The sequence below is a fragment of the Natator depressus genome, chromosome 23 (genome assembly GCF_965152275.1).
Source record: "Natator depressus isolate rNatDep1 chromosome 23, rNatDep2.hap1, whole genome shotgun sequence".
Taxonomy (NCBI): Eukaryota; Metazoa; Chordata; order Testudines; family Cheloniidae; genus Natator; species Natator depressus.
Window position 1 is genome coordinate 10957225 of NC_134256.1, and position 72089 is coordinate 11029313.

Here is a 72089-nt window from a genome sequence, read left to right on the forward strand (position 1 = left end):
CCATGTACTGTATGTATGGGCTGCATTCTTTGTTCCTAAATGGACATATTTGCATTTAGCCATATTAAAACACATATTGTTTTCTTCTGTCCAGCTTATCAAGAGATCCAGATCATTCTCAATCAGTGACATGTCTTCTTCATTATTTTCCACTCCCCTCATTTTTGTGTCATCTGCAAACTTTATCTGCAATGCAATGTTATCTGCAATGCCCAGTGCCTCGCTAGCGGTCTGTGCTGCACAGAACACGGCAGTGGCTCAGTAAGAGACACACTGCTCTCGCAGTCAGACCCCAGTGCCCAGAGCGGTGCTAGGGGGCCTGTTACAGTGAGTAACAGTCACTAATTAGTGTGTATTATGCAAGACGAAAGTCCTTGCCAGGAGCTGTCTGTGGTGGCCAGGGATTGGTGCATAAACAGAGGAAATGGCAAACAATGTCAAGATGGTCAGCAAATGTAACCCATGCCCCCAAAAGCTCTGTTACATCTTTGGCAGTGTCCAACTACCCCATGGCAGTTAATCCAAATAGACTATGCAGAACTCTTTATGGGATGTATGTTTGTTGTTGTTTACAGGAGATGTCCATTCTAAATTGTCAGAAGCATTCTGTGTGGATTTGACTAGTTCAGTGCAGACAGTGGAGGTGTTAGGGTTCTTGATTTCAAGGATGGGAGTCCCTGAACACATTGCAAAAGTGACTTTCCATTCACATCTGAAGAGTACAAAATATTTGTCAAAACAAATAGTATCAAACATGTCACATCAGCTCCTTCCCACCCTGTCAGAAATTGATCTGGGGAAAGGTTTATCCAGGTGATCAAGCAAGTGATTTCTGCCATGGTTCTGGCTAAAGGCAGTTTATAGAAAACTGGAAATCGTCTGTTGGCATATAGGAATACAATCTACGCAATGTTATTGATGAGGTGTGATATAATGCTCACCTGAACTCATTAATGACTGATCTACTGACTGATGTTTGAAAGCAACAGTGTGCTCACATGGCCACAGCCAGTCACAGCCAACTGTATAGTTTTTACTATAGGAGAAAATATCTTAGTAAAAAATTATCAAGATAATTCAAGGACCGCTGAGGTGATTATGACACAGACAGGCCCCTCTGCCTTATCGGGCGGACGTAGCACCAAACACATCATGGAGATTGGAGAAGACACATAGACCAGCTTTTGTGCCCAAGTTCAGCAAGAAGTTTCAGTTTCATAGACTTTAAGGCCAGAAGGACCATTAATCCATCTAAACTGACCTCCTGTACATCACAGGTCTTTAAATTTGACCCAGAGACCTCTGTACTGAGCCAAAAGACTTTAGCTAATCCTTTAGCCTTTCAGTCCTCATGAGAGTAAACTGTTGAGTTCCACGGGCAGAGAAGAGGAGAGATGCCCAAAGACCTCTGCAGTGGCGGGGAATTGATTAGGTGAGATATGTACAGATAATACCGGCAAGAGACCCATGCCACATGCAGCAGAGGAAGGTGAAATCCCCCCAGTCTGACCTGGGGGGGAATTCCTTCTTGACCCCAAATCTGGTGACCCTGAGCATGTGAAAAAGACATACCAACCACGTGTCTAGAAAGAGGACCAGTCCAGTGTCCCATCTGCAGTAGTGGCCAATCTCTGATGCTTGAGAGGAAGAAAAAAACAAGCAAACAAAAAATTTCCCCAATAAAACAAAAATCCAGAACACTCTGACCAATTGTGCACTAGGGAAAAAAATCCTTCCTGACCCCTGCAGGTGATTGTCTGAAGCCTTGAAGCCTGAAATTAGATAATAGTAATTCTCATAATGAGAGCTGCAGTGTTTTGAGTATGTTGAAGGCACTGCAGAGCTTCCTGTTCTCCCCATGACAGAAAGCGATGAATTCCAAGACCAGATGGAACCACGACGACCATGCTACATACAGAGGCTGCAGAATAACTTCTCTCAGAAGCAGGATTACAATGTATATTTTCGGTACATATTTTAGAAAGACTCCAAGCGATGGTGAATCCACCTCCCCAGGAAGCTGTTCCAATGTTTAATCACACCTAGAGCTAGTAAATTGCATCTTATTTGATGGCTGAGTTTCTAGCTTCAACTTCCAGCCATGGGATTGTGGTCTGCAGTTATCAGCAGGGTTGAAAAGCTCCCCACTCTCAGATCTTTTTTCCATGTGTCAGGACCTTGTTTTCACTAACAAGGTCAGCTCCCAGACTGCTGCGCTGGGCATCACAGAATGGGGAAGAGATGGCCAGCCCTCTGTGGAGATAGAGGTGGTTAGGGACTATTTAGAAAAGCTGGACGTGCACAAGTCCATGGGGCCGGACGAGTTACATCCGAGAGTGCTGAAGGAATTGGCGGCTGTGATTGCAGAGCCCTTGGCCATTATCTTTGAAAACTCGTGGCGAACGGGGGAAGTCCCGGATGACTGAAAAAAGGCTAATGTAGTGCCAATCTTTAAAAAAGGGAAGAAGGAGGATCCTGGGAACTACAGGCCGGTCAGCCTCACCTCAGTCCCTGGAAAAATCATGGAGCAGGTCCTCAAAGAATCAATCCTGAAGCACTTACATGAGAGGAAAGTGATCAGGAACAGTCAGCATGGATTCACCAAGGGAAGGTCATGCCTGACTAATCTAATCGCCTTTTATGATGAGATTACTGGTTCTGTGGATGAAGGGAAAGCAGTGGATGTATTGTTTCTTGACTTTAGCAAAGCTTTTGACACTGTCTCCCACAGTATTCTTGTCAGCAAGTTAAAGAAGTATGGGCTGGATGAATGCACTATAAGGTGGGTAGAAAGCTGGCTAGATTGTCGGGCTCAACGGGTAGTGATAAATGGCTCCATGTCTAGTTGGCAGCCGGTGTCAAGTGGAGTGCCCCAGGGGTCGGTCCTGGGGCCGGTTTTGTTCAATATCTTCATAAATGATCTGGAGGATGGTGTGGATTGCACTCTCAGCAAATTTGCGGATGATACTAAACTGGGAGGAGTGGTAGATACGCTGGAGGGGAGGGATAGGATACAGAAGGACCTAGACAAATTGGAGGATTGGGCCAAAAGAAATCTGATGAGGTTCAATAAGGATAAGTGCAGGGTCCTGCACTTAGGATGGAAGAATCCAATGCACCGCTACAGACTAGGGACCGAATGGCTAGGCAGCAGTTCTGCGGAAAAGGACCTAGGGGTGACAGTGGACGAGAAGCTGGATATGAGTCAACAGTGTGCCCTTGTTGCCAAGAAGGCCAATGGCATTTTGGGATGTATAAGTAGGGGCATAGCCAGCAGATCGAGGGATGTGATCGTTCCCCTCTATTCGACACTGGTGAGGCCTCATCTGGAGTACTGTGTCCAGTTTTGGGCCCCACACTACAAGAAGGATGTGGATAAATTGGAGAGAGTCCAGCGAAGGGCAACAAAAATGATTAGGGGTCTAGAGCACATGACTTATGAGGAGAGGCTGAGGGAGCTGGGATTGTTTAGTCTGCAGAAGAGAAGAATGAGGGGGGATTTGATAGCTGCTTTCAACTACCTGAAAGGGGGTTCCAAAGAGGATGGCTCTAGACTGTTCTCAATGGTAGCAGATGACAGAACGAGGAGTAATGGTCTCAAGTTGCAATGGGGGAGGTTTAGATTGGATATTAGGAAAAACTTTTTCACTAAGAGGGTGGTGAAACACTGGAATGCGTTACCTAGGGAGGTGGTAGAATCTCCTTCCTTAGAGGTTTTTAAGGTCAGGCTTGACAAAGCCCTGGCTGGGATGATTTAACTGGGAATTGGTCCTGCTTCGAGCAGGGGGTTGGACTAGATGACCTTCTGGGGTCCCTTCCAACCCTGATATTCTATGATTCTATGATTCTATGACCTAGACATAGTGGCCAAGTCATTTCTCAACCTTCTCTTCGATAAGCAGAATAGGATGAGCTCTTTGAGACTCACATAGTAAGTCTTGTTTTCCTGGATTTTTATGGCCCCCTCCCTTGACCTCTCTCGAGTATTTCCACATCCTTCCTGAAGTATGGGCACCAGAACTGGACACTGCATTCTAGCAGCAGTATTTTCAAGGCTGTGTACCAAGGCAAAATACCTACTTCTGTTTGATATTCCCCTTTATATACATCCATGGGTTCCATTGTCTCTTTCTCTCACAGCATTGCATTGAGAACTCAGGCTGAGGTGGTTACCTATGGCAGTTCTACACCAGTGATCGCCGTTGAAAACAACAAGCCTACAGTACATCACAGACAGTGGCTGGTGATAGCAGATGGGAGCCTCATGGCCCTTTTCCTAATACAAGTGACCCTCAGGCCACAGTGCAGGGAGTTGTTGCAGACACAGCTACTCTAGAAAGTGCAGACTTGTCCCAGATCCTGCTGTGATACCCACGAGATGTTATCCGGAGAGAAGTCATAAACCACCTCTCCGACTTAATGAGCAACATGTTGTATATTACTAATCATAGTTTTGATAGCAATACATTTCTAATTTTTTGTATGGCCTTTCATGCTAAATGAATATGTGGTCTATAGGAATTGGGTAATATCCATGTCTTCTTTTGCTGTCACCACCAGAAACCTGTCAGGACAGCAGTGGACATAGGTAGGTAGGTTTATGGAACCCATCTAAGTCCCTGTGATTTCTGCCTTGTGTAGACAGCAAAGACCCAGCACTAACCTATTCTAAAATTCTAGTCTAGACAAGGCTGTGTGCCTTTAAAATGTGTTAAACCAGTCAAGATAAAGCCTGGGCTTCCCCCTAGGGTCAACCCCTACCAACTAACATGTTAGAATATAAATTGCCCTGTCTGTACTGGGGTTTTAACATGTGTTAGCTAACAGGGTTTAAAAACCGTACACCTTATAGCCTAGTGAAGTCAAAGCTAGAGTGGGGAATTTTTTTGAAAGTAAGTTTGAATTTAATTTTTGTTTGAAACATATATAGATTTTGTACCTCAGTTTTGGTTTTAAAATAGCATGAAACTATAACCTGACCATGAGAATTATATTTTTATTAGAACAATGAAAATAAAAAAGGAAAACTTTACAAAACAAAGGCTTATTCTTCATATTTGCTATAGAAATAATAAAACCACCATATTAAACTTACCCTTTTGATTACAATAGCACCGTACAATAAAGGCATCATCATCTCCCCCTCACCATTTGCCTTTGTTTTCTCTTTAAATTATTCATTAATTCTTATTCCATTTATTTCCTTTTCCACCTAGAAGTTGTTTGGTTTTGGAACATAGTTCTTTTTAAACATGTGTGAGAGTACTAGGTTCCTGTAGGAAATATAAATATTTAAGTGCTGGAAAGGTCACTTTTGCAATGAGTATTAGTTACAAAGTACTTGTTCTTGCCACTGTCTTTGATAACATGTAATGAAAATACAATCAAAATCAAAATAAAAAAGGACACTTTTTCATGGTGTCCTCACTTTATCTGAGTTCCTCTTAGTGCTTTACATTCCCAGCCTCACTCTCAGAGTTTGTGTTATGTTTCCATACACAAAGTGCAACACACGCACTAGCATTGTCAGTGTAAAATGAGCTTTTATTTGAGATTCAGGAAAACAAAGGAAGAAAGAACAAAAATAAGGTCTACAGATGACACAATGTGTGTGTGTGTTTTCTCTTATTGGCTACCACAACTCTCTACAAAACAGCTGCTCAACTCTTAAAACATAAAGACACGAGGTAAAATTTTCAGAAGCACTTAAGAGACTTGGGAGCTGCAGTTCTTGTTTCTCAAGTACCTTAGGAACTAAGGGACAGATTTTAAAAGATATCTAGGCGTCTGGAAATGCAGATAGGCACAATAACAGGCTGGCTGGCCCTTTAAAGGTAGATGGGTTGAGCCATGCCTGCGATGGAGGTACCCTGGAAAGAAGGAGGAGCTGGAAAAAGCAAATCTGTACCTAGACAGATGGGGGTAAGGATCTAGCCTGGGAACAGATAAGGGGGAGGAATCCAGGGAATTTGCCCTGAGGGTCAGTGGCTTGAATGGAACCGGGCCTCCAGGGAGAAAGGCCTGGGAGGCAGCAGTTCGTGGGGGGAGAGCACGGAAGGATTCTCTATTGGGTGGCAGATCTGGTATTTATTGCTTTTGATTTGTGGGACATTTTTGGGTTTGGAATTGGGTTGCTCTGGAAGAGGGGATAAAACTGAGTGTATCTCAGCTGGAGGACTAAGTTACCACACCAGCCCACCAGAGCCCTTGGGAGGTGGCAGGGGGAGTTACTGCAATGCTGGATTTTACTGTGGCAAGGAGGCACCTCCAGCATGGTGAGTCTGTTACAGGCACCTAGTAGGATTTTGAGAAGTGCTATGGGTGCAGAACTCTCACTGAAATCAATGAGTGTCAGGTACCTTTGAAAATCCCATGTACCTGTGTCTTTAGGTGTCTGAATATCTTTTAAAATATGGCCTTTTGTGCCTAGGGCACCTTTTGGAAATGGCTCCTAACTCCCCTAGGGCTATATTCACAAAGTTAGATACTTAACTGACACTTTAGGCATCTAAATCCCAGAATCAGGTCCCACTGGGATTTACAAAAGCCCCCGTTCAGCTGTCCCCAAACCATATAGGTGCCTAAACTCACACAGCACCTACATTTTTGAAGTAAATGTTGCCTCAGTGCCTATGTTCCTGCCTCTGGGCACGTGGACGCCCAAGCCCCAGCGTGATGTACAAATCAGGAAAAGACAGACTTTCCTCCACCTAACTTGCTTGTGGGCCTGATCCAGTGGGTATGCTCTGAGGCCACCTAACTCCACACAAAGTATAAGGGAGAGGAGAAGGAGCCACTCCCTTGTAATTCTTAGCCCAGTGGTTTGGATACTGACTTTGGGTGTGGGAGACACCTGGTTTAAGTCCCCCCTCTGCCTGATAAGAAAAAAGGATTTGAACTGGACTCTACCCCTTGTCAGGTGCGTGCCCTAGTCAGTGGACTATAAGACTTTCTGTTTTCTTTTAATCTTTCCTGTTGAAGCTGTTCCAACTAAATCATTAAGGAGTCATTGGAACAAGATCCTTGGTTTGCCAGGTGAGTGCTCTAACCACCAGGTTAGAGAGTCATTCTCATGCTTGCACTCTCACTGGAACAACTTCAGTAGGAGAGGCTGAGGAGCAAGCCACTGAGAATATCCTGTAGCTCAGTGATAAGGGCATACTTGTTCAAAGCCCTTCTCGTCATCAGGGACTGCGGGAACTGAACTTGGGTCTGCCACATCCCAGGTGAGTACCCTAACCACTAGGCTAACAGTTATGAGGGAAGGCCTCCTCCAGCACAAAGAAGAAATGCCTTAGGTGCCTAATTCCAGGAGAGGATTCTCACCTGAGAATGGCAAGCAGAGCTCAGGCCTCCTTCCAGGCCAGACATAGGTGCGGAACTGCCTGAAGGGGAGGGGGAAGCTTAGCATACAACCCTCAGCTCAGCATCTTCAATTTAAGGTTACCATATTTCAGGTTCCCAAAAAGAGGACACTGAGAGGGGGAAGGGAGAGCCAAAGGGGGGGTACAGTTGTGGGAGCTGGAGGAGGTACCTGTGGCAGGGGTATTTACTGGAGTTGGAGGGCAGTGTTGCTCCCTGTCATGGTGGCAGGGGAGCTGGCACAAGGCCAGGATGCAGCTCCATCCATCAGTCAGCACCTCCCTGTGGGACCCCTTCCCCAGGGCTGGGACTGGGGGCCTGGGTGGGTGGGATCTGGTAGCTGTGGCTTGCTGGGAAATGGACCAATCAGCTGCAGATGCAGGGGAGGGACCAATCAGGAAGTGGACCAATCACTACTCTTTCTGAGCTGCAACGACTGCTCTGCAAAAATCCCGGACATTGCTTGTTATTTGAAAAATCCGCCCAGACACAGGATAAAGGCTCAAAAAAGAGTCAACATCTGGGAAAACCTGGATGTATGGCAACCTTACGCCAATTACCTAATTCAGGAGGCTTCCTGCCTAGTGTGCTGGCTTTTGTTCATTCCTTTCTTAGGTGCTTATCTCATCCCATGCATTGTACAGGGAACCTGGGCACCAAATTCAGGCTTTGTGACTCCCAGTGATTTTCTAGGTACTTAAAAGTTGGGTGTGCTAACACTGAGGGCTGGTCTGCACTCACGCTGTAAGTCAATCTAAGTTACACTACTTCATTTATGTAACTTTGGGGTAAGGTACCATTCAGCATCAGACTCAAGCCAGTAATAAACAGTGTGTGCAGTCCAGATGAGTTACTGTTACTCAGAGTTCTGTAACTGAAGTCGACATAACTTAAGTTGACTTACGGGATGTCTATACCACACTATGTTGACTGGAGACGCTAACTTCCACCTCTCTGGGAAGTGGAGTACAGACGCCGATGGGAGAGTGCTCTCCTATTGACTTAGTGTGTCTTCACCAGACCTGCTAAATCGACACTGCTGCATCGATCGCAGCAGTGCTGATTTAGCCAGTAGTGTAGACATGGCCTAAGAGTCCCAATGTAGAGGCCCACTTTCCCTGTAAAATATGGATGTGCCTTTGTACACTAACATTTGCAGATACAGTTACCACAACTGCAAGTGTAAATTAGCCATTTGCACATACATTTACCTATTTAAGGTGTCTAAGTAACCAAACAAGCATTGGCTCACCTCAACAGCATGTGCAGCAGTGGTCCTTGCACCTTTTCTCCCTCTCTGAAAAATATTGGCCCTATTTACTGAGTATGTAAATAGACCAAAAGTCAGGAAGTGCAAAAGGTAAAGTTCTCTGAGTAACAGTAACTCATCCACACTGCACACACTATTTATTACTGGCCTGAGTCTGATGCCTCTGTTCATGCTGCATGGTACCTTACCCTAGGATTAGTCTCACTGAAGTTAATGGAACTAAGAGGTTACTCCACATGAGTAAGGGTATCAAAATTTGGTCCTATATACAGAGTGCCTCATTCTGCGATCCACTAACACAGGCAGGATCAGAGTGTGTATGTCTGCAATATGTTAATGTTAATGGAAAAAACTTCCCTTCCCTAACTTCCGTGTATTTAAATTCTGAAAGTTAACAGTAGCATTGATGTAGTTCCCTCCAATTACAACATTCTTGTTTGAGTTTTAAAACAGCACTAATTGTAGTTTCCATTTGAGTTCAGGGGGGAGAAAAGTCCTTAAGTGTCTCCATTTCCCCACTTTTTCTTTCAGGCAAAGTTCTTCCCAAGGTGTCAGTGGTTGGGTCTGATTCCCCCATCATATTTCCTGGTCCTGGAATCCCTGGAACAAGTGAGTCAGTGACACAGATCACCTCTGGATTCAAGTTCTGAGCATTCTTCTCTTTATGATTGTCTTTGCCCACTCGGAAAATATCTTTCAGGTGGAATTTTCGACCTCTGGCTTTTGGCTTTTCTTTCCCCCCTTCTGCTTTTGAGTGTGTTTCTAGATGTGTATATTCTTGATCTGTTTTATCTTCTTTCCTCTTTGGGAACTGATTGATGGGCTGGAGCTTTGGAGTATTTTCTCTCACAAGTGACACAGTGCTGATTTCTTTCTCATCCCCATCTCCAGGGGCAGGGGAATCTCCAGAGGCTGGGGATGTTTCTCCTGATGCAGATGAACGTGTATTGTTTCCAGCTCCTTCCCCATCTTTGGGGGCAGGAGACTGTGCAGGGGCTGTGGTGTCTCCCTGACTATTCCCTAATTTCTGCAATAAATCCCAGTCGCTGGGGGGGCAGATGCTGAGGGATTCCCCCTTGTCCCTCCCTGAAGAGTAACCAGGGCTGAGGAATGGGAACAATCTCTGAGAACATTCAACAGGAATCTCCAGGATAAAGGCCATTCCACTGACACTATAAAACGAGAGACTCCCCACTTCTAGATTCAGATACACTCCAACCACTTTTGGCTTCACACCCCAGTCCTGGATCACAGTGTCTGCCTCCCTGGGGTGATACTGCCCCTCAGATCTCCCCAGAACCCAGCACTCCCCCTCAGGGGGTCTCTCCAGCCTCTCCTGTCTCACTGTGTCCCTCACAGACTCACTCAGCACCCCCAGCTCCCAGTCCAGGCTGTCCCCAACCTCCACCTCCCAGTACCACCTGCAAACCTTGCCCTCCCCACCACGATCTCTCCTGGCCACAAACCCCTCCCTCCCCACAGCAAGCAGGGACCCAGAGGGGGCAGCCAGCCCTGGGGATGGGGGGTCATGCTGGACTCTTCTGCCATCTTCAGACACGGTGAGTTCAGGATGTTTGCAATGTGTATCCAGGGTGACAGGAACTGGGACGAGAGAGCAAGATAACCTCATTAGCCACGTGTTGCTCAGGGAAGCCCTGATCCCACAGGTGAGGCACCAGACCAACCCCATTAGCTACAGGTCAGTCAGGGACCCCCCCAATCCCATAGCAGAGGGAACAGAATAGCCCCATTAGCCACAAGTGTGTCAGATCTCAGTATCAGAGGAAATCCTGAGGAGAAAAGGAATAGCTTCTAATATGAAAGCAAATATTTAGGTAACAATTTTCCCTGTTTTACTTGTGATAGGAAACTAGATTCCAGCCTTTGCTGCCTGAATCAAGATAGTGGCATCCCCACATTAGGGATATACTTGAAATATATTCTCTTTATTTTAGTGTATGAAAAACACTAGATCTGGGCTGAAGGAGCTGCACAGTTATAAATAGATCCCACTCATCTGATTAAAAAAGAACATAAATGTACAACTCATATTTGATTGATATACAAATACCGGCTTTTTGACTGTATGAGCCAAATATGTAAGAAAGAAAGAAAGAAAGAGACTCCCTCCAAATGTTAGTATCTGCTATTAGCATAGATCCTGCCTTCATATCCAGACCTTAAGTCTGTCAATTCTTCATTCATTATTGCCATCTCCTGCTCTCCCAAGGTCTGGAAAAATAGCCCTAATAAGGTGACACAGTCTAATTACAGAGTTCAACTCACCCATGTAGCTCCGAGCCCTCCTGAAATCTGCAAAAGAAGTATTACCAAGTTAATGGACCTCAAGACAGTGAGAATTCATATTTGGCCAGTTTTTTCAGTCCTTACTCAGGAAAAGTCCCATTGACTCCAGTGACAATACTTGCAAAGGTGAAGGGCTTCAGAACCAGCATATGATTAGACTAGTACTTTAGCTCTCATACTACACTTTTCATCTGTAGATCTCAAAGTGCTGTATAAAGGAAAGTGAATATTGTTACCGTGTGCCACTGGAGTCTTGGAGGCAGGGGTGAAAGTAATATTAATTTCTAACTGGTACGGGGGCTGGCTCCGGCCCCCAGAAGGAGCGGGGCCTCAGGCAGAAGGGGCGGGGCCTCGGGCAGAAGGGGTGGGGCTGCGGGTCAGCCTCCCCCAGCCAGCCCATCCACGCTGCCTGGCCCCGGCTTCCTGGGGCTCCAGCAGCAATTTAAAAAGGCCCGAGGCTCCGGCCACTGCCGCAGTAGCAGCAGCTGGGAGCCTCGGCCCCTTTTAAATTGCAGACCGCGGGGCAACTGCCCTTTCCCCCCCTTCCTCATCGGTGGCCCGGGGGGGCAAAAGAGGCAATGACATTAAAGCTCTGCCGCGGCAGCGCTTTAACGTGGGTTGCGTACGGGCCGGTACCAGCTTCTTACCAGTATGCGATACTAGCCTATACTGGCTCACTTTCACCCTTGCTTGGAGACAAGACAACCATGGAGCTTGTTGGAATAAATGTGGGGGCAGGGGGCTAAAATCTTTGTGTCTAACAGTAGGAACAACTCTTCAGTAGTGCAAAACAGCTGGACACAAAGGAGACTAACATTGAATAGAACTGACAGGCCATGTGGCCAGGGGGTGAGTGTGGAACAAATGGTGTCTCCTCAGATGGAAACACAGAGGCTGAGGCCTATCAGAAGGCTGTGTGTTTAAGCAGCTGCAGTGAATAAGCAGCAGCAGTTGTGTGTGACCCAGGTGAGGAAGCAGAGGCTGAGGGATAGCGGTTTCTTGGGTACAGGACTAGCTGGAGTGCCGGGCTTGGGATTTTGGAAAAGGCCTTCATGCTCTGTGTTCACACTCCTGTTCAGAGCAACAGCAGGACTTTTGTATATTTCTGTAATTAAATGGCTTACACCAGGCATTACCTAGACTCTGGGTCACTGATCTCTTATGTAGCAGAACCACCCCACAAGGCCCTGAATGTCCACTCAGCCAATGTCATCGTCTGTGTTTCCCAATGGGGAATCTGAAACCCAGAAACCGTGAGTGGCTTCCTAAAAGCCCCTCGGGAAGCTAGAGACAGACTCGTGACTCTCTAAGAGCCCTGTTTCCTGGGTCACTCTGTTGATAGCACTTCAGGACTGAGAGAACATATTGCTTCTGCTCAGAGTAGGATATTTGTCTACGTAAGCCATGCCCACTCAGTATGTCACTCTGTCTCACTCTAGTGCTGGCTAAGCACCTAGAACTTGATAAGCCTGTGACAGGTTTGGTTAAGGAGCTAGGTCGTTAAGCTTGGGCAGCAGAGGCTGTTGCATGAAACTCCAGGATCAAATCCTGGTGCTGCTGACCCCCTGGGCGTCAAAGTTATATATAAAAAGACATGAAGCAAAAAATGTCTTGACTTACCTAGTTCTGTGACTGCTCTGCCTGCAATGGAAAGATCTGGTATTATTTACTTTTATTAGAGCAAAGGGCTGAGTTTACTGGATGATTCCATAAGTGTAGGAAAAATACTAACATAATTCAGTTTTCATACAGCACATATAGAGATTTTTGAACTGAGGGATAGATTGTCCCTGCCCATGGAAAATATCATAGGAGTGGGCAAGGGGCAAAGTCTGATTGAAACACGTTACAGGGCAAAACAAAAGGAAAAGCTATGATAGCTTTATTTATATAGTTAATGTTTCAGTCCTTGCTGTAGCTCATCTCCACTGGCTGCTCAGAGTCTTGGTATCATAGACGTGGTCCAAGGAGAGATGGGTTATTGGTAAGAGCACAGGTGAGGGACCCAGATTTCCAAAATAAATGCAGTTTATTCACTGGGTTTTACAGCTTTATCTGTTATTAAACAAATCATTAGTTTCCCCAAAGTGGCTGGAGCTCAGAAGAGCAACACTGCTTTTTGTTTTCCCATTTGAACCTCTGGAGTCTGACAGTCTCCCCTAAATTCTGCTCCTCTCCAAGGGGAGGAGGAAAGTGACATCTTTCCCTGAATTTTTGGTGGCTGTGCTGGGAGCTGGGCTATTTCCCAGATTATTTTTCTGTTAAGAGAGAGGGACCTTCCTCCACTAGGTGAACTGGGGAGAATCTACGAAGTTTAGACAAATCCCCCGGGGTAATAGTGGTAAAAGCAATGCCTTCAGCTCAGAAAATGTAAAATGTAAAAAATGTATGTTAGCAACAAGAAGAAGGTCAAGGAAAGTGTGGGCCTCTTACTGAATGGGGAAGGCAACCTAGTGACAGAGGATGTGGAAAAAGCTAATGTACTCAATGCTTTTGAGTCAGCATGGATTCACCAAGGGCAAGTCATACCTGACTAACCTGTTTGCCTTCTATGATGAGATAATTGGCTCTGTCGATGAGGGGAAAGCAGTGGATGTGTTATTCCTTGACTTTAGCAAAGCTTTTGATACGGTCTCCCACAGTATTCTTGCCAGCAAGTTAAAGAAGTATGGGCTGGATGAATGGACTGTAAGGTGGATAGAAAGCTGGCTAGATCGTTGGGCTCAACGGGCAGTGATCAATGGCTCCATGTCTAGTTGGCAGCTGTTATCAAGTGGAGTGCCCCAAGGATCGGTCCTGGGGCCAGTTTTATTCAATATATTCATTAATGATCTGGAGGATGGCGTGGATTGCACCCTCAGCAAGTTTGCAGATGATACTAAACTGGGAGGAGTGGAAGATATGCTGAAGGGTAGGGATAGGATACAGAGGGATTGGGCCAAAAGAAATCTGAAGAGGTTCAACAAGGACAAGTGCAGAGTCCTGCACTTAGGATGGAAGAATCACATGCACTGCTACAGACCAGGGACCGAGTGGCTAGGCAGAAAAGGACCTAGGGGTTACAGTGGACGAGAAGCTGGATATGAGTCAACAGTGTGCCCTTGTTGCCAAGAAGGCTAATGGCATTTTGGGCCGTATAAGTAGCATTGCCAGCAGATCGAGGGACGTGATCATTCCCCTCTATTCGACATTGGTGAGGCCTCATCTGGAGTACTGTGTCCCGTTTTGGGCCCCACACTACAAGAAGGATGTGGACAAATTGGAGACAGTCCAGCAGAGGGCAACAAAAATGATTAGGGGACTGGAACACATGACTTATGAGAAGAGGCTGAGGGGACTGGGATTATTTAGTCTGCAGAAGAGAAGAACGAGGGGGGATTTGATAGCTGCTTTCAACTACCTGAAAGGGGGTTCCAAAGAGGATGGATCTAGACTGTTCTCAGTGGTAGCAGATGACAGAACAAGGAGTAATGGTCTCAAGTTGCAGTGGGGGAGGTTTAGGTTGGATATTAGGAAAAACTTTTTCACTAGGAGGGTGGTGAAACACTGGAATGCGTTACCCAGGGAGGTGGTGGAATCTCCTTCCTTAGAAGTTTTTAAGGTCAGGCTTGACAAAGCCCTGGCTGGGATGAGTTAGTTGGGGATTGGTCCTGCTTTGAGCAGGGGGTTGGACTAGATGACCTCCTGAAGTCCCTTCCAACCCTGATATTCTATGATTCTGTGATTCTAAGTTGCTGCAGGGCTAAGGGCAATGAGGAGAAAGGCTTCTCCAGGGTGGGAGGCTGCTCTTCTCCCCACAGGGGAAGCTATCTACCTGATTGCCTGTTTATGGGAAAGAGTGGTACCAAGGACCAATAACAAGGCCCCCTTTCTCCCCCACCAGTGAGGGAGTAGGGAAAGGCATTCTCCTTTGTATTGTGTTGCGAATTTCTTTTGTTTGGTGGAGGAGCACTCCTTGGGCCTTCCCTGAGGCCTACCTGGAAGATAGTGAGAAATAACCCCCCCCAAAAAATCCCTGTGGAGTGGGGCTGATTTATTCCAGCCACCTCTCCCACAACTACCAGAGGGTATGCGCTCAGTCCGGTGAGGTGAAGGAGGTGCCTTGCCACAACAGTGAATATAATCTTTAAACATAGCTTGATGTTGAGGGGTTACTAAACCAAGTCTGAAGAAACTCAGTTCAGTAGGTTTAATGTTATGATTATTTACAATCACCAAGCTGAAACTTTTCTATTAGTTTTTAGATCAAACATGGAGAGTAAGGATATCCCCTAGAAGATAGACTGTTAGCAAGCATACTGAATAAACTTATCTGTTGATACTATGTATTACTCACTGTTTCATATAATATCCCTAGAATTCCTTTATATACCGGTGTTTCCAAATTATCCATAATTCAGTCTACATTGTACAATTACAGCTGCTTATTTATTCTGTACCATAAAATGAGCCCTACCAAGTCGTTCCTTCAGCTCCTGACACTCTGTAAAAAGGAAAACGAAAAAAAAATTGATTACCAATTTAATATTTTAAAACAGAAATTTCAGCTCATGCTGAGAAATACATACACTGTGAATCTGTGGATAGAAAAAGGGAAGACTAATGTTCTCTGTAAATGTGGTAAACAATGAATTTTTACATCTAAGTGCTGGTCTATGCTACAGAGTTAGGTCGATCCTGCTATGTCACTCAGGTATATGAAAAATTCACATCCCTGACAGACAGAGTTAAGCTGACTTAAGCCTCAGTGTAGACAGCACTAGGCTGACAGAAGCATTCTTCCATTGACCTAGCTGCTGCCTTTTGGAGAGGCGGATTTACTACAGCAGTGGAAGAATCCATTCCGCTGCTGTAGCATTTCTAGTGTAGATGTAGCTTTATATGGGGCAGATCTGCACTGGAGGGATTTGCTGGTATAGCAATATCAATGAGGAGAGTGATATGTTTGCATTATTAAGACAGCAAAAGTCCCAGTTATTATAGCAAAAAAAATGTAGCTTATACTGGTTCAGCAAGTAAAATAAGTTATACCGGCAAAAGCACTTTTTTGCCAATATAACTGCATCTACACTAACATAGCTATCCCATAAAAATATCAGACACCTAGCCACCAGATTGCTATACTGGCAAAATTTTTTCTAATGCAGATAAGGCCATGACCTGTTTACATTTAAAAGTTTGAACACTGCCTAATTCTTTCACTTAGGGAATTGTTTGTTTCCTCCCCCCCTCCCCCCACCGCCCACCAAAGTGGAATGTATTTGTAGCGCTGACTTCCCAGATGAACTAGTCTGTGATAGGAAAGGCAAAGTGGATTTAGTTGAAAAGAAAGATTTTCAATTAATCTCTGATAGTGTGGAGGAGATTTTAAGAGACTACAGTTAAAACACAGTAGTAATAATAATAATAATGAATAGTGTTAGATGTTTGGTCTCCCCTGTCATGTGCTTTTCTTTGCTCTTCCAAACTGCAGGTGGCTTTTTACACTAATGATACTTATCTATGTGAAATCAACCCAGTGGAGAGGGCCCACATAATGCCTATACACCACTTAAGTCACTTAAGTTCCACTTAAGTCCTATTTTGAGTGTCATGTAGGTCTTGCGTTGGCTCTCCGCATAGGAGGGAACGAACTTCACCCGTCTGGCTTTATAAACAAATCCTCACAAAACTCCTTGGAAGCAGATGAGTAGTATTATCGCTATTTAGAGATCATAGAATATCAGGGTTGGAAGGGACCTCAGGAGGTCATCTAGTCCAACCCCCTGCTCGAAGCAGGACCAATTCCAACTAAATCATCCCAGCCAGGGCTTTGTCAAGCCTGACCTTAAAAACTTCTAAGGAAGGAGATTCCACCACCTCCCTAGGTAACGCATTCCAGTGTTTCAGCACCCTCCTAGTGAAAAAGTTTTTCCTAATATCCAACCTAAATCTCCCCCACTGCAACTTGAGACCATTACTCCTTGTTCTGTCATCTGTTACCATTGAGAACAGTCTAGATCCATCCTCTTTGGAACCCCCTTTCAGGTAGTTGAAAACAGCTATCAAATCCCCCCTCATTCTTCTCTTCCGCAGACTAAACATCCCCAGTTCCCTCAGCCTCTCCTCATAAGTCATGTGTTCCAGTCCCCTAATCATTTTTGTTGCCCTCCGCTGGACTCTTTCCAATTTTGCCACATCCTTCTTGTAGTGTGGAGCCCAAAACTGGACACAGTACTCCAGATGAGGCCTCACCAATGTCGAATGGAGGGGAACAATCATGTCCCTCGATCTACTGGCAATGCCCCTACATATACATCCCAAAATGCCATTGGCCTTCTTGGCAACAAGGGCACACTGTTGACTCATATCGAGCTTCTCGTCCACTGTAACCCCTAGGTCCTTTTCTGCAGATCTGCTGCCGAGCCATTCGGTCCCTAGTCTGTAGCGGTGCATGGGATTCTTCCGTCCTAAGTGCAGGACTCTGCACTTGTCCTTGTTGAAACTTATCAGATTTCTTTTGGCCCAATCCTCTAATTTGTCTAGGGCCCTCTGTATCCTATCCCTACCCTCCAGTGTATCTACCGCTCCTCCCAGTTTAGTGTCAAGATGGGGGATGGGGAGATGGGGAAGCTGAGGCAGGAAGGGTAAGTGACTTGTGTAAGGTCACACAGGAAGTTAATAGGAGAGGCAGGATTACAGCCCTGGCTCTCCCGGCATCTACTCCAGAGCCCCATGTGCTATGTTGCCCTGTCTGTGATACATGTCACAGTATTTATGTCTCACAGTTTCTAATTAATCATAGTATGAAAATCCATATCTGACATTTTCGGCCCTGACAGTAATTTTTACTGTACCTGATTCCAATGCCTTCCTCTCAGTGTCTGTATGGGAGAGAATGACATGTTAATATACAGGTTTCAGAGTAACAGCCGTGTTAGTCTGTATTCGCAAAAAGAAAAGGAGTACTTGTGGCACCTTAGAGACTAACCAATTTATTTGAGCATAAGCTTTCGTGAGCTACAGCTCACTTCATCGGATGCATACTGTGGAAACTGCAGAAGACATTATATACACAGAGACCATGAAACAATACCTCCTCCCACCCCACTCTCCTGCTGGTAATAGCTTATCTAAAGTGATCACTCTCCTTAGAGTGATCTGTCCTTAGAGTTGGGCCCACTAAGGAAACACAAATTGTAAACAGGGGTGCTGTGGCCTGAGGACTTTGTCTGTGAGTGGGAGAATCACGGGAGTCCACCCTGAGAGGAGTGAAGGCACCAGGCCTGTCATTTGAAAAGGTAAAGCCAAGAGAGCTTCTAGAGCAGTGATCTCAAACTCAGATTACCACGAGGGCCATATGAGGACTAGTTCATTGGTCTGAGGGCTGCATCACTGACACACCCCTCCCCGCTGACTCTGGCCCCATCCCCACTCCACCCCTTCCATGAGGTCCCACCTCTTCCCACCCCTTCCACGCCCCTATTCCAACCCCTTCCCCAAATCCTCACCCCAGCCCTGCCTCTTCTCCCCCTCCTCCCCAGAGCACATGGCTCCCTGCTCCTCCCCACCCCCTCCTGGAAAGAACTAAGCGCCGCCAAACAGCTGTTTGGTGGCAGGAAGCACCTGGAGGTAGGCAGAGGAGCGGGGACATGGCGTGCTGGGAGGGTGGTGGGGGAGGGGAGCTTGGAGGCTGCAGAAAATAACTGGGGCGGGGGGGGGGCACGGGGAGCTTGGCGGGCTGCAGCAAATAGCTCCGCAGGCCGCGTGTTTGAGACCCCTGTTCTAGAGCAAGGGCAGGCAAACATTTTGGCCTGAGGGCCACATCAGGTTTCCGAAACATCCAGGTGTGGCCCAGCCCCCGCCCCTTATCCGACCCCCCCCTCCGCTTCTCACCCCCTGATGGCCCCCCTGGGACTCCTGCCCCATCCAACCACCTCTGTTCCCTGTCCCTTAACAGCCCCCCCGGGACCCCTGCCCCATCCAACCACCCCTTCTCCCTGTCCCCTGACCGCCCCCCGCCGCCCCATTCAACCCCCCCTCTCCTTCCTGACTGCCCAGGACCCCTGCCCTCATTCAACCCCCCTGTTCCCCACCCTCTGGCCGCCCCAACCCCTATCCATACACCCGCCCCCTGAACACCACCCCGAACTCCCCTGCCCTCTATCCAACCCCCCTGCTCCCTGCCCCCTTACCTCACTGCCTGGACCACCTGGTGCTGGAGCCAGCCACGCCACCGCGCAGCACAGAGCACCGGGTCAGGCAAGACCTCGCAGCCCTGCTGCCCAGAGCAGTGCACCTGCGGCACTGTGAGCTGAGGCTGTGGGGGAGGGGGAACAGCAGGGCAGGTGCCGAGGGCTAGCATCCCGGGCCAGGAGTTCAGGGGCTGGGCAGGACAGTCCCATGGGCCGGAAGTGGCCCGCGGGCCTTAGTTTGCCCATCTCTGTTCTAGAGGGACCAGAGGAGCAGCTAACCTGTAACTGTGGCATCCTTGTCTCTTTCAGTCCATTTAAATCTATCTCAAGCTTCCTGCTTCCAAACTATACCCCTCATTTTGGCTCTTTGTTCCACATTTAGGGCTAAACCCTGGGCCGATGGTGGGAAAAGCTGAGCTCTGTGGCCTAGCCTGACCCTGTGGCTAGGGAGCACAGCTGGATCCTGAAGGGTAATAATAATAATACCTAGCTCTTATCTAGTGTGTTTCATCTTTTGATCCCAAATCACTTTACAAGGGAGGGGAGTGTCATTGTCCCGATTTTACACTTGGGGAAACTGAGGCACCGAGCAGCGCTGTGACGTGCCCAAGGTCAGTCATTAAACCAGTGGCACAGATAAGAACAGAATTGCAGTTGCTCATGTCTTACACCACACTGCACCAGACTGCCTCAGGGGAAGCAGCGATTATTATGTACTGACTGTGGGTGACATTCTCGCTCATTGAGGTCAGTGTCAAAAGTACCACCAAACTCAATGGGGCCAAGATTACACCATATATGTCCACTGAACTATGTCCCTTTCCCAGGGGTGGGATTCATTATCCTGCCCCTTTGTACCTCTGGGGATACTGCTCAAGGACCCAGAGCATGCTCACACCTCTCTGATTTCATATTTGGGGTGGTGCACTACGGCAAATAAAGCTTTACAGGATCGGCCCCTGAAATAGATTTAACAAAGCAAGGTGTGAAAATAGGTGGGGATACGGAAAGAGGAGGAAATACCATTTAAAGAGTGTGAGATGAGCTTATTTTACACATGCTCCTTGAGATCAGTGCAATGACTGACATGCTGTCTTCTGGCTTAGTGACATTTATTTGATGCCGTAAGACATTTAAGGTAAGCTGTCAGGCTGTACAGATCTTACCCTATAACATGTAATCAGCAAGGGAGACAGATTTCTCAAGAAGAAATAGTCATTAGATTCCACTGATGAGCGAAATAGATATTAAAAATAAATTATCTTGTTTAATAACTTTATTAAATGTTTTAAGTTATGATAGGAGAGCAAGTGTCATACATGTAAAAATCATGCAAGAAAAATTCATTACAGTTAAAACAGAGATGTCAAAACTGAGTATAAACACATCGAGGATAACTTAAGAAAGAGAAATACATTACCCATTAGGAATAAAGTCTCTTCTTTTGATGTTTTTTTCTTAGACCTCTTCTGCTTGACTATAAGATTAAGAATCAAAGTTTTTGGTGTGCTGAGTAAATTGTAGTGGTGCCAAAGAGATACAATAAAACAAATATTCACCAAAGTGCTTGTGTTATTCAAGTAGAAAATACGATTAGTACAGTGCACATTTGATATACTATTTATGGTTGCAGAAGGAAGAATTTAAATACAGAGGAAGCTGAAGGGTTAAAGAGAAGGGAAGGAACAAGAAACATAAAATGCTTCATGAACAATTTGAGACTTGTGGAAATAGGCATCACTTATGTATATTCTAATTTTATTGAACCAGTGTGAGAAATAGAAGTGGGGGAGGGGGCACGAGGCCCCACCCCTGTCGCCCCACCTCCGTTCCTCCTCTTTCCCCTGAGGCCCTGACCCCTGGCCAGGCTGGAGCCAGAGCTGGACCATGGTAAGAGCCGCGCAAGGAACCCAGGCCACTGTGGAGAGCCCCGGACCCTCCACTTACCCTGGATGGGGAACTAGGGGGCCCAAGAGCAGTCCCTGGCCTGTGTCTGCACCCACCAGGGCACACCAGCTAGGGCAGATGGAGGTTTCTGGGGCTCCCCACAGCAGCCTGGTTCTGGCTTCTGCTCTGGATAGGGGACAGGGACTCATGGTGGGGGAAGAGGAGGAGCAGAGGTGTAGCCACTGAGAGGGGCCGGCACTGGGAAGACCCTGGCACTGCAGACAGGGACTGTGAAGTGCAGCCCTTGTCTGCGCTGCCCCGTGCCTGCTCAAGGCTTGCAGTTTGGGGAGGCAACAGTGCCCCCTGCCCCCCAAACTATGCTCATGTTAAAAAGTGGATGGACTTGGCTGTTAAAAAATGTATGCTGTATTTCCAGTCTGAAATTGTGTATCTTGAACATCCAGTTGTTCAGTTTTGTTGTGCCTTTATCTGCTAGACTGAAGAGCCTGTTATCAAATATTTGTTCCCCACGTAAGTTATAAAATGTGTGATCACGTCACCGCTTCACCTTCTCTTTGGTAAACTAAACAGGTTGAGCTCCTGGAGTCTATCAATCTATAGAATATTTTCTAATCCTCTAATTATTCTTGTGGCACTTCCAACATTGTTTCCAGTTTACCAACATCCTTCTTGAACTGAGGGCACCAGAACTGAACACAGTGTAGGATTCCAGCAGCACTCGCACCAGTTCCAAAAATATAGGTAAAATAACTTCCTACTCCTATTCAAAATACTAGAACAGAGCATTTTAAAAAAATTCTTCTTCTGGAATTAGATGTTAATCAGAGATGAACAAACATAAAAAAAGCCAACCCAACCCTGAAGTCTTTTTGAGCACCAATAAACATTGTAGTTCAGTTTAGTTTGATGTTTGTGTTTCAGTTGATTATAATTTTATTATTATTATTTCCCCCTTTGTGGATGGACTTTAAACATGCACTTACCTTTATATCCGAAAAAGGCACAGGCACCAATCGCAAGAAGATTGAAAGTAAATAACACCCAGAATGCAGCCAGCCATGGAGAAACATGAGGGAAAATATCACCTTTGAAAACAATATATAAAAAAGGTCACCCTGGAACCATGCCATCTCTTCCCCATACTTAGGAACAATGAGTTAGGCTCCATGGAGGTGTGAAGTACAGGAGTTGACTGGTTTTGCAGTACAGAGTATCAGCTAGATCTGCAACTGGTGTAAATTGTCATTGATTTACACCATCTGATAATCTAGCTCTTGAGTAAGGAAGAGCCAGATTGAATATCCCAAGTTCATTCCTGCTCTTATACTGCTTGTTTTCTGTAGACCATCTTCTCACACCTTCCTCACAGTGAACTGTATCTTACCCTTTCAAACCAATGGGACTAATTTCAGATCAATGTGCTATTCAGTGTCAGTGAGATCACCATAATGTGTTCCTGGGTCCTTAGCAATTTTGGGCAATGATAAAGACACTGGACCAAATTTCCAGCTGATGTAAATTGGTCCTGCTCCATTGGAGTCAACGGGCCAGATCCTCAGCTAGTGTAATGAGCAGAGCTTTACTGAAGGCAGTAGAACTACTGCCATTTACACCATCAGAGGATTTGGCCCACTGATTCTAGATTTTACATGCCAAGATCAAGAAAATCACTTTCAGACACTGCCCTGAATGATCAATGAACATCCCGGCACATTCTTCAGAGGTAACATTAATCCCAGGATACGTGGACAGTTCAAGACCTCTTGGACTTACATAGGACTAATGTAGTTCATAAACCTTGTTTCAGCCTTCTGCACTGGGGGAATTGTTCCTCAGTGTAGTGATTTCTGACATATTGGACTGGCTGTTATTTCACACCAGTTTGGAGTCTGAAGCTGTCCAATCTCCATTGCTGGTATAGTGCACACAAATGAGTGGGTATCAGATTTAGAGAGAGAGATGACTTGGGGGAATAAAAATTAGAAGTTGGTCTCTGACTGCTGCTAAACAACTGATTAATTTATCCAAGTTCTAATGAGTCATCAGAACAGTGAGACAGATGGTGAGTTGAGACAACTGATAATTAGTAATAATCATCTCTAGCTCTTATATAGTGTATTTTATTAGTGGATCTCAAAAGAGAGCAATATCATTATCCCCATTTTACAAATGGGGAAACTGAGGTATAGGGAGGGGAAGTGACTTGCCCAAGGCATCCCTGCAGGCCAGTGGCGAAGCTGGGAACAGAACCCACCTCTCTTTAGTCCCAGTCCAGTGCTTTGTCCACAAAGTCACACAGCAGCCAAAATCTACCTCTTTTCCTGTTGCCTTTTCCACCCAGTTTACCCTTTTATATGTTTCTTCCTGTTCTAATCCTACCCTGTGAGCTCTCTGGGGCAGAGACTGTCTAGTTTAGTTATTTGTACAGCATCTAACACAATGGGGCCCTTCTAACAGTATTAGGGCAGTATCCTTTTGAGTTATGTGAGAAGCTGTGTTCTGCCACATTCTTATATCGATAATACGGACACTAGAGCCTGATGGGACATGACTCTGGGCAGAGAAGCAGCTCCAAGGTTAAAGCGTGATGCACAGGGCTCACCTGAGAGGAGAATGACAGATTTCTGTTCTGTTTTCAGTAGGCTGTTCTGGATAACACAGCTGATTTCTCCAGTTTCCTCTCCCAGGACGGTGACGTGACTCAGAATACTGAACAGAAGTTCATGATCCTGCTCTGTTTTGGTCACAGGCTGCAGATCCTGCCCATTCTTTGTAACCCAGTGGAGTTCAGGGCTAGGGAACCACCCTGTTGACCTGCAGGCTAGTTCAATCCCCTGGTCCTGGGGACCCAGCACGTCGATGGACACGGAAGCAACAGCTAAAACAAGATGAGAAAGATTAGGAAGGGACTATCCTCAGGGAAACAGCATTGTCCCTTTGTTATGGATTTATTTTAGGACACTGTCCCAGTTTCTGTGTTTTTGTTACTGGAGTTCAAATAAATTCTTCACCTGATCCTCCTGGGAATTCCAGATCATGACGAGTCTCCACAATAAATAGCAAGTTGTATGGCTGCCTGGCCTCCAAAATGTCACATGCCAATGCCAATTCTCAGGCCAGGTCTACCCTCAAAAGTTAGGTTGACCCAGCTTCATTGCTTGGGGGGGATGAAAAATCCACACCCTTGAGTTGTGCAGTTAAACTGCTTTAACCCCAGTATAGACAGCACTAGGTTGATGCAAAAATTCTTCTGTCAACCTAGCTATCTCCTCTCGGGGAGATGGATTCACTATAGTGATGGGAGAACCCCTCCTGTTGCTGTAGTGTGAGTCTACACTGAAGCACAGACAATCCCTTAGACAGGGATCTCAGAGGGCTGGGCCTGTTTCTCCGCTCCCTGGTCCCTGCACTTGGGGCAAGGATGGAAGAGAGAAAGGGCTTTAAGCCACCTTCACTCTCTCTGTATTCTGGGGCCAGGTAAGGCCTGCCCAGCCCCCTGGTGTACGTTAGAGCAGCTTGTCCCCATGGGCCCTGGTAAGCAGAGCACATCCATGGTGCATTGTGCGCTGCCCAGGTGCCTAACACATCCCAATCTGCCCTTCTGTTGGAGGCTGGGTGCTGAGTGGGTGCAAAGCCATTAAGCCAGCCAGAGACCTGCCCAGGGCCTATTCTCAAGGGGCCATTTCTGCCCATTTTAAGACCCCTTTACACTGACAGTGCAGCATAAGAAGTCCTTGGTGTGACTGAAAATCAGGTCCAGTGTTTCATATTCCGTGTGTTTGGGGTTCAGTTGCTCCGTACAGGCACAGTTTAGAGTAAGGGGCTGGTGGGGAGTTGTCCTACCCCAGAGCTCCTAGGTGTACACAGCCTGCTACATGCAGCTTGCAGCCCCTTGCAGAGCTGAGCAGTTCCACGGGCTGGTTCATGTGGGGCTGAGGTCGGTCTGCCTCCTGCTCAGCACCCTCAGGGCACTGGGAGGGACAGGGACTGGAGTTCTGCCTGGCCTTTATACACTTCACAGAGCGGGACAAGGCTCCTTGTGCCCTCTCCTCACTGCACATCTGCATCGTGGACAGGCAAAATCTGATCCTGCCCAATGAAATCACCAACCTGCAATTTTAAGCTCGGTTGCAGCATCAGCGCTCCACTCATTAGACTTCACAATGCAGCTGTAAGTTCCCCCATCGGCTGGTCGGACGTTCTTCAGCTTTAAAGACACAGTCCCAGAGGTGAATCCATCCTTCAACAGCATGGTCCGGCCCTGGTAGTTCGGCCCTGGCACATCCTGGCCTGGCTGGGCTCTGTATTCATGGACAGTCTCTATAAGTGCCTGGATGATTTTCTTCCACTGCACTTCCATATTGTTTGGCTGTGTCCCAGTGGAGATCTGGCAGGGTAAGACCACATCCTGGCCGACGATGCCAGTGACAGTTGGGGATGAGCTGACTTCAAAACTCTCTGAAAGAAGCAAACCTAAATGAGGGAGAGTCCACACTGCAACTGGAGGAGGGATTGCAGCTCAGTTGGCATTCCAGTGCTAGCTTGAATCGAGTTAGCATGGGTAAAAAGAGCAATGAACACATGGTGGCATGGGATTTGGATGTATAAACCCACCCTGAACTCTGGGTACATATTCACATTCCTAACTCACACAGGGGTTCATGCAGCTGTGTCTTCAATGGTATTTTTAACCAAGCTAGCTAGATTCAAGCTTCCTACCTGAGCTTAATCAGTCTTCCGACTGCAGTGTAATCGTACCCTGAGGGTTTGTCTAGAACAAAACTGAGGGTGTCTGTAATAGACATGAATTCTAAGCAGTGGGACAGGAATTTATCTTCATAAATTTAAGAGTGGAAATACTCTGCAAATATGCAATTGAATGCTTTTGTTATTGTTTATTAAGGATCTAAGATCATTCTTATTGTTAAGAACCTGAGTTTTGCAGGTTATATTGACTCATAGCATTGACCAAGGAGGAATTACAAAGAATTACTGACCAGCTAGACTGGGAAAGGAGAAAATTCAGACTGAACATCAACACAGGGAAGACAAAAAAATATGGCAATTGGAAGACAAGAGGAACAGATAAAGATCAAAGGTGGAGACAAAGAACTAGAACAAGTGAGAAAAAATGAGGACTAGTATCAAAGCATGGGAATTGTGAAGATGACGTAAAAAGAAAAATTGGACTAGCTGTTACTGCATTTGGAAAACTGCAACATCTGGAAGCCTCAATACATTTCAATAACAAAGAAACTCTCATGCCGATACTGTGCTGCAGATTGGAACGCTGGAGTATGAGGAAAGCTAACAAACAGAAGACATTGCCTGCAGAAATGAACTGGCTGAGGGGTATACTGAGAGTTTCAAGACTGCAGAAAATTTTAAAAAATGAAATGAGAAGAAAATGTCTAGGACAAGAAACAACCCTGTTACAGAAGATTGAAGAAGGATAACTGCGATGGTTTGGACATGTGTCAGGAATGGACCTGAAAAGGATACCATATTGTCAATACATACCAGAGTGCAAGGAACTAGAAATAGAGGAAGACTGAGAATGCATTGGGTAGATACAATGACATAGAACAAAAAGAGAAAGGAAGCCATGAAGCTGGTTCAAGACAGAAAGTGGTGGAAAGACATCACCCACCCCTAATCACAGCTGCTGAGCTGACAGATGGGAATCAAAGAAGAAGAATGAAGATACATTTTGTTATTGCACCATCAGTGTACAAGACATTGTATAACAGATAAAACATACCAAATAATTAGAGCAGTGGTTCTTAACCTGGGATGCACACGCCCCCTGGGGTTGCGAGATGACCTTTCTGGGTGTGTGAGACATGCCAGATTTTTTTAGAAGGTAAATAATTGAAAACACAAATTAAGCACAGGCACGTAAGTACAACTACTTTGTTTCATCAATCCTATGTATTTATTAACATTACACATTTTTTAACGATTACAGTAATATACAAACAGATTTAAAGAACTGACCTATTTCAATGATTTTTGATAAGGGGTGCGAGAACATATTTTGAGAACCAAAGGGGTGCAGGCTGCAGTAAAGGTTAAGAATCACTGAATTAGAGCCTCCCTGGGAGATCTTAGGGCTGCTCTATGAGAGCTTTTTTCCCCATTTTTTCCCAATGGTCTAATAAAATATATTTTCTTTTCTTTTTTGTGTGGGGGGGGAGGAGTGCTGTCTGCTTTTTTCTCACTTTTCTCCTTTTTCAGTGGTAAAATTGGAAAAGAGGGGAGAGAATGAAGAAAGGCAAAAAAAAAAAAAAAAAAAGAAAAGAAAAGAAAAAGGAGGGGAAAAAATCCCAAACTGATAATCTGATGGGGAAGGAGGTCTGTTGAAAAAACGTAAATTTATTTTTGGGAAAAGGACATTTTTCTATTGAAACAAAAGTTTCAAATCAAAATTTCAACCCTGTGTTTGCCCTATTCCAGCCATCAGCCACCAGCACAAATGTCTAAATATAGACAGAGCATGATGTCATTTCCATTAGTGCTGTATATCCAGTTTAAAACTGGGATAAGCTCAACCAAGCCATATTGTGTGTGTGGCGGGGGTGGGGTTTTTTTTGTCTATACAAGGGTTTTGCACTGGTCATCTTTCCCCGATGGCTAGAATTGGAGCAGATCCCCAGAGCAGACCAATCATACATCTCCACCTTGTACTGACTGCAGGTCCATAATGAACTGAGCATCTCACTGGAGAAACCGGGTGTCAAGGTTCCTTCCCCACTCTGAACTCTAGGGTACAGATGTGGGGACCTGCATGAAAAAAACCCTAAGCTTATTTTTACAAGCTTAGGTTAAAACTTCCCCAAGGTATAAACTATTTTACCTTTTGCCCCTGGACTTTATTGCTGCCACCACCAAGCGTCTAACAAAATATAACCGGGAAAGAGCCCACTTGGAAACATCTTTCCCCCCAAAATCCCCACAAGCCCTACACCCCCTTTTCTGGGGAAGGCTTGATAAAAATCCTCACCAATTTGCATAGGTGAACACAGACCAAACCCTTGGATCTTAAGAACAAGGAAAAAGCAATCAGGTTCTTAAAAGAAGAACTTTAATTGAAGAAAAAGTAAAAGAATCACCTCTGTAAAGTCAGGATGGTAAATACCTTACAGGGTAATCAGATTCAGAACATAGAGAATCCCTCTAGGCAAAACCATAAGTTACAAAAAGACACAAAAACGGGAATGTACATTCCATTCAGCACAACTTATTTTGTCAGCCATTTAAACAAAACAGAATCTAACACATATCTAGCTAGATTGCTTATTAACCCTTTACAGGAGTTCTGACCTGCATTCCTGCTCTGGTCCTGGCAAAAACAACACACAGACAGAGAGAACCCTTTGTTTCTCCCCGCTCCAGCTTTGAAAGTATCTTTTCTCTTCATTGGTCATTTTGGTCAGGTGCCAGTGAGGTTGTCTTAGCTTCTTAACCCTTTACAGGTGAGAGGGTTTTTCCTCTGGCCAGGAGGGATTTAAAGGTGTTTATCCTTCCCTTTATATTTATGACACCGGGGCTAACAAAGAGTCTGAAACTGGCAATGTGCTGAGAACCTGCTGTGAGATGCCAAGCTCAGTAGGAGCTGAGAGCACCCAGATGCTTCCAGGACCAGATCCCCAAATGCCTCCTGAATCGCCTGTTTGTGTCTCAGTAACACAAACAGAAACATTTTCTCTGCTGAAACACAGATACCAGCAGGGGTTTCATGCAGTTTTAGGGTCTCTCTCTCCAGGGATTTTGTGCTGCGAAGTGTTTTACCGACAATGCTATTACCTGAAAAGGGAATCGCTGCTAGGAGTGTGGCACAGAACAAGCAGCTGGAGAGCTGTCCCCGTAGCTCCATGCCTCTGGTAGCTCATGTGGGAAGAGTCACGGAGCTGATCTGAAATGAGAGCAGCAATCAAAATAGACACAGATGCTCAGAAATACAAGACACCTGATTTCTCGTTATTCCCCCTTGAAATACACCAGGCTGTTCCTTCCCTTCCCCTGTGTCACGGTACGTTGCAGGGAAAGCTGAACAATATGTGAGGGTGTCACTACGTACAGCCAGTGTGGGAGTGAGTGGGGGGGGGGGTAGATCACATGAGAACCTTTGCTGTGGTGGAAGGGGCACTCACTGTCATAGTCCTAGTGCTCCGGGAGGGCAAGGCCATGTGATTCCAGCACCACTGCTGTCCAAGTGTGGCACAGCGCCTGCCCTCTCCAGGGCTGCTGGAGGCACTGACTCTCCCTGAGGCACAATGGGCCAGAGACGCAGGGCGTGTCTAGGCTGCAGGCATTGCCTGTGAGCTCTTTAATCTCGCTAGTTCGAGTCCTCGAGCAGTGAAGCTGCAGCAGCACAAGCTTCAATCCAGGCTGTACAAACCAAGGAGCCCAGAACCCCGGATAATTACTCCCAACCGGTGCTGCCGTAGCTTCGCTGCTCCAGGGCCTGTGCTAGTGAGATTAAAGCTAGCTCAGGCCTGTCCCCTCGAGCTGCAGTCACAGCCAGTGACTGCACATAGCCATACGCTTAGCTGCACCCTGTTCCGACTGGACGTACTCTGGTGATGTGGCAGTTGGGAGAACAAAGGGGTCAGTTGCAACTCCCTAATTCTGGGACCAGTTCTATGCCAGCTCTGGGGCTGCTCCTAGCTATGGCCCCAAAGGGCCATTACATCAGATCAGTTTAACCGGAGTTCTGTCATGCTCAAGACATGGCAGTTCATGCCCCTATGCCATACAGTGCAGGAGCTGGGGTGGCATGCAGGCCAGCAACACAAGCTCTAAGCCAGAGGATTTACTTCCCTACAGAGAGGAAATTCTCAGCTAGGGATATCCAGCAGTTTTCCTGCCCCTTTTCATTCATCAGAGTCTGCAGGGTTTCTGTTACCATGGGCTGTGCCTTAGGGTATGTCTACACTGCAATAAAAAGCCCTGCAGCACGGTGATGGCTGGGGTTGGGTTGTGGGGCTATAGATTTCAGTGTAGACGTTTGGGATCAGGCTGGAGCCCAGGCTCTGAAACCCCGCGAAGGGGGTGGTTTTCAGACCCCCAGGCTCCAACCTGAGCCTGAATGTCCACACTGCAATTTTTAGCCCCGCAGGCAGAGCCCAGCGATCCCAAGTTAGTTGACCCAGGCTCTGAGACATGATGCTGCAGGTTTTTTATTGTAATATAGACATACCCTTAAAGACACAAGTCACTAAAAAAAAAAAAATCTACATAACCCATCAGCCCAAAAGGGCTTGTCTACATGGGGGCTGTGTGTGGCTGTCTGAGGAAGATCGTACTGCTGAGCTCAGCCTTCTTTTTCCATGGACACTGTGGGCTTGACTCATGTGGGTTGGTACCCTACACTGTGAACAGTCCTATTGAACTCAGTGGCCAAGAGTTTCTAAACTGAGTGTTGATTTTGGGTGTCCAGCTTGAGAGACCTTAAGAAGGCCTGATATTCAGAGTGGGGCTCCTCAGCTCTTTCTGAAATTCAGGCCCTTCAAGGTCTCTCAAATTGGGCACCCAACATGACTAGTCCATTTTGAAGCTCTTGGCTAGGGAGAGTACTGGTAGAGCGCTTCCTCATAAACAGAATTATTTTTCTGAGTCAACATAATGATATACTGAAAATGTGAGAGCACCTGTTATAGGCACCAGTTCAGCAAAGTACCCACAGAAGTCCTTTTTAAGTTCAGCATGTGCTTTTCTGAAAAATGATGGTTTGCTGAATTGGAGTCATTGTAAAGGCACATGGCTCTTCACGCCATCACCCTAGTCAGGAGAGAAAGGCAGAAAGCAAAATACAGTGAGGTTCTTATCATGCACTGAAAACTGTATTAAAAGAATTCTCAGGGTTTTCCTGGTCCTGCTTGCAGGCAGCGGGTTCTGTATGGAAGCATGGGATCAGAGTCAGTGTGCAACCAGCCAGCCTCGGCTAAGGTTGGGTGAGTTGTGCCTCTCTGTTTTTTAAGAGAGCAGCCTGCTTTCTCGCTCTCTGTTTTTGGTTCTTGTGTGTTATCCTTCGGAATTCTAAGCAATAAAGTCATGTATGCTGCAACCTTCCAGAAAAAAAGTATGTATGTTTTTATCTGGCTCCTGGTATATATGTTTTATCTGGCTCCTGGTATATATGATGTGAACTTGACAGTTCTTCAAGTGAAGCAGTTTCCATTTGAAATAATATGTGAAAGCTTTCAGTCCATTTCACTGCAATGTGCTGCAGAGAGGGGCTTTTGAGGGGAATCAGAGTTCTTAGATGGGAGCTTTATGTTCCGCTGGCTGTGTAATTGTACTTTTTTTTTTTTTTTTGTAATTTATGGCCAGGATGCTGAGATCCTTGGATAGGCACCAGTTTTATTTATTTTTATTTTATTTTATTTTGGTCCCTTGAAATTACTTATGCTAAACAGTCTGTTCCATTTTGTATTAATTTGTGCCATTCATTACGTTTTCCAGATCTGATGAAGAGCTCTGTGTAAGCTCGAAAGTGTTTATCTCTCACCAAGAGAAGTTGGTCTAATACAAGATGTTTCTTCACCCACATTGGCTCTCATATCTTTGGCTAGGCACATGTTTATTTTATTTTATTTTATTGGAAAACATGGAAAACATAATCCCAACTATACATATAAAATGATGGGGTCTAAATTAGCTGTTACCTCTCAAAAAAGAGATCTTGGAGTCATTGTGGATGGTTCTCTGAAAACATCCACTCAATGTACAGCAGCAGTCAAAAAAGCTACAGAATGTTGGGAATCATTAAAAAAGGGATAGATAATAAGACAGAAAATATCATATTGCCTCTATATAAATCTATGGTACGCCCAGATCTTGACTATTGTGTGCAGATGTGGTCGCCCCGCCTCAAAAATGATATATTGGAATTGGAAAAGGGCAACAAAAATTATTAGGGGCATGGAACAGCTTTGATATGAGGAAAGATTAATAAGACTGGAACTTTTCAGCTTGGAAAAGAGACGACTAAGGGGGGATATGATAGAGGTCTATAAAATCATGACTGGTGTAGAGAAAGTAGATAAGGAAGTGTTGTTTACTCCTTCTCATAACACAAGAACTAGGTGTTACCAAATGAAATTAATAGGCAGCAAGTTTAAAACAAGCAAAAGGAAGTATTTCTTCACACAACGCACAGTCAACCTGTGGAACTCTTTGCCAGAGGATGTTGTGAAGGCCAAGACTATAACAGGGTTAAAAAAGGACAAGATAAATTCATGAAGGATAGGTCCCTTAATGGCTATTGGCCAGGATGGGCAGGAAGACAGGATACTGGGCTAGATGAACCTTTGGTCTGACCCAGTATGGCCATTCTTATGTTCCTATGTTCTTATTTTAATTTAAAGCTAAATTTAAAACAAAACAAAACAAACAAACAAAAACTTGTCCCTTTACAAAGCAGTAGCAGAATTCAGGGCCTGGCAGGACAGTTCCCCAATTACAGGACAAATCAGTGATACTGTTTATTTACTAAAAGAAAAGGAGTACTTGTGGCACCTTAGAGACTAACCAATTTATTTGAGCATAAGCTTTTGTGAGCTACAGCTGGGGACAGGTATTAATACTTGGTAGCATGGGCCCCCTGGTGAGGGCCTTACATGCTAATTGTACTTCCTCCTCTCTCCACTGTGGAATATCAGAGCTAATTTTATTCCATTAGGAGTCTAGTTACAGGCTGCTGAGCTAAATTCACTTTGGGCTAATGGTGCACCGGCACTGAGGCTCCCCTACTACAAGCTGAAATCACAAAAGAGCTAAACTGACTAAGAGCTGAAATCACTGAGTGTTGTGTTAAGTAGTGGGGGAGCCTGAAGATATATGGTGGAGCAGTTTGCGGGACGGCTGGAGCGGCTTGTGGACCAGCTGGTGGAGCAGCTCATGGGACGGCGGGAGCTGCTTGTGGGGAGCCGAGCAGTTTGTGGAGCGGCGGGTGCAGAGGAGCGGAGTGGCTCATGGAGCAGATCGGAGTGAAGCCCTATGGAGCTGTGGGGCAGTCAGCTTCAGATCATGTAAGGTGCCCCTTACCTCTTCCCCCCCACCTCCACCCACGTTGGGAGGTAAAACTCTGCAGATGAACTTTCGCACTCTGCGGGCTGCCCTGACCAGGGACAGAGACTTTTCGGTTGTTGGACTTCTGGGACTTTGGGGTGATTTTGGGTTGCTGGACTCAAGAACCAAAGGCAAAGGACACGCCCCAATTTACTTGGGGTGGGTTTTTTTTTTGCTCATGGGTTGTGTCATGAATCCTGTTGGTGGTGTTTCCCCAACAAAATGCCACATTGTTTCTCTCTGTTATTAAAAGGCTTTTTGCTACACTCAGACTCTGTGCTTGCGAGAGGGGAAGTATTGCCTCTTGGAGGCGCCCAGCGGGGGTGGTATATATTTGTCCCAGGTCACTGGGTTGGGGCTCGAGCCGGTTTTGCATTGTGTTATTGGAATGGAACCCCTAGATACTGAACCCGGCCCTTGTTGCTGCCAACTCTGATGGGCAGAAGGGTTACAGCTCACGAAAGCTTATGCTCAAATAAATTGGTTAGTCTCTAGGGTGCCACAAGTACTCCTTTTCTTTTTGCGAATACAGACTAACATGGCTGCTACTCTGAAACCTGTTTATTTACTAAATGTACATGAGTCCTGTTCCTTTGAACCACGTGGTAACAAACATATACAGACACCTCCCTTCTGCAGAAATCTCTGCCCAGGCACTCCTGCCCTGTATTGACTGGCAGCTGTCTTGGGCCTCTGTTTCTCTCTCTCCAGCCACACTGCTTCATAGACTCCTCTTTCTGCCCCAGCCCAAGTTTTTTGCTGTGGGAAAGCTGTAGTGTGATAAATCAAGTGGGGTGGGGGTAGCTCCCTTTTATGGACAACCAGCCAGCCAGTAGCTATAAAATACCTCTTAGTAGCTGTTCTCTAATTGCTCTACCTGTAAAGGGTTAAAAAGTCTCACTGCTATGCATAGGTAAAAGGAAGTGAGTGGGCACCTGGCCAAAAGAGCCAATGGTAAGGTTAGAACTTTTTAAAATTGAATAAAAAAGACTCCCCTTTTGTCTGTCTGTTGTTGTTCTCCCAGGGAGAGGCGGACAGGGCAGCAGCTATGCTGTAAAAAGTTTGGGCCAGATATGAAAAAATCATTAGTATCATACCTAGAAACTACTCATTTAAAACCCCAGACATGTAAGTAGATCAGGAAACGTCCAGGAAGATGCGATTAGGTTTATCCCTTTTATTTTGTTATGGCTTGTGGATTCCTCTGTGCTAACCCAGGTGCTTTTGTTTTGCTTGTAACCTTTAAGCTGGACCTCAAGAAAGCTATTCTTGGTGCTTAATCCTTGTAGTTGCTCTTTTGAAAATCTAGCAATAGTCTGAGTTCCCAGATGTATTTTCTTTCTTTTTTTGTATTAATAAAATTTACCTTTTTTAAGAACAGAATTGGATTTTTGTGTCTTAAGAGGTTTGTGCACATGTTGTTTAATTAGCTGGTGGCAACAGCTGATTTCCTTTTTTTCCCCTTTCTCAGCTCTTCCCCGGAGTGGGGGTGAAAGGGCTTGAGGGTACCCCACAGGAAGGAATTCCCAAGTGCACCTTCCTGGGCTCTCAAAGGGCTTCTGCACTTGGGTGGTGGCAGCATCTACCAATCCAAGGTCAGAGAAAAGCTGTAACCCTGGGAGTTTAATACAAACCTGGAGTGGCCAGTATTAATTTTTAGAATCCTTGCGGGCCCCACTTCTGCATTCGAAGTGCCAGAGTGGGAAATCAGCCTTGACACCTAGTCCAGGGCTGCTCACCTGGCAGGATGAGCCTGAACATCCACCCTCCTTTTGTGCTACCATGCTGAGGCCATATCTACTCTACGGGGACTATAGCGGCATAGCTATGGCGCTGTAGCTATGTCAGCATAACCCTGAGATGCAGCCTACAGGGACAGAAGGGGTATTTCCGTCGCTGTCAGAGCACCACCTCTCTGAGCAACGGTAGCTAGGTCAACAGAAGCATTCTTCCATTGACCTAGCTGCATATAGACTGAGGGTTAGGTTGGCATAGCTACGGCACTTAGGGGTGTGGATTTAGCTGTGACAGTCTGAGTAAATTTCCTAGACCTGAAGAAGACCTCTGGGTAAGATGAAAAACTTGTCTTTCTCTCTCTGGATTTTTCACATCCCTGAGCACAGTTGCCATATCAACCTAAATTTTAAATGTAGACCAAGCCAGAAACACAAAGTCATGTCGACATAGAGACACTTGGGAAAAATAATCTGACTGAATTTTTTAAATGGAATAGTTAACTCACATTAAATCCCAATGTAGATGCTCTTATTCAGAATTCAAATGGCTTTAATGTTACCTTAATTTGGGCCACATTAATTCTGAATGAGAGCATCCACATCTGAGTTTAATACAGTTTAACTAATTCACCTTCCTTCACCCCGTTAGTTAGTTCAGAATAGTTTCCCTGAGTGTCTGTATATGTGCAAGCCAAAGAAGAGCGCTCTGACCACACAGAACCATAATAGCCCACTGGGGGAGGTTACTATGTGATATCTTCTAAGGGGAATTTTGTGTTGGGGGTTATCCATCAATGACTGTAAAGTACTAGCCATTTGCATCTTTCACCATAACAATATGCACTGTTTCTTTCTTAGTCAGACAAAACAAACAAACATAATTTAGCCCCAAGTCTGGCCTCACTCATTTCTGAATAACACCATGACATCACTTCTCTGTAACTCAAACAGTTAGTATGGAAGAGCAGATAGCACATTTGCTGAGTTTATCTGTATCGGTTGTTTATTCTGGAGTGCCTTTGAAATTTAGTTTTGTTAACATCCAACCTATGTGTTAATTTTTCCCAAAATATTTCAAAGTCTATTATTTTTAAGAAGCAAAGCATTTTCCACTCACACTGTTTTTACACCAGCCTAACAACATTGGTGATGGAGTTTCTCCTGGTAAATGAGAGTTAGAATCAGGCCATGAAGCAGTAAAAGGTACAAGGCCATATTCCCCCTTTAGCTACAACTGTTCAACTTAAGCAAAGTCAGTGGGTTTGGATAGTTTTAAATGAAGGCAGATTTTGGCCCACAGCGTCCATATTACAACCAGTCTCTATACCTTGTTTCCCAGGTGACAGCAGTGACCAGAAATGCCTTCTTTCGTCTTTGGCTGGTCAAGAGATTGTGGGTAAAATTTTCAAAAGCATTTCAGTGATTTTATCCAAAGTTCCTCATAAATATTATTTTCACCAAGTAGTTGGATAAGCTCTATCTATATGAAGATCTGTATGGAGCTGCTACCCAGCTAATAATTATGACATGACAAAATATGAAACTATACAGGATGTGTAAGCTTCAATGCTTCTGAGACTTGAGGTGGAAGGTGAAGGGGGGATTTTAATGTGTCTATGGCCTTGTCTTCGCTTGGGAAAAGGCATGTTATAGTGCAGTTAACTAACATTTTAAAACGCGAGAGTAGACAAGGCGGTTGGGTTTATCTTGACTGGCTAATACTACAACTGCCATGTCTATGCTTAGGATTCTACTGCTTGTTAATTAACATGTGTTAGACACCTTTTTCCTAGTGTAGACATGATCTGAATGACTTAGAAGCATGTTTCCTTGATTATTTAATGGGACTTGATCTCCCAGCTCAAATAGATGTTTTTGAAAATCCCAACCAATTATTAATGAACTGATCCTGATTTTACAAATATAGGAAGTTTTTAAACAGGAGAATTTCTGCTGGAGGGATAGCTCAGTGGTTTGAGCATTGGCCTGCTAAACTCAGGGTTTTGAGTTCAATCCTTAAGGGGGCCATTTAGGGATCTGGAGCAAAAATTGGGGATTGGTCCTGCTTTGAGCAGGGGGTTGGACTAGATGACCTCCTGAGGTCCCTTCCGAGCCTGATATTCTATGAAGAATAATAAATAATATGATGAGGGCTCCAATGTTCTCACGATGATGAAAATAGTGAATTTTGGATATGACTTTTCAGCTAAATAATGATTTGTTCTAAAATATAACTTTTGAGATCTGTGAACACTCTCAGGAATATCTGGACGCTGTCCTAACAAATAACATAATCCCATGAGTGACAGCAAACTGAGCACAGTGCTTTTATCCACAGAAATATTTAGGAAGATTTTTTATTTTAAATATTGGACCGCTACATATTATTACAACACAATCTTTTCGAGACAATCAGACAGAGACCAGTAATTAGTAATAATAATAACAATAATAAAATAAATAAATTAAATAAAAACAACAAAGATTTGATTTAATAGAACACCAACCAGCGGAAGATTTCAAGCACTTTAAAATGGTGGATACATTTTATCATTCTTATTTTCCATCTGGTGGCAATAAAGGCTGAAACTGTTAATATGTGACTTGCCTGAAGTCAATAAATGAATCATCAGAAGAGATGGACTATAACCTCTGCACAGAGGTGGATGAACATATTTGAGGCCCTGGGCACAAAGAACATTTGGGCCCCCCACATCCTCCCCTGCCATGGGGCTCCACCCCCTGCTCCTTCTTTTTCCCCCAAGGCCTTGCCACCTGGCCTGGCCGGAAGCTGGGCTGTGGTAAGAGCTGCCCAGAGAGCCCGGGCCACTGTGAGGAGCCCTGGACCCCCCACCTGCTCTGAGAAGTGCGCCCTGGCGGCAGGGACATATGCCAGGAGCTTCTCTTGGGCCTCCCAAACTCCCACCCAGGGCAGGTGGAGGGTCAGGGTCTCCCCACAGCTATGCAGGTTCTCTGGGTGACTCTTACCACAGCCTACGGCAGTGGTCCCCAAACTGTGGGGCATGCCCCCCTGGGAGACACAAAGAAACATTCAGGGGCATGGCGGGGGCCATCTCTGCACTGGGGGGGAGCTTGGGCCGACTCCAGGTGGGAGGAAGGGCATGGGGCTCTGGCCAGCTCTTTTGTTGCCCACCCTCCAGGATTGGCCTGGAGTCTCCAGGAATTAAAGATTAAACATTAATTAAAGATTATGTCACATGATAAAATCTCCAGGAATACATCCAGCCAAAATTGGCAACCCTAGCCAGCTCCATGTCACATGGGGGAGGGGGACCCTCGGGCCAACTCTGCTCAGTGCGGGGAGGGGGGTGGGGCTTGAGCCCACTCTGCGTCATGTGAGGGGTAAGGGAGAGGGGCTCAGGCAAGCAGCTCTGCCAGCTCTGCATGGGGGCAAGGGGAATAGGCTCACCCTACCACAGGCTCCATCTTCTGGCAGGGCCAAGGGACAGGCCCTCATGGGGAAGAGGAGGAACAGGACATAGGGAGTGGCGGGGAGGAGGACCAGAGGGCGGGGCCAGAGTTCTGGTGCTCTTGCAGGGCCCCCAAATTGTCCAGGGCCCATGTGGTAATCCACCACTGCCTCTGCATCCTATACTCTAGCCTCCTGTTCTATCTGCTAGTAAACCCTCAGACAGATCAACCAACCAAGTAAAAAAGGAAAATGTCAAGAAGAAGAGGTGACACATTTGTTCAAAGAATCATAATTTATCTTCCATTCTTCCCACTACGAACTCAGCTATAGATTCCAGCCACCGTTTTCCTCAATGTGCTCCCCAAGCCAATGAGTGTGAATGGTCAGAACTCCCCTTACGTTAATGCAGCCCCACCCATCAATACAAGCGGAGGATTTGGAATTAAAACAGAGGCTCTTACCTTTTTTCAGAAAATTAAACTGCACCACAGTCTGGAAGGTTCTCCATCCCTCAGTGCCAGATGCGGGGGCTCCAGTGTTAATAAAACCAAGGCTTTAAAATGGGATTTGACAACGTGCCTGCGGGGAATGGATTGCACACTTTGAATACACTGAACAAAGGGACTGAACTCTGACCAAGGAAAGTGAAAGCAAAAAGAGTAGGTTAAATATTAACTCTCCTGTTGTTCTACCTGAAGTGTATGTGTCTTTTCCAGGAAAGGTGGCCCAGAACCCTAAAGCTATATCAGTGCTTAGATGGGGATGAATTTTGTGTCTCTAGCAAACACATATTTCACAAACCACATTAAAACATCCTCGATACTGGAGGTTACATACAGATGTGGAAATACCAGACTGGGCAATACTGAAGAGAATTGAAATTCACCCCATCTCTATCAAAAACAGATCAATAAATTAGAGGGAGATAATCTCCTCCTCCCCTCCCTAAGAATCTCCACAGAGTTTGATGAGGTCTGGACACTCTGGATAGCCAGCAAAGAAGGTCCATATAAGTTCAAAAAGTATAGTGGGGAAACATGGACTGGAATATGGAAAGCAATAGCAGAGGGCAATAAGGGTAGAATATTGAAATGAATGGATATGGCAGTGAGTTGGCTTAGACAGTATGCCATGAAATTGGCAGGGCAATTCATAGAAGACACAAAACAATTAGAAGAAGAAATAGAGCACTGGAAAGCACAGGGACAGAATAGAAAATGAGGAGCCACAAAAAAGAGAAGTGCCATCCCCCACTATAAATCTTGTCTGGCAACAGCAGACTTCGGGTAATTGTACGGTGCCTGAAGAATGAGGACCGAAATGGAAAAATGTGGCCTGATCAAAATTAAAAGATGGAACATGGAATGATTGGAATGGTTGCTGGAATGGGGACATTGGGAATGACCCAGACCAAGAGCCACCAAGCAATCCATTGGCAGGGGGTGCCATACTGCCACCATCACTGTATGATGGGAGCCAGGTTCTGGTAAAACCTAAACCGAGACCTAGGCTGGTGCCTGGCAGAATGGGAGAAATAAGTGCACAGGAGGGAGAAGTAGCAAACAATCTTTTCACTAGATTGGTAAATCAGATTAAGGAGAAAATGGAGCAGTTAGAGCATATTAGCAGGCAGGAGGTGTGACTTGATTGCAGGGGAGTGGATAAAAAAGAATTTCAATGTCAAAAGCGAAGAATGAGCAGGTTAACACCCAGAATTGATGCATTAACTCATGGAGTTGCTCAGAAATGGTTAACTGCAGCAGTAAAGGGCACTCCCGCAATCCATTTGGCATGCAGACAAAAGCAAGGGACACTGGGGGAACAAATTCATGTTTTGCAAGAGCAGGTAACAACTTCCACTCTCCTCTCAGAGCCAGGATAAATACCACAGGTGTGGGTTCCCAATCTCCTGCTTTAACCCATGAAGCCCCACGCCTAACTCAGAGCTAATAATGAAATCTTTTTCAAACGTTTTTACATACTGCTTAAGTTTTCCTTTATATCCTCTCTCAATTTGCTAACTGGCTGCTGCTGCCTATAGCTTCAGATGGCCTGACAGAGTTAATTAATCTCTTGACTCAGGTCTCCCTCCCTTTCTATGTTGCTTTCTCCCTACACACACCTCTCTTCACTTCTGCCCTCTCTTTGTTTCAAAAGTTAAAAGTTATACTTGTTACACAAATCTCCATCGCAGAAAAAGACAAAGCAACAGCAAACAAGCAAAGAGAAAGCCAGGTAAAAGCTTTAGTTTAAATAAGTCCAGGTAATTAATTATGGACTTGGAACAGCTAGAAATACTCCTAACTTTCTTGAAGATATAGTTGACAAGCAATAGAGATATTAAGTCTTCTTCTCATCTAGCCATTAATTAATATATGAAACATGGGTATTTTTTATTTTCATATAGTGGCATTTTTAAAATAAAAGTAATATAAAGTGATGGAAACTGCCTTAAGTTAACTAAATTAATACAACAAAGTGGGCAGATAACTTAAGATGAATTTGTATCAATTCTTATAAAAAGTTTTAAATAAAAAGGTAATAACTCACTTATTTAAATATTTAACTCTTTTGTTTACCTGCCTGTTTTCTAACTTTAATAACTTAGCTCTTAATGCCTTATCTTGTATACAATTCTGGTACCATTCATCTTTAATTGAAAGTTTGTCCTGTATGTCCTGTATGTTGTCTTGTGTCATATATTGTGTGTTTCACGTGACTACCTTTTTCTTAAATTTTGTTGCAAGAAAAGTCAATTTTATCCTTTTTTTAAAAATATAAGTGGTAACACTATTTCAATGTTATGGTTGAGGTGTAATCATAATATTATTAATAACCAATTTTTTTGCAAAAGCCGAAGTTATAAATATGTGTACATATATTTTTGCCCCAACGAATAATGCAATTGCAAACAAAAATAATTCTCTTTTATTAATCAAAGTTTTTTTATTCAAAGGAAAAAAATGTAAGGGGATCCTCAACATTAATGAAAAAGTAATATTAACAAAATGTCAATTTCTTGTTTGGGTTTTTATAAACTTGTTTTCCCCTTTATAAAATATTAAAATATAGTAATAAGTATGTTATAGCAAAAATGTTAAAAATATAACAATATGTACTATGGTTATGCTGAAAAATGTTAATGCTAAACAATTTCAACAGGTTTCCACCTTTGTCTCCCAAACACAACCAAGTGTCATGAAAGTTTAATACCCTCAAAGAGTTTACATAGACTTTATGTTAGGTTAAAGGGAAGTCGTAGTTATTAAAGTTGGTACTTCCAAATAGTTAACAAATTAACTCTAAAAAGCTTGGGTAACATTTTTATTACTACCTCTTTTGCTAAAACAGAGTGCTCAGCAGGGGAAAGAAATATACCTTGTCAGAGAAGACTGTGGACATCTATTTTCGCAGTAAGTCACTATATTTAGTATAAAAAAATAAGTAATGCACATGTTAAGGGAGCAAAAACTGCAAAAGCATTTGAAGCAGGTATATATGTGCTAAAGAATTGGGAAAATCAGAACAAAAGCATAGCTTGTGTTATAGAAAACTTGGTCCCTATTACATTGTAAAAAAATTAAGTTAACCTGTGTATTAAATTTGGGTTACTTTAAAACAAGAGAAATATAAAACAAACAATTCAATTATGTTAACTAACTTCAGCTGCATAGGGGGTGCATCCCACAGACCAAAGACACCAATAGATATCAACACACAGTGAAGGAACCCCTGGGCATCCGGAAAAGAAAAATGAAGTGCTTTATATATAACACCCTGGTCATTTACACCTCAGTCTACCATACATAGACCACTGAGTATTCAATCATCTACAAAGACATTATAGAAACCATTAGCTGTGCCAGGGTCTAACTGTTACTTAAACTGTAAATTATTGAGCAAAGTAAATTCATGTGCCTGTGGTTTGACGTCTTTGTCACTGAAATATTAATGAATTTGGCTACTGTGTAAAAGCAACTTTCCTATTGCTGTACACATCTTTGTTATTTAATACACTAGCATTTTATCAGGAATGTGCACAAGACTCAAGGGCTGGGCAAAAGACTATTCCGTAGTCTGGTATCTCTCAAAATAGGAGACTCCAAACTCTAGATGAAATTTCTGGGTATATTGCAAGATTATCTGAATCTGGAGACCTATTTGGAACAGGGTAATATGGAAAATATATGTATATAAATGTAACAAAACATTAAATATTTTGACCACCAGGTGGTGAAAACTGTCTCTGAACCTGTAATTCACGGTATTAGGGGTCTGGCTACTGAAGAACCAGTACACCATTTACAAAGTGCATGACATTGCTAAAGTGTTTAACCAAATACAAGTCAAAATTAACAAAGTAATTGCAGCAAACAATATGAAGGCAAGAAGAAAACAAACTGGTAAATAAATTAGTTGTACCACTTATGAGAGTTACATAATAACTACAATAACCAACTCATTAGAAGAAAAGGAGGACTTGTGGCACCTTAGAGACTAACAAATTTATTTGAGCATAAGCATTTGTGAGCTACAGCTCACTTCATCGGATGCATTCAGTGGAAAATACAGTGGGGAGATTTATATACATAGAGAACATGAAACAATGGGTGTTATCATACACACTGTAACCAGAGTGATCACTTAAGGTGAGCTATTAACAGCCGGGGTGGGGTCGGGGGGAACCTTTTGTAGTGATAATCAAGGTGGGCCATTTCCAGCAGTTGACAAGAACATCTGAGGAACAGTGGCACGTGGGGGAGGGGGGATAAACCTGGGGAAATAGTTTTACTTTGTGTAATGACCCATCCACTCCCAGTCTGATTTGTGTCCATTTATTCTTTTATGTAGAGACAAACTGGACAGTCTCTACATAAAAGAATAAATGGACACAAATCAGACGTCAAGAATTATAACATTCAAAAACCAGTTGGAGAACACTTCAGCCTCTCTGGTCACTCGATTTCTGATCTAAAAGTGACTGTTCTTCAACAAAAAAACTTCGAAAACAGACTCCAAGGAGAGACTGCTGAATTGGAATTAATTTGCAAATTGGATACAATTAACTTAGGCTTGAATAGAGACTGGGAGTGGATGGGTCATTACACAAAGTATATATATGAAATATATATGAATATTGTATAGACGAATTCCCCGTTAGTACTAGTCATAATTTTGGGGTCAGTAACACTGCACCCTAACTAAGGCACATGTTGTTCAAAACAGTCTTGTTCAGCGTCTGGTTACCAATATTGAATTTTGACGTAGAAATAGTTGATAAATTTGTTCCTGTCCATTCAGTAGATCACCTGGAAGACACATCTACAAAAAACGACTGGATCTACATCAACTACTGGGGTATTATGGAGCAATGCAAACCGAAAGAGCATCACACCATGGCTCGTTCTGCCAGAACTGTTGTTGACTCTGCAACTTATTGTGTGTCCACAATGATTCAGGCCAATCCAATGGAATAGCGAAGCTAGCCGCTCCTGTCTCCTGCCCAGTGAAACTTACCAGATGGTAACAATCAGCAGAAAGGATAACTTATAACATGGATGGACAGTGCTGTGTGGTAACTAATTACAAGAAATTTATATATGAAGACCTCATTTGTGATGTCACTACTCCAAATTTCTGTTATACTCCTCATATGCATAGCACTGTGGGACACACTCATAATGCCTATCCCAGTATTTCAGAGCAATTCTAAGACTACACCTCTCAACTAAAGTCCCAGACCTAACATTGCCAGGCCCAGTATATGGGACTAAAACTATTGATGGAAGGAAACTGTGCACAGGTTGTACGAGGGAATGTGCAGACCAAAGGACAGCTGGGGCATGAATGTGTGGATAACACAAGGTGGCCATAGAACAGTGGTTAGCCCACTGGGTCATGTTCAGTCCATGCATGATGCTGTTCTGGGATAATGGGTAAATCTCCTCCCCATAAAAAAAGACAAAAAGTAGGGGAATGTAATAGAGAGAGAGCCTGGGGCCTGGTGCAAGACCTGCGGCTTGAACCACAGTCAGCAACGCCAGGCCATGCTATGAGCAAAGACCAGGCCCTATCATAGAGCAGTCGCTTGCTGACAAGTTCACTGTCCGCTATATGAACTTGGCAAAGCTACTATTAGCATTGCTAAAACACAGGCACTCGTAAGAAGTGCTAGTCACTAGATATTAACATAAATATGTTTCAGGAGGCTAGCACAGATACACCCCAACCTTGCACAAGATACGATGGTTTGACAGAATAACGAATAGGGATGTTTTGTCCGAAACATCATGAACAAGGTACAAGGGGAGATAACAAAGAGATGTCATGAGGCATGTAAGTTTTTTGTTTCACCCCAGAAATTTCGATTCTTTGTACTGGCTTAGGGGATGACTTTACACTGAATGTGCTGGTACATTCACGAGCATACATGCAGGATGCCCATGCAGTGTATGGAACGCTGATAAAGTGCTTTTTAGATAGTAAAGCTGGCCGAGCCTTTTTGCCACCGAGCCAAGCCTGTGGTCTTTCTGGGTAGCACTGTTGAGGTTTGCTGAACCAACTCTCTGTGCAGGACTGGGATAGCATATAGAGAGAACACATATGCACACCAGCTGACAACACAATTCAAATTGTGAGCTGAGTGTAACAGATGCAGTGATGCGAGTGATGTATGTGGACAGCTTGAAATGAGATTTGATGGGGGCAAACTGTCCCCATTCACCTCAGTGCGTTGTTATCTCTGAAACCTAGTGACAGTCATTTAAATGTCATCATTGTTAACTATTTCACTGCTGGTCAAAGCAAACAGGAAAGAAATAGGCTCATCTTGATTGTAGTCTGTAAATACCTACACATGGAGAAGATATTTGTATGGGGGCCCTTTCACCTTGCAGATAAAGGCAGAACAAGATCCAATTATGAGAAATTGAAGTTAGCAAAATTCAACCTGGAAATAAAGTGCAAATTTTAAAAAACGAGAGTAATTAACCATTGGAACAACTTCCCCGAGGATATGGTAAATTCTCCCTCCTCCGGAGTCTTTAAAGCAGGACTGGACTTCTTTCAGACAGATTGGTTCTAGTTCAGCTACAAGTTCTTGGGCTCAGTGCAGGAATCAGTGGGTGAAACCCTCGGGCTTGTGTAAGGCAGGTGTTGAGACTAGATGATCATAATGGCTGTGCTTGCAAAGAAAACACTCACAGTGAGACCCGAGTCTTACCGATGCACCAATATACGGTGCCATGCTGGGGAAACAGGCCCAGCACTATTTCTCACATGCTCCGGTAAGGCAAAGCTGCGCCTTGTGAGCCCAGCCCTAAGTAAGTTCTGGTCTACACCAAAAATGTAGATTGACCTAACTTCGTTACTCAGCGGTGTGAAAAATTCACACCCCTGTGCAATGTAGTTAAGCAACCATAAGCCCCAGTGTAGACACTGCTAGGTTGATGGAAGAACTCTTCCATGGACCTAGCTGTCACCTCTCAGAGAGGTGGATCTGCTACGATGGAAGAACCCCTCCGTCATTGTAGCAAGTGTCTACACTACAGCTTTGCCGCTGTAGCTCTTGTTGTATAGACACACCATAAGTGATGAGCCAGAGTTACCCATGACCCCAGGCATGGGCGGCATGTGAGTGCCCCCTAGGGGAGACTACCCATGCAGCCCTGCCCCCTACCTCCCCGTCCGCCTCAGCCCTGAGTGCCCACCCCCCCACACTCACACGGCAAGAGAAGCCCTGGCCGAACCGCCCAGCGCCCCTGGCTGGCACCAGCACTGAGCCACTGGGCCACCCCAGCACCGGCCGCCAGCCCAACACCCGCCCCCAGCGCCAGCCCGCTGACCTCAGGCTGGCAGCAGAGCTGAGCTCCCGCTGGCTTGGACACCAGCATGGGGAGAGTGCGGAGCATGAGTGGGGCCAGGGCTTGGTTTAGGGGAAGTTTAACCTCCCTCAGCCTATTATACCATGCCCCCAGGAAGCTCACAGCCCCAAGATGCACCCAGGCTGCTAGGTCCATCTCAGAAACCCCAGGGCAGCCAGACAACTCCACTGGCCAGTTCTCAATGTGAGGTTTGAGACAGGGCCATGCCAGCCACTCCCCATGTCTTTGTATTGCACCTCACTTCCAGGGAGGGAGGGAAAGCAAGCTAGGGAGACAGGGCTGGAATCCAAACTGGTTCTAATTCAGCCCAGTATTTCCTCCCTTCCACTGCACATCTGTGTAATGACTGGGCAGAATCTGGCTCTAGGCAATGAAATCACTGTGATGCTAAAACAAGTCAATGACAGAGAGCAAGGGGCTCCCCAGTATCTAGCAGGGCACCTCAGCTGGCCTGACCAGCTTAGCGAACCCCAACTCACTGTTGTCATAATCTGTGTCTAAAAGGTGTGATGGAAGGTGCCATATACAAACTGGTTACATGCTGATCCCAAGAATCATTGCACAGTGTGTGTATGGGGTACATACATATGAATATGGGCTGGAATTGCGTTCTTGAAATGTGTTTGGCAAGCAATGCATCAACCCAGTCTGCCATAGACAAAGGAATGGGTATTTGTGCTTCTGACCAGCTGGGTTACCAGACAGAGACTTTCAAGATGCAAATAACGTGAATAAAGCTATCAAACTATCAAGTGGGGGAGTAGACAGAATGGCATCTACACCCCAGCAGGCGAGAGAAACTTTTTCTGGGCTACTTTTCAAAGACTACATTGTAAAGGTTTACTGGACTATAAAAAGAAGGGGAGAGAACCCCATGGTTATCCTTCCCTGGAGGAGTCAAAGATACCAAGTGCAATTGGTTCTGTGTTGGACCCTGGCTGAGGACTAGCCAGCCGTGCTGGAAGAAGGTCTGTAGTGAGAAATAACAAAACATTCTTGAACAAAATATTCTTGTTTGTTCAGTTCGGTTTTAGTCTTAGAAGCATATTTATAAGTTTGTTTGTTTGTAACCATTTCTATCCCAGCAAGAACTAATGTGTAGAAGCAGAAGCCAGACAAATTCTAATTAGAAATTAGGGAAAAAAATAATAATTACAGGGAGAGGGATTATTGGAACAAACTGCCCAGGGAACTGGTGGATTGTCCATCTCTTGAAGTCTTTATGATTTTGATTTTATTATTATGATTGATTATTATTATTATGATTGATTATTATTATTGATATTATTATTATTGATATTTATTGATATTTATTATTATTATTGATTATTATTATTATGATTGATTATTATTATTGATATTATTATTATTGATATTTATTGATATTTATTATTGTTATTGATTATTATTATTATGATTGATTATTATTATTATTGATATTATTATTATTGATATTATTGAAGATTATTATTAATTATTCTTGAAGTCTTTATGATTTTGATTTTATTATTATTATTGATTATTATTATTATGAATGATTATTATTATTATGATTGATTATTATTATTGATTTTATAATTATTGATTTTATTATTAACTCTTGCAAGAAAAAGCAGACACAGCTTATTCTTTGCCAGCCGATTGTGGTTTCACAATGATAGTGTGGAGTTACAATACATGACAGAGAGACAGATAATGTGACATGGTAATTCATATATGACATTTCTTGTGCTATTAACTGTTATTATTTATCATTATTAAGTACTTAATAATCCCAAGCAGGTCAGCACCCCATTGTGCTGGGCACTGTGCAAACACACGGTAAGAGACTGTCCGCGCCCCAAACATCTTACAGTCTATACAATTTAGTGATTTCAGTTGAATTTTTTACAGCTCAGACATTGATTTTGTTTGTGCCATCAAGATTTTCAGAAGACAGTGCCCCTGTGTAACTAAATACTCCCTGGTTTATGGAACAGACTATGGCCTATTGCCCATACTCTCAGCATGGCTGCTATCCTCTCTCTTACAAGCATAGGGGGTCCTGGGAAAAAGGTGTGGAGACACCCCAGTCTGGCGACTGTCTCCAGCAAGTCTCGAGGCGAGCACCCCAGAATAGAAGGTGTGACACCCATTGCAGTGGCACAGCTTGCACCTGGCTCCCTCACCCATCTCCAGCCCTGGCGGCTCTCCCAGAACTAGCCCTGCTCTGCTGGTTCATGTGGAAGTGGGGCCGCATCCCTACTTTTGCCCCAATAGCAAATGTAGTGAGTGTGGGTAGAACACTTAAACAGTATATATTTCTTCCAAATAGTGCTCCCCTTCCCTTGAAACACATGAGTTCTTACTTAAAATAATTCCCATGCCCACACTGAGAGACAAGCTTCAATAGGGACTGTCAAGGTTCCTTCCCCACTCTGAACTCTAGGGTACAGATGTGGGGACCTTCATGAAAACCCCCTAAGCTTATTTTTACCAGTTTCGTTTAAAACTTCCCCAAGGTACAAACTATTTTACCTTTTGCCCTTGGACTTTATTGCTGCCACCACCAAGCATCTAACAAATATATAACAGGGAAAGAGCCCGCTTTGAAATGTCTTTCCCCCCAAAATCCTCCCAAACCCTACACCCCCTTTCCTGGGGAAGGCTTGATAAAAATCCTCACCAATTTGCATAGGTGAACACAGACCCAAACCCTTGGATCTTAAGAACAAGGAAAAAGCAATCAGGTTCTTAAAAGGAGAATTTTAATTGAAGAAAAAAGTAAAAGAATCACCTCTGTAAAATCAGGATGGTGAATACCTTACAGGGTAATCGGATTCAAAACACAGAGAATCCCTCTAGGCAAAACCTTAAGTTACAAAAAGACACAAAAACAGGGATATACATTCCATTCAGCACAATTTATTTTATCAGCCATTTAACCAAAACAGAATCTAACACATGTCTAGCTAGATTACTTACTAAGTTCTAAGACTCCATTCCTTTTCTGTTCCCGGCAAAAGCATCACACAGACAGAGAGAAGCCTTTGTTTCTCCCCCCTTCCAGATTTGAAAGTATCTTGTCTCTTCATTGGTCATTTTGGTCAGGTGCCAGCGAGGTTATCCTAGCTTCTTAACCCTTTACAGGTGAAAGGGTTTTTCCTCTGGCCAGGAGGGATTTTAAGGGTGTTTACCCTTCCCTTTATATTTATGACAGGGACATAGCCAATAATTCCGCCCTTTGCTAACAACAGTGCTGAACAACAGAGGGGAGAATTATTGGCTACATCTCTAAAGCAAATTGACTCTCATAGTGAGCATGGACATATTTTAAGTAAACCTTCATGTACTTCAAGGGAAGAGGAGCACTATATGTATAGAAAGTTAAACAATTTGACATTTCCAAGTTTCCATTTTGCAAGGCGCAAAATAGACCATTTTGGGGTTTTTTATTATATTTCTTGTGATCTGTTTTATACAATTTTAATGCAAATTCTTACTGAAAAGGTTATTAAAACCCAGTTTTTGAAATGTAGGATCAGATTTTCACCAGTAACTGTCAGTAAACATCAGTTTCACCATGCACAGGCAATGACAATATAGATTTCATTGATCATAATCCCAACTGACAGATTGGCAAAGTAAGAAAAATGCTGCTTGAAATTTTATTAGAGTTTGATTTAAGGATATTTACTTGGTAGGTTTTGACAAGTGATGTTAACAATTTGTGTTGTAGTGTTTACAAAACTGTACCTTTTTGAATCTCACCATCTACTATCATTAAATATTTGCCTGCAACTGTGAAAATTTAAATCAATTTTAAAAAATGCTTCAAAAGGAACATCGATATTATCTGTCAAAACTATAAAAAAATAAAATTTGAATTCTGACAAGCCTATGTATTGAGGACTGTGTTGAAATTGCGAGCTATGACTTTCAGAGCTGAGGAGGAAGCGGGTGGATCTTGGTCCTGCATGGAAGCTATGTGGCTCTGTTGGCCAGTATGTAATCAGAGTCATTCTGGGAAAAGCCATCCTAGAGCAGGTGGGGTGAGCTGGGTCTCTCTGCCTTAGGGAGCAGCCTGCTTTATCTCTCTCTGTGTTTGGTTACTGCATGTTAAGATTCTGGATTGTAAGAAATAAAGTTGTGTTATGTTGCAACCTTCCAGCAGGAGTTTGTATGTTTCTTATCTAACTTCCCTGCTTGTATGCCATAAAACGTAATGACAAAGTCCCACAAATCCAAATACCAGCAAAGCCTCTTGACCCCAACTCTTGGCAGGGCCAGAACAAAACAAGCAAGCATTGGACTCTGCCTCCCTGCAGCTGCTTGTGATCCACACATGTCCCTGGCTACCTGGACTTCCCCATGTGTGACGCTGCCAGGACAATGCCCCTGCTTCCCTGTTCCCTCAGTTACTACTGGCTTTATCGCCCTCTTTCTTCTCTTCCTGACACATCAATGCCATGACTGCAGGCCTTGCTCTGCAGCAGATCCCACAGCTTTTAATATTGGCTAACCTGTGTGGGCCAAAGGAGCAACAATACAGTCCTCCTGATTCCCCTTTCATACACAGTGGTGTAAATGAGAATTAACTCCCCTGACATCAATGGACTTAAACTGGTGTGAAGGATATTGGCTCTTTGGAAGCATCTTCCTGATGGACCATCCACAGCCACAGAAGACAAGAAAGACCACGGGAGGCCAGGGATGGCCGGAAATTGGCAAAACTGTAGGGTTACCATATTTGCTAAAGTAAAAACGGGACAACCAGGGGCTCCCCTGAGCCGCCTCCCCACACCTGCAGGCTTACCAGAGCCACCACTGCCCAGGGCTGACCCCCCCCAGCTCCTTGCCCTGTGCTGCTCACAGCTGGGACTGGGGCTGAGAGCCCAAGCCCCGTGCTGCCCATGGCTGGGGCTGACCCCTCCCCCCACCCGAGCTGTACGCCACCCGGGGCTGAATCTGACCCCCCAAGCCGTGCTTCCCAGTACCTGGCATTGCTGCCCCCCCAATGCTCCTCCGCACCCTGCTAGGGGGGCACACCCAGCTTATTTTGTAAACTGGGCATTTGTTCGTTTGCTCTTGCCAACTGATTAGTTAGCAAAAGCAAATGGGAAAAAACTCATTCTCAAAAGAGTAGGGACGGCGAGGACAGAGCTCAAAAAGGGGACTGTCCCAACCAAAACGGGACATATGGTCACCCTAAAAAACTGTCCCATTAAGGTGACCTCAGAGCCATTTAGCTGTGAGTGAAGATCTAGCCAACTCCAAGTGGTGAAGGAACTGACAACACCGCTTCAGTGGAGGAGGCTACGCTGGGGCACATTTGGGGGAAGGAGACCAAAGCCCTGAGGTAAGTGGGAAAACGGGGTACCGGGAGGAAGCACAGGCAGGAACGTCTGTGAGGGGAGGGCTCCTGCCTCATACTGAGAACGAGGGGTGATCAGCAGGTTCTCTTAAGTGCTTATATACGAATGCACAAAGCCTTGGAAACAAGCAGGGAGAACTGGAGGTCCTGGTGATGTCAGGGAATTATGACGTGATTGGAATAACAGAGACTTGGTGGGATAACTCACATGACTGGAGTACTGTCATGGATGGTTATAAACTGTTCAGGAAGGACAGGCAGGGCAGAAAAGGTGGGGGAGTAGCACTGTATGTAAGGGAGCAGTATGACTGCTCAGAGCTCCGGTACGAAACTGCAGAAAAACCTGAGTGTCTCTGGATTAAGTTTAGAAGTGTGAGCAACAAGAGTGATGTAGTGGTGGGAGTCTGCTATAGACCACCGGATCAGGGGGATGAGGTGGATGAGGCTTTCTTCCGGCAACTCGCAGAAGTTACTAGATCGCACGCCCTGGTTCTCATGGGTGACTTCAATTTTCCTATTTGCTGGGAGAGCAATACAGCGGTGCATAGACAATCCAGGAAGTTTTTGGAAAGCGTAGGGGACAATTTCCTGGTGCAAGTGCTAGACGAGCCAACTGGGGGGGAGTTTTTCTTGACCTCCTGCTCACAAACAGGGAAGAAGTAGTGGGGGAAGCAAAAGTGGATGGGAATCTGGGAGGCAGTGACCATGAGATGGTCGAGTTCAGGATCCTGACACAGGGAAGAAAGGTAAGCAGCAGGATACGGACCCTGGACTTCAGGAAAGCAGACTTTGACTCCCTCAGGGAGCAGATGGGTAAGATCCCCTGGGGGACTAACATGAAGGGGAAAGGAGTCCAGGAGAGCTGGCTGTATTTCAAGGAATCCCTGTTGAGGTTACAGGGACAAACCATCCCGATGAGTCGAAAGAATAGTAAATATGGCAGGCGACCAGCTTGCCTTAATGGTGAAATCCTAGCGGATCTTAAACATAAAAAAGAAGCTTACAAGAAGTGGAAGGTTGGACATATGACCAGGGAAGAGTATAAAAATATTGCTCGGGCATGTAGGAATGAAATCAGGAGGGCCAAATCGCACCTGGAGCTGCAGCTAGCAAGAGATGTCAAGAGTAACAAGAAGGGTTTCTTCAGGTATGTTGGCAACAAGAAGAAAGCCAAGGAAAGTGTGGGCCCCTTACTGAATGAGGGAGGCAACCTAGTGACAGAGGATGTGGAAAAAGCTAATGTGCTCAATGCTTTTTTTGCCTCTGTCTTCACTAACAAGGACAGCTCCCAGACTGCTGCGCTGGGCATCGCAACATGGGGAGTAGATGGCCAGCCCTCTGTGGAGAAAGAGGTGGTTAGGGACTATTTAGAAAAGCTGGACGTGCACAAGTCCATGGGGCCGGACGAGTTGCATCCGAGAGTGCTAAAGGAATTGGCGGATGTGATTGCAGAGCCATTGGCCATTATCTTTGAAAACTCGTGGCGAACGGGGGAAGTCCCAGATGACTGGAAAAAGGCTAATGTAATGTCAATCTTTAAAAAAGGGAAGAAGGAGGATCCTGGGAACTACAGGCCGGTCAGCCTCACCTCAGTCCCCGGAAAAATCATGGAGCAGGTCCTCAAGGAATCAATCCTGAAGCACTTAGACGAGAGTAAAGTGATCAGGAACAGTCAGCATGGATTCACCAAGGGAAGGTCATGCCTGACTAATCTAATCGCCTTCTATGATGAGATTACTGATTCTGTGGATGAAGGGAAAGCAGTGGATGTATTGTTTCTTGACTTTAGCAAAGCTTTTGACACTGTCTCCCACAGTATTCTTGTCAGCAAGTTAAAGAAGTATGGGCTGGATGAATGGACTATAAGGTGGGTAGAAAGTTGGCTAGATTGTCGGGCTCAACGGGTAGTGATCAATGGCTCCATGTCCAGTTGGCAGCCGGTGTCAAGTGGAGTGCCCCAGGGGTCGGTCCTGGGGCCGGTTTTGTTCAATATCTTCATAAATGATCTGGAGGATGGTGTGGATTGCACTCTTAGCAAATTTGCAGATGATACTAAACTGGGAGGAGTGGTAGATACGTTGGAGGGCAGAGATAGGATACAGAGGGACCTGGACAAATTGGAGGATTGGGCCAAAAGAAACCTGATGAGGTTCAATAAGGATAAATGCAGGGTCCTGCACTTAGGACGGAAGAACCCAATGCACAGCTACAGACTAGGGACTGAATGGCTAGGCAGCAGTTCTGCGGAAAAGGACCTAGGGGTTACAGTGGACGAGAAGCTGGATATGAGTCAGCAGTGTGCCCTTGTTGCCAAGAAGACCAATGGCATTTTGGGATGTATAAGTAGGGGCATAGCGAGCAGATCGAGGGACGTGATCGTTCCCCTCTATTCGACATTGGTGAGGCCTCATCTGGAGTACTGTGTCCAGTTTTGGGCCCCACACTACAAGAAGGACGTGGATAAACTGGAGAGAGTCCAGCGAAGGGCAACAAAAATGATTAGGGGTCTGGAACACATGACTTATGAGGAGAGGCTGAGGGAACTGGGATTGTTTAGTCTGCGGAAGAGAAGAATGAGGGGGGATTTGATAGCTGCTTTCAACTACCTGAGAGGTGGTTCCAAAGAGGATGGTTCTAGACTATTCTCAGTGGTAGAAGATGACAGAACAAGGAGTAATGGTCTCAAGTTGCAGTGGGGGAGATTTCGGTTGGATATTAGGAAAAACTTTTTCACTAGGAGGGTGGTGAAACACTGGAATGCGTTACCTAGGGAGGTGGTAGAATCTCCTTCCTTAGAAGTTTTTAAGGTCAGGCTTGACAAAGCCCTGTCTGGGATGATTTAATTGGGGATTGGTCCTGCTTTGAGCAGGGGGTTGGACTAGATGACCTCCTGAGGTCCCTTCCAACCCTGATATTCTATGATTCTATGATTCTATGATCAGGCAGGCCAATAAAAAGACTTTGATAAGGTTTTTTAGAGGTATTTTAAAAAAAGAAACAGGCAGAAGCATCATGGTAATGTATGTGTTATTTAGGTGAACATATCGGGGGAGGAGTTTTCAGAGGCAAGAGTCAATGGGGAAACAGATGTGAATAAACAGAAATATCCACAAACAGCCAGCAGGCAGTGTCTAAGGCCAGCAGGCAGTGTCTAAGGCTATGTTTATACTTAAAATGCTACAGCGGCACAGCTGCTGAGGTACTCCTGTCACTGTGGTTAATCCACCTCCTTGAGAAGCAGTAGCTAGGCTAACAGAAGAATTCTTCCATTGACCTAACGCTGTCTACACCAGGTCGGCTTAACTACGTCACTCAGGGGTGTGGATATTTCACACCCCTGGGAGAGATAGCAATCCAAATGTAACTTTTCAGTGTAGACCATCCCGAAGAAAATTGATCAGGTCAGAAATGTTCCCTCTCCTCATCTAATCTGAGATGAGGGGCTTCACCTTGGCAAACAGGAAAGCTGGAAACAACAGGAATCAATAAGCTAAGGACATTGCAATCTCCCTATTCTCTCCATGCCATATACAGGTACGAGAACATTTCTATGAGGCAGGAAAACAGGAAGCATCTTAAAAATTCTCCTCTCTTTCAGGATTTTTCTTTCCTGAGACACTTGCAGAGTCGGATAAGCAGTGGAGTGGATTACCTGCAGACAAAGAAAAAAAGCAGCATCTCTCTATTACAAATCCAAATGAGTCGTTATTATGAGTCCAGCTAGCATCACTGCTCTTCCTTTTGTATGAACCTTTGAGAAGTAACTGCTAATGTATAATTACTGTAGGCCTTATCTCTCTGTCCTTAAGTTCTTCTTTGAAAAAATGTCTGGCGCTGGGGCTCCGGTGGGAGACAAGCATCTGAACACCTAGGGTGAGGCAGTTATGCACATGCCCCTTGGCAGAAACGTCAGTGCTGAGAGAACTTTTGAAAATTCAGGAGCTGCATGAGTTTAGGTGTCAACAGGATTAGGGGGCAGCCAAGTGAGGGTTCTATGGATCACAGTGGACTCTAAAGCTGGGGCTATTAACCTAGATTTGGGAGAAAATGTCATTTTTCATCACAAAATCATTATGAGGGAAAAATTCTGACCATCTCTAGTCAGAAGACTATCAGCGGAGGGTCTTCAGCCCCAGGGGTCTGCCAGAGCCTATGCTTGGCTGGCTTTAGGGTGCTATGGAAGAAGAATCCATTCATTTTTTTCAAAATTCTTGGCCATCAAGTTTTTCAATTGGGTGAATTCTGTCTTCCAGCTGTTGGGGACAGCTGGAGGCAGAGTTAAGTTTGGCTCATTGTGGGTAATACTGGCACTTACATAGCAAGATGATGGGCATTAATTCATTTTAAAAACTGTATCAGAAGTTTGAATTCCTAAAACCAATCTATATGTGAGTTAAAAAAGCACCATTTCAAAAAATAGTGATACATTAAATGTTCTCTACACTGTAAAAAATATTTTGATCGATATTTTGATACTTATATAAAAAAATCTGCCAAGAGAGGAATAGATGGCAGTAGAAATTAAATGACGAACAGAAGCACATAGTGGGTCCCGCCCCCCCCAAACAAACAAACAAACAAAGAAAAAACAAGCCAAAAAACAAGAATAAAAAGAAAAAGCATTAAGAATAATACTTTCCCAAAAATACTCTTCCACGTAAGCAGTTGTGGAACCTACCCCAGAGCTGTTATGCAGTTCTTTATGGGGAGCGGAGGGAAGCAGGGTTTGTGCGATCGTCAATGGGAGGGGAGGCGGAGTCGGTGTGATCATGAATGAGAGGGGAATGTGTCCATCACACAATGTCTCTATTAAAAATGTTCCGCACTATGAACAACATCAGCCTGTTTTAAACTGCTGAGAAATGGAACGTTTTGAATTGGCTTTGTTGAAATGTAAGGAAAGCATCATGGACTCTGCACGATGCTACGAGAAAAGTAGAACCTGTCAGTTTCTTAGCTTTTTACATGTCTACTTGAAATAACAAACTGTTGAAATATAGTGTCATGATCTCTACCTTTCTCTCCGCTGTCGCGTCTCCCTTAAAATAAAACACAACATAGAGAAGGTGAGAATATTTAATGAGCACTGAAAATCCATATCAAATATTCATTGCAGCACTTTCATATTGTTCCAGGAAATATGTTTTTGAAATTATATATGGAGCAGCATCTCAGCTGATGTGAACTGGGGCTGCTATAGTCACACAGTAGTACTCCCTTGTTTTATACCTGCTGAGGACAGTGGCAGATAGAGTAATTTCCTGCAGAAACCACACTGAGGGCAGGTCTACACTTAAAGCGCTGGAGCGCTTCAGTGAAGATGCTACCTATGCCGACAGGAGGACTTCTCCCATCGGCGTAGGTACTCCACTTCCCCAAGAGGAGGTAGCTATGGCGACATAGCGCTGTCTACACAAGGGTTTAGGTCTGTTTAATGGAGTCACTCAGGTGTGGATTTTTCACACTGGGGAGCGACATAGTTATACCAGCTTAATTTCCAAGTGTCGACCTGCCCTGAGTTCTGCTAAACTTCAGTATTTTAGGAGGTCAGTGTATTAAAAATGCAAATGTGTATGTATTATTGGAGGATGGTCTGGAACTTCTTTAAAGGGGAGACAGAACTCATGGAAGGCCTGGTGAGTGTTGTGAACTCCAAAGGACTCTTTTAAAACACTGGGCCAGACAAGACTGAACTTTGAGTTGAGTGGGTTTCCTAGGGGGAGGGGAATGCAAATTACCCACCTCCAGACCCATCTTTTTGAAGCTACTCCTTGAGAAGCCCATTGTCTGGCTGATTACCCATTCACGGGCTCCACAGATCAAAGACACAAGACTGGATAAAGGAAAGTCTCAAATTCATGGGGGTTTGTCCACAGCTCACTGCTGTTATAAATGTGTGACCACAGAAAAACCCACCGGGTGGGGTTTGTAGGACTGCTCCCCTACCAGAAACCTTGTTGGAGTTGGGGTGATGTCTGTTAAGCTTATTAGCATGCATGTAGGTTCTTTTATTGTTTTAATGTTTTCTCTGTAATGCCCCATGAATGAATGTTCTTGGTTAGAAAGAGCTGGGTGGTAATTTAACTATGGCAATTACACTATTTATAGTCTCTGAGCAGAAGGCAAATCAGGTCTGCTGAGGCAGTCTGACTTGCTGGGGAATTCAGAATGTAGGCAGGGAGCTGTGCAGCCTGGAAATACTCCAGTCATGAGAGAGAGAGAGAGACATGGGTCTCTGCGGAAGAGGTGATGGCTGGGGAGCTAGGAGCCTAGAGTGGGTCCTTTGCTGGACCATGAGGGGGAATACAGGTGAAGTTTCCCTGAACTGCTACATTTACAGTAACAAACACTTGTTCTGTGTCAACAGTTTGCATTTACCCTAGAAAATTCCCAAGGTCAGGTCCAGCCCAAGTGCAGTGTTGGGTGAGGAGCAGGACAGGCGCTCAGCATAACTTAACCCTTAATTAGTGAGGGGGCTGCTACATGGTTCCCTGCGGCTCAGCACCCAGCATGCACCCAACATGTACTGAGACCTTTTCACAATGTGCACCTGAGTTACTCCTCTCTATGAGCTGTCATAAGGCCTAAGAGGGAAGCAAAGAGCTAGGTATCTTGGGTGAGAGGTGCAGCCTGCAGGGCAGGTGCAAAGTGGGTATGCCCAGCATCACACAGGAACTCTGTGGCAGAGGCAGGGATAGAATACAATTATCCTAGGCAGTATTCAGTAATCTGTAATCCTTTCTCTTTCGGTCATCCCCTGTCTCGTTCACTCATCTCCCTCCAACTTTTGCAGCAGATGAGGACTGGGACCTGCAGACAACAGCATTACTCACTACACAACCCTGAATCACTGAGCACTCGGCAACAAATGAGGCAAGAGTCCCATGGAAAATAATAGGATCTTTTAAAGACTGTATACTGATGCTTATGCACAAGAAGGCCAAATTATGTTTAACCAGGCAAATTTAAATCTCTCAGTTCCTAATTTTGTGTGCTTGATTTTACAAAATTATTGTTCTTTTAATGCAGGTTTTGTGTGTGTAATTTCCTATTATTTTCTGAAAAATCAAACAAAACCAAAACCAGAAATTCCATCGTGTGGCATCACATACACACCCACTTGAGTCACGAGCAGGGTCGGAACCTCTAGATCCACCCACAATTGCACTTCTCCACCCCAGTCCACCTCCTCATCAGATCTGTTTCCCTTGCCCCCACTGGTTCCCTGTCCCAGTCTCCTTGCCCAGGTAGTCCCAGTTTTGCCCTCCCCAGCTCCTCATCCAATCAATTTCTCCCACCTCTGGCTCTCAATACTTTCCCCTGTTAACCTCCCCATCCCAATCTCCGATGTAATAGGCATGAAGAAAATAATATTGATTATATATGAAAATATTTACTATTGACTTACACTCAAATATGTTACATTTGTTACAAGGAATATAACCACTTGCCAGAAATTTACATCAATCTGTCCCCTGTATTACCTTTTGCAGCATCCCTTTTTCTGTTTTCTAAAAGCAAAGAAAGAGACACTATCTGAACACTACAAATAGTTCAGCAGTTACCTACTACTTACAACCCTAGAGCCCAAGGCTATGTCTACACTATGGACCTCAGAGCAGCATGGCTGTACCTCTGCAGCTGCGCCGCTGTAAGGTCTCCTGTGTCACCGCTCTATGCCGCGGGAGAGAGCTCTCCAGCCGGCATAATGAAACCTCCCTCAATGAGCAGTGGTAGCTATGTCGGGGGGAGAGGGTTTCCTGCCGACGTAGCGCTGTCCACACCAGTGCTTTTGTCGGTGAAACTTGTGTCAGTCAGGGGGTGTTTTTTCACACCCTCACAGACAAAAGTTTTGCTGACAAAAGTGCTAATGTAGACAAAGCCTAAAACATGCACACATTTGGTAGTAAGAGGGAGGTTTTTTTTTGTTTGTTTTTGATTACACAGGAACTCAATGCTATCCAATGGAATTCATCTGGGAAGGCAGGGAATTTGGTACAGGACAGATTCTAGGGGGCCAGGTTTGCAGTTGTTCACTGTTATCTCTTCTGTACCAATATAACAAAAGGCAACGTCGAGACAAAGAAAATAAGTGTGTGTCTAGGCTGGCTGCGAGCCCCTTTGCAACGACATAAAATGTGTGAAATGGGTAGTTACCAGCTTGCCTTGGCACAAGTTTACAGGTCAAACGCTGCAGTCCTGACTTGGGGGAAATTCCCCTTGATGTCAGTCTCAATAAGGACTGCAAGGGTTTGTCTTTGTATTAGTAAATCTGCTGTATGAATATGGCTCAGTTTGGAAAAGTAGAAGTCAGATTTTCATACCTGAGCAGCAATGATAATAAATGAGGAACGGAATGAGGATGAAGAGGGAAACAGTCGCAACGGCAAGGAGAATGCTGAACATTAGCACCAGTTTGGGCATGTCCAGGTGTTCTTTGGAAAAAGACAAAACAATATGCCCTGTAGTTAGTGAAAATCTCCATCACATTTGCCCTGCTTTAGAAATGTCTTTTCATTTTAAACAGAGAAATGAATTCTAGGTGGCTCTGGGTAATCGGTGTCGGCTTTGACCAAAATTACAATTATTTGACAACTGAAAGAAAGAAGGCAGGTATGGGTTGTTAAGAAAACAAGGAGCATATAACAACAGCTTTTTCTTATAGATTATATATTAATAATAATAATAATAATAATAATAGTAATAACTATTATTATTGTTGTTGTTGTTGTAGAGCATAAAGGCCTCCAGCTGTGATAAGGACTCGATCAGGTCTGGTGCTATAAGGTCACGTAGCATGAAACAGTTCGGCCCCAAGTCGTCCATAATCTAAATAAAGCACAATATATGACACATAATGTTGCCTGTTCATCCTATTTTTTAAATCAATTGGTGAATTATTTGCGGTGGTCAGATATAAAGTATCTCATACCCTACATGAAGCAATGTTAGGGCATAATGAGGAAGGAGGGGTGGGACATGTTAAGACCCAGCTGGCTCCAAATCCCACAAAAAACAGGTCACCAACTGTCTACTTGCAGAGTTACTCGGGTTTAACACAAGGTGTGATTTTAAATTGGTGCAAAAGACTGTGGCCTGGTCTATGTTTGAAAATTAAGTCGGCTTAATTAAAGTCGGGGTGTGAAAAACCCACATCACAGAGCCGTGGAGTTAAGCCGACCCAAGTCCCCACATAGACAGCTCTAGGTCGATGGCAGAATTCAGTTTACATGGAAGCGCCACAGCGGCAGCATTTACAGCATGGATAAGCCCTAAATGGCTTATTTCAGTTTAAACCAGGCTTATTTCAGTTTGACTTATGTCTGTTAATGGGAAATTTATGAAAACCTTGTTGAGTGATTGACTTTTTTGGGGAAGGGGCAGGGAGGTAGATGGAAGCAGTACCCCATAGTGGCTGCATATTTCCAGCATAGAGACGTTCTGTCCTAGAAGGGAAGAGTTAAAATCCCAAACTGAACTTACCCGGTGAAGCGTGTGGTGAATCTGCAAAGGAATAACAGACATTTCATTGGGTGCACTTTGCTTTCCAAACATCAGATTGGATCTGCACAAGTAGACCTTGAATCGAGGGTGCCCTGTTGAATTTTCCATGGGCACAGGAGTCCGTCCCCACAACCACATGCAGGATTGGGTCTTTGGGTTAACAAAGGCATTTTAATAATACTGGGTGAATAGATGAAACATGCAAACACAGAGCTGGAAGGAGATCAAAGTCCAAGGATGAATGGCTGCCACTAACATGCTCTCAAGCATCAAGCAAAGTGTCAGGGGCATGAGAGTGGGATGGGGTTACTAATGGTTTGGCATGCTGTCATAAATCTCATATTTTCTACCTCCACACATCTGGCCTTAAGTGGGATCAACTGAAAATTACATGTAGAGGTTGAAATATTGGTACACTTTCAGATTTTAAATTCTGGTTTAGAATAAGGTTACAAAGGAAATTCTCTTGTTGACAATCTTTGGACAGATTTATCTCTCCAGAGGATGTGGAAGCAAATCAATAGACTATTTAAAATGTGTCCCAAAGAGGCCAATACCGATTCAATTTAGCTATTCAACAGCTCGGCCAGTAAGAAATATTTAAAAAGTGAGAGCAATTCATGAATGCAAAATTCCTTAAAATATAAACTCCGCAAAGCAGGGATCATTAACCGGATGGTGCGCCCAGTGAGACCACTGTCTCTGTCTGTAAGGAGCTGAACAAAATCACTGGATCCACCACCTGTGTGTGTGTGTGTGTGTGTGAGTGATTGAGAGAGAGAGAGAGAGCAAAAGTCTGGCTCCGTACCTGAGCAACGGTAAGTGAGGAAGATGGTTCCGATGATGATGAGAGCGAAGAGGGAAATTACAGCAGTGGTCAGGAGAATGATCTCAGCTAGCAGCAGTTTAGACTGCTCTATGTTTTCTGGTGAACAAGGCAAAAGAATCCCCTGTAGTTACTCAAAATCTGTAACATATATTTGCATAGCTCTGGGAATACCTTTCTGTTCTAAATATAAAGAATAATTCTACATTGTTCCAGGTATTTCTTGTTTATTTTAAGGTAAACCATGATTATAATTTTTTGACAAATGCAAAAAACAAGGAACTCTTGGACTTTGCAGAAAGCAAGGAGCACAACACCACACCATGTTCTTTTTTTCTCTCATTTGGTCTTATTGTAATTATTATTAAATATGCAGGTACATTGTTACCGAAGAGTTAAGATTGCCCAGTGGTGCCTCATGCCCTTCCATAATGCAGAGTGGTTAAACTTAACCTCTGAAAACCAGGTAATACAAAGCTAAGGTGCCCCATCTCTGCAATGCAACCTTAACTCTGCCCCTTGGAGCAGACAGTAGCCATTGGGAATGATAGAGTAAGGGGTTGGGGTACACTAATAAGTATATCTGAGGAAGTTCTACAAGACTGCGCAGTTGTTTGTATTGTGCTCCACAGATTTGAGCTACCTGCATTCACTCCAGCTGTGTTCGCTGTGTCGGGTGCAGCTGTTTGGTGGAGGGGGTAGTTGGGGCAGCTTGGCAGAGCTGTCACTGTGGTATGAGGAGGGAGGTGTGTGTATCTTGAGAGACCCAGTATGCTTCATTTCAGCACTGCATTGTGTAGGCAGTATCAGTAACAGGGCACGGGGGTCTTCTTGCTAGGGGGATTGTCAGCAGTCTGATGACAACTTGGCAGTGATCTCCAGGGCTTAGTAAGGGCTAAGTGAAGAAGGAATCCTCAGAGCAATGGGGTCATAACGTTTAACAATGCTGGAGTGGTTTCTGTGGGCTCGGTGTGTGAGTGGAAACAGATGTAGGTGGTAGAAAGGGTCAGAAATTTTCCAAGGCAATATTTTTCCAATCAGAAAATGCCAACTTGTTAAAATAAAAATATGCTGCAGGAACATCTCAATTTGGACAATATTTTGTACCAGCTTACCCCCCTCCCAGTTCTTGAGCAGTGCACTAGGCTTGCTGTCCTGGAGCCAGAGACCCCGGCTCTAGCTTCCAGTGCCCAGCCCCAGCCCAGAGCAGCTAGGATCATCAATTACATGGAAAGTTATCAGCTCTGGGCTGGAGAGTGCTCAGTTGCTCTGTGGGGATGGTGCATGCACAGCCTGGACTGCACTAGATGCTGTGAGAGGATGGAGCATGCTCAGTAAGGATGGAATCTCTGCAGATTTTAGTGGCTACATTCCAAAAAAATCTCTACTGAGCATGTGCAAAATGAATTTTTTCACAAGCTTATAATGTGGCCAAATTTGGGTGGATTTTCACAGGAATAGCAAAGGGCATGTCCCTGATACAAAGACCATCCCCCCTGCCAAATTTCAAGTCCCTGCTCCAAAGCATATGGGCACTAGAGAGTCTCAAATAAAAAGTTGAGAGAATCTCTTTAACATTGCAAAACAATGTATTTCCCCTAGCCTGGTTCTCAGAAATGGCTGAACCATTTTGGGCAAAAAATTTCAGCCCAAGGCAGGCACCCAGCATGGGAAGTTTCAGCCCAAATGGTTAACGTTTCAAAAATTTGGTAACTGCAAATAGGGTCTTATAATCCAAAATGATGGGCCACCTTAATAATGGCTGGTGCTATCAGACCCACCTACAGTGTTGTAGTAGCACTTGGATTCTATGAATCTATGAATGTCTAAGTCCAAAAGGGATCAATGTGATCACCTCATCTGACCTCCTGTATAACACAGCCCAGGGAACTTCCTCAGAATAATTCCTCGAGCATAGACCAAACCAGAATAGTGGCTGCATTGTGCTGGCCTCCCCACAGACACATAGTAAGAGACAATCCCTCCCCAAAGAGCTCCCAATCTAAACAAACCTCAGTGTGTAACATCTTCCCCAGCATTTGAAAACAGAACATGAGAATTATTAGCAGTGATCAGATATCAACTACAGACTCCAACACCCACATAAAGCAGCTCTGTGGCCTAAGGAGGAAGGAGGGATAGGTAATGTTGCTGCACCAGGACCTTTGTGACTCCGTGTCTCCTGATGAACAGCTTGTGAACTGGGTGACTATAACCTGTTCTCAAACACTTCTCTGAAACAGAATCCAAGGCTAGAGTCAGACAAGTCCTGATTCTTTGTTGTTCATGAACATTAACAGGAGTGCCATCCTTGCCATGTGAGCTTCCACATGGTTAACTTTGCTTTCACACCAACCCACATTTGTTTAGGGTTAGCTTTTGCCACTTGTGAAGGAATAAGGGATACCATTTCTTTGGGGTCAGAGGCCTGGAGCTGGCCTGGCCTGGCATCTGAGAAGCCTTGCCCACTGCACCTGAGAAAAGGAGGGAACTTAATTAGCTGACCCTTAAATAAAGAGAGCAGCAGGAAGGGGTGGATGAGAAGGAGCTGCAACACCTTCCAGGAAGTTGAGGGGTGAGAGGGACTGCAACTAGAGTTACTGCTGAGGGGAACTGCTCCAGAAAAGCAAACAGACAAGAGGAGCGACTAGCTGGGAGCTCTGTATTGCTGAGGGTCTGAGGTAAAAGCCAGGAAATCTGTGACTGGAATCACTGGTGTGAGAGATGAATTTGGGGAAAAGGACTGCTATGCTTGTGCAGACTTTGAAATAAGAGCATGCAGGGATTTGGTCATGTTTTGTTAAGAAGGCTCAATTAAACAAATTACCCCAACTGAAAAATAGCTTCCCTGGATTCCTTGACAAAGCTCCATCAAATTAACCTCAGAAGAAGAAATCTTATTCCAATAGGAGGAGAGTGCTATCAATAGGTCTAATCCTTTACTCCTCACTCATATGGGGTAGTGCCTTACTCCACCAGAAGCACAATTGGCAGAGACTCACTCTTAGCTTTGGTACACTGGGAGTAGGATGACCAGAATCCTGATTTTATAGGGACAGTCCCAATATTCAGGCCTTTGTCTGATAAATGTGCCTATTACCCCTCAGCCTCTATCCCCATTTTTCACACTTGCTATCTGGTCACCCTAACTGGGAAAAAGAGGTGAGTTTTAATTTACGTTTTGAAACAACTCATAGAACCAAGTGTAGACAAAACCAGCCATGTTTACTCTAGGGTTAATCATGACCTGTTAACATGTTCTTAAATAGATCTGATTTAGTCTACACTAGTTGCTATGTGCAGTTTAACAAGGTGTTACTTAAATGGGCTAGTTACATTTTCTAACAATTTTTTTTTAAAAAAAGATTTGCTTATTAATCTGTGAAATTACTGGTTATCCTAAATATTTGTCTGATCCCCCCTCTTCTATATATAAACAAATATGTTACACTTGCCAGAACTTACATCAAGCTGCAGTATGAGTAAATACTTTTTTTGGATTCTTTACTTCTGTTTCCGTAAAATGAAAAACAGGTAATTTATGACATTTACAGTGGGATAAAAAGAGTTTAGCAGTTAGTTGCTACTTAGAACCCTGGACCATTAAAAATCAACATAACCTATTGGTAGGGAGTTTTAAATAAATAAACACAAGAACTCCATGATGGGTATCTAGATCCAGAGCCAAATTTCATGGCTCAAAAGCCAAAACACTGGATCCAAACACCCACAAGTGTTTGTGTGGGAGCAACTGAAAATCTGGATTCAAATTCTGGAGCACATCTCTGATAATCCTTTGTAAAACTGACAAGTTGTGGATCAAATGCTGCAGCCCCTAAACAACAAAATTCCCCTTGATGCCAACGACTGAGTAAGAGCTGCAAGATTAGCCTTATACGATAAGTACAGAGAAAGTGAGGCCATGCAGAAGGAAGGTTTCCATACCTGTGCGATGATAAATGAGGAAAGCAATCCCAATGGCTATGAGCATGAGGGCAAGAACAAGAATGTCCATGAGAATCTTGTCATCTAGCACCAGTTTAGGAAAGTCCATGTTTTCTGTAGAACAAAACAAAAATATGGCCTGCACTTTCTGAAAATATCCATTACAAAGATTTTTTTTTCTGCTCCAGAAATGTTTTTTTTTTCCATTTAAAATATAGAAAATGGTTTTAGGTTGTGTGCGTGTTTGTTTTTTTGCTGAAACCACAATCACAATTATTAGGCAAATGAAACAAAGGCTCAGGCTTTCAAGAAAACAAGGAGCACAGTGGCATAAAGAGGAAAGAGGGGTGAGACATGTTGCCGGTTTAGAACATAGATTACTTCATTTTCCTTGGAAGCACAGCTCACAAACTGTTAAAGCCAGATGAATCCAGTCAGCACCTGTTCTCAAACAATTCCCTGAATTATAAACCAAAGTTGGATAAGTGTTTGTTCTTTGCAATTCACAGACTCTTGTGGAAGTGCCGTACTTTCCACAGAAACTTCCTGATGGTGAACTTTGCTTTGATCAAAAACAACGTTTGTTTAGGGCCAGATCATGCCACCCTTACTCTGCAAGTAGCTCCACTGGCAGAACTTGGCCCTTATGCTTTGCTTGTGTTGGGAGTATGAGATGTGGTAGAAAAGGTGTTACCTGGCAGGCTTTCATTAACATCACCCCAAGTACCTCCTGTAGACAAAGACCCCAGTGTGATGCTGTGTAACTATTTATTATGGATATTCTAAATAAGTGGCTGATATACACGTCCAACCTTTATGCTAGAAAGTATATTCCTATTCCTATTGTCTATAAACCAAAAGGGGAGGAAGTAGGTAAATTTTCTGACAAACCAACTTTGCTCTGGGAGAAACAGAGGTGCCCAAGCAACAGGATAGCCCTATAGAAATCCAGGAGCATCCATGCAAACAGTGATCATCACCCAAGCAACTAACTTTGAGGGCAGTCACCTTTCCAACTTGGACAAGCAGTTGGAGTAGGTGAAATGGACTCCCTAGGAGACAAAGAGACAAGGTGGGTGAGGTAATATCTTTTATTGGACCAACTTCTGTTGGGGAGTGAGACAAACTTTTGAGCAACACAAAAGCTTTTCAGTGTTATTGTAGTGTTGGTCCCAGGATATTAGAGATAAGATATGCTAGAGAGACAAGGTGGGTGAAAGATATTACCTCATACACCTTGTCTCCCTAGGAGATAGACTGATATACCTGGAAACAGGGGCAATAAAACTGGAAGGCGGGGTGGAATAACTCTCGGACGGGGGCAATCACAGAGGAGGGTGGATGCAGCCAGAGCAGATAAATTTCAGTCTTTAGCGTTTGCTTTCTGAGAATGTAAGTTGTTTTTCATCCATCTATCGTGGAACTGTCTGCTCTGCTTTTGAGAAGTCAAACTGAGACTTGATAAAATAATTTAATTTTGTTTAAAATCTTTTTCTATTTGTCTTCAAATGAGACTTGGTTTACGAGGAATTTGGCTGCTAGTTTGGAATTCCCATGCAGTGCCCTCTCTGAAGAGGAAATGCACAGGTGACCCCACAGGAGGGAGGAACTCCGGAGCCTGCAACACCCCTTCTCTGGTCTGAGCTGAATGTATAGAACAGAGTCCTTTTTCTAGTGAAGGGAAAGCTGCAAAACGGTGGAACTGGGCACTTGCCAAGGGAACTGCTGAGGGCCTAGGAAGGAGACAGAAGTTGTGGAAGGTCTGTAGGTAACATCTAGAGTTAATCACGACCAGCTAATAAACACGACTGTCTTCGTCAACACTAACTGCTATGCTGGGTTTAACAAAGTGTTCATTAAACATGTTATTTCACACACTTTCTAACACATCTCATTTTCTCAGTGAAGACAAAGTGTGACGAGAGGCAGCTACTTTGGGGCGGAATCAGGAGTAGTGGCTGTGTTGGAATTCTGTGTGTGCGGTTCAGAGGAAGGGAGAGGACGACACAGAGAGAAGAAACTAAGGGAAGGAAAAGTGAGGGTATTGGAAAGAAAGGGGTGAGAGAGAGACTTGAGAGGAGTCACAGACTGTGCTAATGGTACCAGGAATCTGGGGTAGTCAATTATTTTTTTCAAGGTCCAGATTTCTTGGTCAAGGTCTAGTGAAAGTCCAGACTCCAGAAAAAAATAATAAAAACAATAATAACAATAAAGATAATAAGTAAATAAAAAGATTTTGGGGTCCATTCAAAAGCGTCTGGCAGTCCGGATTTGGCCCGCTGTCTGCCTATACCAGGTTATATGGGGAGCAGGGTGAGGGGACTAGGAGTCTGGGCAACCTTCTTTAACTGGAGAAGGGAAGTTAATGCAAGATTCTGCTGTAATTACAAAATATTAAATATTTAATAGTGCATTCCATATGATCTGCTTGCATGCATGTTATAGAGGGTGCACAACTGGTTGAAAAACTGTACTCAAGGAGTAATTATCAATGGTTTGCTGTCAAAATGGGAGGGCCTATTTGGCAGAGCCCTGCATGATCAATCCTGTGTCTGATAGTATTCAATATTTTCATTACTTACTTGGATAATGGAGTGCAGTGTACACTTATAAAATTGCAGATGACACCAAGCTGGGAGAGGTTGCCAGCACTTTGGAGGGCAGGATTAGAATTCAAAATGACCTTGATGAATTGGAGAATTGGTCTGAAATCAACAGGATGAAATTCAATTAAGACAAATGCGAAGTACCGCATTTAGGAAGGAAAAAGCAAATGCACAAATGCTTAATGGGGAATAACTGTATAGGTGGCAGTACTCCTGAAAAGGATCGGGGTTTATAGTGTTGAAAATGAGCCAGCAATGTGCAGTTATAAAAAAGGCAAATATAAATCTATGATATATTAACAGGAGTGTCATATGTAAGACACAAGAGGTACTTGTTCCACTCTACTTGGCACTGTGGAGGCCTCAGCTGGAGGACTGTGTTCAGTTTTGGGTGTCACACTTTAAGAAATATGTGGACAAATTTGAGAGAGTCTAGAGGAAAGCAGCAAAAATGTTCAGAAGTTTAGAAAACCTGACCAATGAGGAAATGTTAATAAAATTGCGGATGTTTAGTCTTCAGAAAATAAGACTGAGAGGGGATCCAATAACAGTGTTCAGATATGTTAGAGACTGCTATTAAGAGGATAGTGATCAATTGTTCTCCATGTCCATTGAAAGTAGGACAAGAAGTAATGGGCTTAATCTTCAGCAAGGGAGATTTAGGTTAGATATTAGCAAAAAACTTTTTAACTATCGGGATAGTCGAGCACTGGAATAGGCATCAAAGGTAGGTTGTGGAATCCCCATCACTGGAGGTTTTAGGAACAGGTTAGACACATGTGAGAGATGGTCTAGGTTTACTTTGTTCTGACTCAGCATAGAGGAATGAATTGTATGACCTCTTGAGGTTCCTTCTAGCCCCTACATTTCTACGATTCTATGTTCAGTGCTATGTGGCACTTCTTCATTATAGAAAGTACTTTGAACTCCAGCTCCTATTATATTAGAACTTATTCAAGGATTAGAGCAAAACACAGTGTGCTAATTATCCATCTTCTTGTACATGAGCCATGGGAGCCACCAGGAGTTTAATGAAAAGTCGGTGGAGTGACACGTCCTGGAGAGAGGAGCAGGGACATAGATGGAAGCAGCACCTCCTGGACAGTGAATGCTTCCTGCATAAAGACTTCCTGAAGGGAAGAGCTCACAAACCCAACCCAATTTACCCTTTTCAGCTGGGGTTGACTCTGCAAAGGAATAACAGACATTTCAATTGGAACCCATTGCCTTCAAACAGGGTCCCCCATTCTTCAGTGGGACCCCTCTGCTTATGGATCGTATTGAAGTCAACCGGAGCCAATGTGGGTGCAGAGATCTGTCCATGTGAAACCAATTGCCAGATGAGGTCTGGTTTAACAAAGACATTTTTAATGGAGAATGTGCATGTTAAGGGAACATGCCTGGAGATTAAAGCTGAAACAACCACAGCTGTAGCTAACCTGCTGTCAAGCACGAAGCCAAAAGCCAGAGGCATGATCCTGGGGTCATCTGATCAATGATCAGAGCTGTTGTGAAAAGTCTTGTATTCCCTAAGCCCATCAGCATGTCTCACCTGACGTGAAATCAACTGGAAACTAAAAATAGAAATACAAATATTGATGCATTTTCTCATTTAAATCCAGCCTAGAATAGTGTTGAAATGTCAACTCTTTTTGTCAATTGTGTTTTTGAAGGACTTACTTTTCTAAAGAATAGTAATAATAACACCTAAGTAGCACTTTGCATTATTATTCTCTAAGCAATTTACAAAGCTGGTCACTATCGTTACCCCCATGGATTTTGTGGGGCCTAGCCCCACTAAGGGGGTTTCAGTTGTTTTCCCTTCTCCCCCACGTGAGCTGGGAGGTCTGAGCCTCTGTCCATTCTCTCATCTGGGGCCAGAATACTAAATAACTGAAGGAGTTAAGGTGGCAAAACCTCACACCTCTGAAAATCAGAAAATACAAAATGAAGGTAAATACCACTAAAATAAATCTGTATCTTCATTTTTCTACACAAAACAGGGGGAGGGGAGTGAGACTCTCTGTGTGTGTGTGTGTGTGTATATATGGGACTGTGAAGTGCCACTGTGAATAATAATGAATAGCTATTCAGCCAGGGAAAAGAGCATGAGAATAACACAAGAGCTTGGAGCATTTACCCAGGATATGAAAGACCCAAAATCAAATCACTGATCCAAAGACCACTGAATTTCTTTAACCGCAGTGGAACAGGAGAGATTGAGGGAACCTCACACCAGCTCAGTGGTTGGGGCACACATCTGAAAGATACTAGATCACTGTTCAAATACCTGCTCCCTATCCAGCAGAAGGGGGGAACCGAACCTGGGTCTCCCATATAAGTGCTCGAATCATTGGGTTAGAAGGAGGACATTCTGTGATGCTAGTCTTCTTTTTTTTTTTTTTTTTAATTTTTGCAACATTTCAAGTTGGGTCGGAGGAAATATTTTTTTACTTTTGATTGGTTTTGGTTCAACCCAAAGCAAAACAGTTTTTTCAGTTCCACTATTTACCCAGCTCTAGTTACAGTAAAGATAAAGCCAGGTAAATATTTCAAAACAAATTCTGTTCATGTTCTGTTCAAATTTTAAACATGCAAGACATTCATCCAGCAATACATCACACCTGTTGTGTTTTATTGCTGCATTATAAACACAGGAGATTTTATTGCATTCATTTCTGAGATCTTTAGACTAGTAAATATGGGGGAAAGTATTCCAGATAATCTGACTATTCATTAATGTATTAATATCAATCTACACACCTGTATTTATTTACTGTAAATTGGTTTGTATTAAAAAAAAAACTTTGAACTGATATTTTCATTAACTATAGTTGGTCTGTCAGAGATGATTTATTTATCAATTCTTAGCAACTGGGCAGATACACTTTTGCTACTGTCACTTTTTTTTTACACTAGCGTAAAAGAAAGAATTATTCTCTATGATTTCCTCAGATAGGGCCTGATTCAGTCTCCATTGAAGTCAGCAAAGAGACTCACATTGAGTTCAGTGAGCACTGACTGGATGAGGCACATAATGACTGATTAAATAAAGTGCATTTTCCCAAAGGTTTCCACAGCAGAGCTAAGAGAATTTTAAGGAAAAAAAAACCATAGGGAAGAGAGAGGCAGCCCTGTGAATCTGCTCGCCAAGCAGTGCCACAGAAGTTCGGTTAGCTGTAATTAAGGTTTTTGGGTGGATGAGGAGGGGAACATGAAAAAGAGTACAACTAGTTGTAATCAAAGTCAGGAATATTGTGCTGAACAGTTTGCATAGCAAAGACATTTCTTATTCAGATTTTATTAAACTGGCAGAGTAGAATAATGGACTATCAGGTCGGGGGAGGATCAGGCTATACTATTTGGAACATAGTTAAGCAAATACATGGGGGGGCACTGGCAAGAAAAAACATATTGGAATTGCGTCCTCCCCCCATCCCCACAAGTATGATGCCTTTAACAGATGAGCTCTATTAGCAAAATGCCTTAGTAAAAGAAGTAAAAGATCTGTACTTACATATTTAGCTTGAAGGGAAGCTTAGTCTCTAGCTCTGTCTACAACCTCCAGTGACCATCCAGTTAATAGACACCTTTAGAAAACTGGGGAGAAAGAGCTCCTACCACATGCAGGCAGTGTCCTGGGCATGGTGTGTAAGTAAGAACAGATGTTTAATATGAAAAAGGAGGCAAGTCTGCTCTTGTTTACA

The 72089-nt window shown here is 44.1% G+C and overlaps 1 protein-coding gene across 1 annotated transcript; it reads right to left on the reverse strand.

Moving 5' to 3' along the window:
- Positions 1–8783: 8783 nt before the first annotated feature.
- LOC141976326 (butyrophilin-like protein 9) lies at positions 8784–38857 on the reverse strand. Its single transcript, XM_074937261.1, has 11 exons — positions 38727–38857; positions 28828–28936; positions 25132–25479; positions 23624–23899; positions 22005–22106; positions 20534–20590; positions 17776–17802; positions 15396–15422; positions 12560–12580; positions 10919–10945; positions 8784–10234 (listed from the first exon to the last, which is right to left on the reverse strand). Exons 2-11 carry the CDS (start codon positions 28895–28897, stop codon positions 9111–9113), a joined length of 2079 nt encoding a protein of 692 aa, XP_074793362.1. The 5' UTR covers positions 28898–28936; positions 38727–38857; the 3' UTR covers positions 8784–9110.
- Between the last annotated feature and the right edge of the window lie 33232 nt (positions 38858–72089).

What these genes read in the sequence shown, in the direction of transcription:
- LOC141976326 (XM_074937261.1), bottom strand. Translation starts at nt 28,897, where the DNA reads ATGGAGCTACGGGGACAGCTCTCCAGCTGCTTGTTCTGTGCCACACTC. An exon ending in AACCGAGCTTAAAATTGCAG is followed by an intron (nt 23,900 to 25,131) that starts GTTGGTGATTTC and finishes ATCTTGTTTTAG; the next exon opens with CTGTTGCTTCCGTGTCCATC. An exon ending in GAGGAAGGCATTGGAATCAG is followed by an intron (nt 15,423 to 17,775) that starts GTACAGTAAAAA and finishes TCCTTTTTACAG; the next exon opens with AGTGTCAGGAGCTGAAGGAA.